Here is a 72,089-nt window from a genome sequence, read left to right on the forward strand (position 1 = left end):
CCCCCTGAATAGGCAGTAAAGTCTTCTCACAATATTTAAGAAGTACCTAAATTATCAGTTGATGAGGAACTGGTGCAGAAAAGGAGTTGCCGCCTGGGCCATATCAGCCAAGAGCATAATCCTACTCTGCTCCTATTATCTAATGTTTTTGTGTTAATCACTAAAGCATAGTGTGTGAGCCAATTGAAGGTAAATGCAGCAAGTCTCTAATATAACTGCCTCCAGCAACACTCTAGGCAGCACGTTCCAGGCATCCATCACACTCTATGCAAAAAACGATGCCCCTCACATCTCCTTTGTTATTAACCCCTCTCACCTTCAATGCATGCCCTCTGGTATTAGTCATTTCAGCAATGGAGAAAAATTACTGTCTGTTTACTCAATCTATGCCCCATGATTTTAAAAACCTCTACACATCACTCCTCAGTCTCCGCTGCTTCATAGAAAACAACCCAGTTTGCCCAACCTCTCATTATAGCACATGCCCCCTAATCCAGACAACATCTCAGTAAACCTCTTTTGCACCCTCTCCAAAGCCCTGACATCTTTTCTGCAATGGAGCAACCAGAAATGCATACAATATTGCATACTCCAGATGTGGCTTAATCAGAGTTTTATAAAGTTGCAACATAACCTAATCACTTTTGAACTGAATGGCTCAAGTAATGAAAACAAGCATTTTATAAGTTTTCTTAACCACCTTATTGACCTGTGTTGCCACTTTCAACAAGATATGAACTTGCATCCCAAGATCTCTCTGGTCACCAACTGTTAAGGGCTTTGCCCTCATCTGTGTACTGTCTCTTTACATTTGTCCTACTGAGGTGCAACACTACACATTTGTCCAGGTTAAGCACCATTTCTCTGCCCATATCTACAAATGATCTATGTTCAGCTGTGTTCTTTACCAGTCTTCTACACCATCTACAACACCACCAATCAATGTATCTTCTACAAACTTACTAACCCACCCATCTACATTTTCATTCAGATCATTTATATACATCACATGCAGCAGCGGTCCCAGTACAGATCTCTGCAGAATTTCACTAATCACAGACCGCCAGCTAGAATAGGTTCCTTTGACTACTACACTCGATCTTCTATGGGCAAGACAGTTCTAAATCCAAATAGCCAATTCACAATGGGTACCATGCAACTTCATCTACCGGACATAAAATGTTGGAGGAGCTCAGCAGGCCAGGCAGCATCTATGTAAATGAATAAACACAGGATGCTTTGAGCTAACACCCCCTGAAGAAGATGCTGCATGACCTGTTGTGTTCCCCCAGCATTTTGTGTGTTTTGCTTTAGATTACCAGCATCTGCAGATTTTCTCATGTTTAATGATCCAGTGGAGCCTCCCATGAGGGACCTTGTCAAACACCTTACTAAAATCCATGTGAACAACCTTTACAGCTCTACCTTCATCAATCATCTTCATCACCTTGTCAAGTATCTCATTCCAGTTAGTAAAACATGACTTGGCCCGCACAAAGTCATGCTGGTTCTCCCTAATTAGTCTGTGATTCTCCAAATATTCATTAATCCTATTCCTAAGAATTCTCTCCCATAACATCCCTACTACTGACATGATACTCACCAATCTATAATTTCCAGGATTATCCCTGGTTCCCTTCTTGAATAATGAAACAATCTTAGCTACTTGCCAGTTCTCTGGGTCCTTACCTGTTGCTGAAAAGGACTCAGAGCTATTGGTCAAGGAACCAGCAATCTCTTCATTTGCCTTTCTCAATAAACTGGGTTTTATCCCATCAGACCCTGGGGACTTATCCACCTTAATGCTCTTTAAGAGACCCAACACAAACTCCTTATTGACTTTTAAATGCCTTAGCATGTTAACTGATCTCCCTATCATTCACATCCTTCCACTTGGTAAATATAATGTAAAATACTCAATTAGGACAGCTTCCTCATCCTCCACATCCATTCAAATGCACCCCCTGTATCCTTGCACGGACCTACCCACTCCTTAGTTTTCCTCTCGCTCTTGTTGGCTGTATAGAATAACTTGGCTTCTTTTTAATCCTGCTTGCCAAGGACTTTTCATGGCCCCTCCTGGCTTACCTAATTCCTTTCTTGAATTCTTTTCTGGCTTCCTTATAATCCTCAAGGGCTCAGTTTGCTTCTAGCTTCCAAAGCTTTACATACTTTTCCTTTTTCTCCTTGACTAAGTTCATCACTTCTCTTGATATCCAAGTTTGACATCCACTCCATAATGTACTGGTTAGGCACAGGAGTACGTTCAGCCAGAGACTCATTCCAGCGAAATGCAACACTGAGCATCATAGGAAGTCATTCCTACCTGTGACTATCAAATTTTACAACTCCTCCCTTGGAGTGTCAGACACCCTGAGCCAATAGGCTGGTCCTGGACTTATTTCCATTTTGCATGATTAACTTATTATTATTTAATTATTTATGGTTTTATATTGCTATATTTCTTCACTATTCTTGGTGTGGCTGTAACGAAACCCAATTTCTCTCGGGATCAATAAAGTATGTCTGTCTGTCTGACTGTCTGTCTGTTTCTCTTACCTTGCCCCATCCTTGCCCTTCCTTCTGACTGGAACACACCTGCCCTCTACTCAGTGCAGCTGATCTTTAAACACCTTTCTCATGTCCGATGTGGAATTGCCCAAAAGCACCTGTTCCAGATTAATCCTCTCTAGTTCCCTGCCAAATGCTCTCGTAATTTGAAGCTATGACTATGAGATTATGATTATTCACAATCTCCAGCAACCAGGGTAGCATGGTAGAGCTCAAGCTCTGGTAATCTGAGTTAAACCCAGACCTTGGAAACTGTCTGTACATAGTTGGCATATATTCCCTGTGATCATAGAGGTTTGCAACTCTCACATTTAGTAGGCTAATTGGCCATTGTAAATTACTTAGTGTGGCAAGGTGGCAAAAATGGGCACCAGAGAAGGAAATGATGAAAGAGGTGGGGTTTGCTTTGCTGGGAATTAACATGGATTTGATGAGCTGTATCGCCTCCTTCAGTGTAGTTGTGAATAAGAGCTGTATGTTTTTTTCAATCATCTCCACCCCTGCACTCCTCCCAATTGTTCTGACTATGCACAGCAATAAACCACGTAATGCATTTATACACTTTAAATAGACATTACCAGATATGGCTGCACTTGCAACTTCAAGACACTAAACAGACAAACAGACAGACAGACATACTTTATTGATCCCAAGGGAAATTGGGTTTTGTTAAAGCCGCACCAAACAAGAGTAGTGAAAGAAACATAGCAATATAAAACCATAAATAATTAAATAATAATAAGTTAATCATGCCAAGTGGAAATAAGCCCAGGACCAGCCTATTGGCTCAGGGTGTCTGACACTCCGAGGGAGGAGTTGTAAAGTTTGATGGCCACAGGTAGGAGTGACTTCCTATGACGCTCAGTGTTATATCTCGGTGGAATGAGTCTCTGGCTGAATGTACTCCTGTGCCTAACCAGTACATTATGGAGTGGATGGGAGTCATTGTCCAAGATGGCATGCAACTTGGACAGTACCCTCTTTTCAGACACCACCGTCAGAGAGTCCAGTTCCACCCCCACAACATCACTGACCTTACGAATGAGTTTGTTGATTCTGTTGGTGTCTGCTACCCTCAGCCTGCTTCCCCAGCACACAACAGGAAACATGATAGCACTGGCAACCACAGCCTTGTAGAACATCCTCAGCATCATCCAGAAGATGTTAAAGGACCTCAGTCTCCTCAGAAAATAGAGATGGCTGTGACCTTTCTTGTAGACAGCCTCAGTGTTCTTTGACCAGTCCAGTTTATTGTCCATTCGTACCCTCAGGTATTTGTAATCCTCCACCATGTCCACACTGACCCCTAGGATGGAAACAGTGGTCACCGGTGCCTTAGCCCTCCTCAGGTCCACCACCAGCTCCTTAGTCTTTTTCACATTAAGCTGCAGATGATTCTGCTTCCACTATGTGACAAAGTTTCCTACCGTAGCCCTGTACTCAGCCTCATCTCCCTTGCTGATGCATCCAACTATGGCAGAGTCATCAGAAAACTTCTAAAGATGGCAAGACTCTGTGTTGTAGTTGAAGTCCGAGGTGTAGATGGTGAAGAGAAAGGGAGACAGGACAGTCCCGTGTGGAGCCCCAGCTAACCACTCTGTCTGACACACAGTGTTGCAAGCGCACATACTATGGTCTGCCAGTCAGGTAATCAATAATCCATGACACCAGTGAAGCATCCACCTGCATCACTGTCAGCTTCTCCCCCAGCAGAGCAGGGTGGGATGGTGTTGAATGCACTGGAGAAGACAAAAAAACATGACCCTCACAGTGCTCGTCGGCTTGTCCAGGTGGGCGTAGACACAGTTCAGCAGGTAGACGATGGCATCCTCAATTCCTAGTCGGGGCTGATAGGCGAACTGGAGGGGGTCCAAGTGTGGCCTAACCATAGGCCGGAGCTGCTCCAGAACAAGTTTCTCCAGGGTCTTCATGATGAAACTTCATGATAAACAAAGATGATGTAATTTATTGCCCTGATTCACAGGGAAATCAGAGCATGCAACAATTTTATCCACTCTGAATTAACTTTCCCTTTTGAAATTGCCTATACTATGACACTGAGGCCATAAAGGTGGACTAGAAATATAGCTTGTTACGCACTTACTTTAGCTTTAGGTGTATGCTAATCACTCAAAATAGTCTTACGGGAGTATAATATTCAACGTTTGGAATATTAATCAATGTGAACTCTAAGGAAATTAGAGTTACTTTCTCAAACGAGTCTAATTCCTAATTTGATACATATTAGAAAACACTGCAAACGTCAGCATAATTTCAAATATAAATCTTAGTGTAGCTATTAAAATGAAGTGTAGGTTGAAGTCATTACCACCCCAAACTAATTCTCCATCTTCTTTCTGACTTCCTGGTAATTCTGCACAATCAATAACAGAAATGCTGCTCAAGTAAATCTAATTAATGTGATTGAACTAACGAAAATTCTGCTTGCTTCAGATGGAGTGGCTACGGCCATTAGTGACAAAAATAAAGCTTCCTTTAAGACATGAAGGCATGACACACATTTCTATTACCCACATTGAAGGCTTTAAATTCTGTGCATTAGATGTTTTCTTGTTTTCTTTTAGCAGCTCCTTGGTATCTATGAAGAATTTTGGTAATGAATATTAATTGAGTCCACCTATAGTACAATTCCTAAGAATCAGGTTCAATAAACTGCCTGAGAATGTCAGTACTGATTGATTCTGCAAGCCTTGCCTTGTACTTCCTAAGCAGAATAATTGATTTCTATAATTTTCAGCTTTATCGGCTCTCTGTAAGCCCTGAGCCTTTCCATCCAAATATCCCATGTTGATAATAAATGGTTGACGAAGCTAACTGCCCATCCCAGTCAAAAAAGCTCATAGTCTTATGAAAGATTTACAAATTCACACATGCTGTTAGCATAAAACATTGATGCCTGACTTGTACGTGCCATGCACGATAATTAATGTAACTCCAATTTAGAGCAATCATTATTATAAATTACAGACTTAAATCTATACATTATTCAGTATCAATATCTGATAAAATTTTAAACTCGAAGTCATATGGTAACAGTGAAACAATCTTCCCCATCTCAGAATCTGATCGTAATCATTATGCCTCTATCCTATTGCAATTCTTTTGAAATTATTCTGGAGATTCCTATCCCCAATGATATCTGTGCAGACTCTTTCCTTTTTGCTGACCACACCCCCCCCAAAGCATCATTCTTATATGATAAGCCTCTGAGCTATGACTAATAATCCAGACCTATGACTTTTATTCTTTCCTATTTTAAAGGTGAAGTGAATGAAGGAAAGGACTTTAAGTGGGCCAAACTCACACTGGCCCAATGACTCAGAACTTCGTAGCAATGAGCCTTCGCACAAGCTGTACCTGGAAATTCTGTGGATCCTGCATTTAATTTATGTTTTCCAGTGCAGAAGAATTTTTAGGTCAACTATTTTAGGCAAACTATTTTCCCTCTGAGAGTTGAAATGTATGCAAGAGTCTAGGACCAAAGTTCAAAGTAAAACTTACTAACAGAGTACATACATATCACCACATACAACCCTGAGATTCTTTCTCCTTTGGGTATACTCAACAAATCTATAAAATAGTAACTATAAACAGGATTAATAAAAGAACAAAAGCATGGAAGACAACTAACTGTTGAAATGCAACAAAAAATAAATAGCAACAAATAACGAGAGCATGAAATAACAAGATAAAGGGTCCTTAAGGTGAGATCACTGTTTGTTGGAACATCTCAATAGATGAGCGTAATTATTCTTGTTTTTTCAAGAGCTTGGTTGAGGTGTAGTAACTGTTCTTGAACCTAATGGTGCAAGTCCTAAGGAAATTCTACATTCTGCCTGATGGCAGCAATGAGGAAAGAGCATGACATGGGTGCTGAGGATCTTTGATGGTAGATGTTGCTTTCCTACGACAGCGTTTCATGTAGATGTGCTCAATGGTGGGAGCGTACAGCCTCAGAGTACAAGGATATTCCTTTAGAATAGAGATGAGGAGAATTTCCTTTGGCCAGAGGATGGTAAGTCTGTGGAATTTATTGCCACGAATGGTTACAGAGGCCAAATTATTGGGTATATTTGAAACAGAGATTGATAAGTTCCTATTAGTAAGGATATCAAATGTTACAGGGCTGAGAAGGATAATAAATTAAATATGATGCAAAGTCAGAATTGTGCTTCTATGTTTTATGGTCTTATAATCCTTACCAGGTTATTGCAGCCTATTTCAGAAAAGAAGCAGAGGAAGAGTTTCCATATCTAACATATAGGGAGTTACATTTGTTGGAAAGCACAGCTAAATTACTTAATGACACAGCAAAGATAACTTTCTGGAAATGTATATGAAAGCCTGATCATGATAAACAGGCTAAAATAAACTAAACTATAAGGTTAGGTTGTGGCAAATAAACGTGAGGCTGTCTATTTTTCATGTCCTAAAAGATAAAATCCAAGAATGTGTGAGAGATCGAATGTGATATCGCCGTCCATGTATAATGATAATGCTGGAATTTTGGTCCAGAAAACTAAAATTTAACAAAATATAAGTTACACTACAGCTGTCAATTGTGATTATCTGGAGTACCATGAGCAGTTCTGGGCCTGGGAGAGGATCCAGTACTGATTTTCCACAGTGAAACTATCAATGGTAAAGTTATGAACAGATTGTGCAAAGAAGGAATCTGTTCTCTGGAATTTAAAATTTACTGGGAATTTGATCAAAGATTATTAAATATTTATTTGTTCAAAATGGAGGGAGCAACACAATTTCCATTATGATGAAATTGATGGCATTTTGGCCAAGTTTGCGGATGATACAAGATAGATGGAAGAGGGACAGGTAGTGCTATGGAAGCTGGGAGTCTGCAGGAGGACTTAGACAGATTAAGAGAATGGGTAAAGAAGTGGCAGCTGGAATACACCATCAGAAGGTGTATGGTTGTGCACGTTGATAGAAGGAATAAAAGCATAGACTGTTTTCTAATCGGAGAAAGCAAATACAAAAATCTGAGTTGCAAAGGGACTTGGGAGTCTTTGTGTAGGGTTCTTTAAGGTTAACTTTCAGGTTGAGGCAGTGGTTAGGAAGACAAATGCAATATTTGTACTAATTTCAAGAAGACTCAAATGAAAAAGGAATATTGTAATGCTGAGGCTGTTAAGGACTCACTTGGAGTCTCCTGAGCAGTTTTGGGCCTCTTACCTGAGAAATGATATGCTGATGTTGTAGAGTGTTGAAAGGAGTTTCACAAAAATGATGCTGGGAATGTAAGGCTAATCCTGTGAGGAGCATTTGATGGCTCTGTGCCTTTATTTCCTGGAACTTAGAAAAATGAGGGGGAATCTCATTAAAATTTATCAAACGTTGAAAGGCCTAGATAGAGTGGATGTAAAGAGCATGTTTCCTATAGTGGGGGAGTCTAGGACCAGAGAACATAGCCTCAGAATAGAAGGATGTCCATTTGAAATGGAGATTACGAGGAATTTATTTAGCAAGCGTTTGGTGAATCTGTGGAATTAGTTACCACAGGAGGCTAGGCATTTAAAGTGGAGGTTGATATATTTTTGATAGGTTAGGGCCTGAAAGGTTATGAGGAACAGGCGGAAAATTGGGGTTGAGAGGGGAATGGCTTGGCTATGATCAAATGATGGGGCAAACTTGATGGGCCAAATGACCTAAATCTGATATAAGTCCTGACAAAGGGTCTCGGCCCAAAACATCGACAGCGCTTCTTCCTATAGATGCTGCCTTGCCTGCTGTGTTCCACCAACATTTTGTGTGTGTTGTCTGATCTATGTCTTATGATTTTATGGTCTTGTTTTCATTGTTGGGAAATCTAGTAAAGGCTATTAGAACTACACATAGACCAAGCTCTTTACACATGAAATCAGAAGGAACTTCTATATTGAAAGAATGGTAGAATTCCAAAGTATTGTTCTGTAAAGCAAAGGTATTAAAGAAGATAAGACAATTCCAATATAAAGCAGAGTGTACAAATGAATGAATGAATGAATTGAATGATTGACTGATGTCCAGTTCTGGGTACTACCATTTAAGAAGTACAGTATGTATATGCTTCAGAGGGGTACAGTAGAAATTTGCCAGCATAATTCCAGGGACAGAGGAATGGAGTTACATATACAGGCTGTAGAAGCTGGACTTTTCATGTTGGAATAGAGAATATTTCTAATATTTGTGTATTTGTATATCTGTGCACTTGCAGTGCTACTGTGGCACTGTAACTTCCTTTGGCATCAGTAAAGTATCTAACTATCTATCTAATATTATATGGATATATAATAGAAGAATTTAAAGTCATGATCAGAGAGAAAAAAATAAACTACTTCCATGAATGGAAGGAGTAAGCTTTACAGGGACATATGAGGAGTGATTGATAAGTTTGTGGCCTAAGCTAGAAGGAAATGAGTTATTAATTTCAAACTTTTTGCATAATCACTCAAAGAGTTGAACTGCATTTGCATGTAACAAAAGCTGTATAACATCTCCTTCTACCCTAGGCCACAAACTTATCAATCACCCATGCTGTGGACACTTTCTGGAGGTCCAATATCTGTATGCTCCACAACTTCTGGACTAACTGTGTAAATGTAGGAGTGGACTATGTTGAAAAATAAATGTGCTAGGTTTTCTAAAATTGACTCCTTCTACCTTAGGCCACAAACTTATCAATCACTCTTCGTATAATAATTGTCAAGAAAGGTTTTTTTAAACACAATTAGTAGTTAACATCTGGCACCTTGATGGCATATGTGGAGTTGGATAAAATGGTAAGCTAGCCAATTAGAATAAAAATTGTCTTTGCGGAAAAATTCAGAGGGTAGGAGTGAAGAGTGGTCTTTAAAATTGGATGTTCCTGACCAGTGATGTGCTTCAGAGATTGGTTCTGGCTCTTCTACTCTTTTATATGCAGTGAATTCCCGTTAATTGCGACACATCAGGACCAATATATTTTGGCCCAGTTAAACAGCTTTTTATAATTCATTTTTCAGTATTGTTTTTATATGCATTGTTTGTCTTCTTTTGCATATTGTTTGTTCATCAGTCCTTGTTTATTTAGTATAGTTGTTCATAACATTCTATTGTATTTCTATTTTTTCTTGTAAATGTCTGCAAGAAAATGAATCCCCTGTTAGTATACGGTAATGATATATTCTTTAATAATACATTTACTTTGAAGTTTGAACTTTGAACTTTGTGTTGCTTTCAGATTGTTATATCTTTCAGAAGGAAAAGTAAAAATATTAGATACTTTTATTAAAGAGATAACTCTAATTTATTCTTTAAGTGCAACAGATTTGTCTGTTTTGAAGGGGTAACAGAGGAAATTGTATCTAGGGTCTGCAACAAACACCTCTCTGAATAATCAGCAGAAAGTAGGCAAAACCATGCAGAACACACGTGTAAATTTATCTTCCTTTTCACATTATGATTGGCCCTGGTAATGGTACTGGAGGTTTTCATTTGTTACAATTACAGTGGAATACATTTTCTCTGAGCATGGCAGACATACTTTGCAACACACACAGAATGGTGGAGGAACTCAGAAAGCCAGACAGCATCTGTAGAAAGAAGTACAGTCAACGTTTCAGGCCAAAACCTTTTGGCTGGACTAGAGAAAAAAAGCTGAGGAGTAGATTTAATAGATGGGGAGGGAAGAAAGAAGCTTAAGGTGAAATCTGAAAGTGGGGGGGGAGGAATGAAGTAAAGTGCTGGAAGGTTGATCGGTGAAAGAGACAGAAGGCCATGGAAGAAAGGAAAGGGGGAAGGAGCGCCAGAGGGAGGTGATGGGCAGGCAAGGAGATAAGGTGAGAGAGGGAAAAAGGGATGGGGAATGGTGAAGGATAGGGTGGAGGGGGACTTTACTAAAAGTTTGTGAAATTATTGTTCGTGCCATCAGGTTGGGGGCTACCCAAACGGTACATACACCTGCCCCTACTCCTCCTCCCTCATTAGCATTCAGGGCCCTAAACAGTCCTTCCAGGTGAGGCAACACTTCACCTGTGAGTCTGTTGCGGTCACATACACTGTGTCTGGTGCTCACAGTGTGGCCTCCTGTATGTCGGTGAGACCGGATGCAGAATAAGAGACCGCTTCACCAAGCTCCAACCCTCCGTCCGCCAGAAAAAGTGGGATCTCCCAGTGGCCTTTATTTTTGAGATCTTGCTTTATTCAGAGGCACAATTTTCAGGTCTGAAAATGAATTCAGAAATAAAATCAGATTCAAGTTTATTATCACTGAATATGTTGCGAAATGTGTTATTTTGTGGCAGCAGTATATTGTAATACATAAAAAAAACTATAGGTTACAATAAGAAATGTAAGTATAAATAGTACACTACCTGTTTTGCTCTGTTTTCATGCTATTTATTTATTTATATAGCATAAAAACAGAGCAAAGCAGGTAGTGTACTATTTTGTGCAAATTCTGTGCAAAAGATTTCAAAGCATGCATGGCAGAGCATTTGACAGTCCTAAACAAGGACACCGGTGCTTGTGCCTGAGAGGAGGATGTTGCAGAAGCTATGGAGCATTACGGACAATCCCTTTTACACCCTCCATGCCATACTGGACAAACAGAGGGACACCTTCAATAAAAGATTGATTTCACCAAAGTGCACCACTGAACATCACAGGAGATCCTTTTTCCCTGTGGCTATAAGACCCACGACAACTCCTCCTCCTTAGGGATATAAGTAAATGGTTTCTTTGCACATCTGTGTCTTGCACTATTACTTTGAAATACACATATTGAATTCTTTTTTGTACCTGAGTATTTACATTTTGCATTTTAAAGTATATACTTCTGACTGAGTAACCCTGCCACAATAATTTCCTTCAGGATAGATAAGATTTTATCTTAACTTATCTTACCGATCATATTTAAGGCTGTATTCCTTTGTTGACAACAGAACATGTCAAACACTGTAAAAGAATTTAGGGGCCAAGTTTTCTGCTTTGGAAGTTGCAGTCAATTTTATTCCAGTAAGCTTAAGTGATTTTCCTGTAGCTTGTCACACGTTTTACCACATAAATATGATTAGATATTTGATAGATATTAAATTTCACATACTTGATATTTTCATCAGCTATCAGGATGTGTTTTTATATCTGCAATTTAAATGTTCAGGTCTCTGTGCCTTCTACTTGGAGCTTATCTTTGTAGTGTAATATCATATTACTCCTAGGCAACAGAATTCATAAATGCTGCTTCCAATAACATTCTCATTTCTTGGATGAAAATTTCTTTTGCTAGCTTCATCATTCCTCAATATTATGAAGTGTCAGAATATTTACTTGGAGAATGATTTTTAATGTCAGCCCATATATTTTTCCTATATAAAGAGATCTATAGTATTTACTATACTTTTACTTTTTAAATGAATCATCAAAGGAAAGATATTGCAATATTTTATACACTGTCTTAGTATCAGTGAAATGAAGATTTCTGGGCATGTTCTTTAAACTCACTTCAGTTAATTTTACTCTAATTCACCTTTGCCTTGCAGATCCCAGATTTCCGTTCTGAGCATCCATGAACCCTGTTCTTTGGAAGGACAAAGATGAGTTCTTAAAATTCTGCAGATGTTCTCAGGAAATGTCACTCATTTGGCAGCTCTCCCAATTCACATCACAGCTTGATCCCTTTACACAGCCCTGTGCAAATCTAGGCCTGACATCAGGGAGCTCATTTCATGACAGGCATAAATTTAACTAAAGTACAAAGTTGCAGACTCTTGTATTAAGCTTTAAATGTCTTCCATAAGGTAGAATACATGACTATTTCTGAAGTTGCAATCCCTCATAATAAACCTCTTAGAAATTGAATTCCCACTTGCAACACTCTCAACACAGAACTAAACTTCTTGGAGATCTATAACTTCAATCAAACTTCTCAGCTTCATTTGTAATATAATTCAAACACTTTCACTTCCCGGCCTCACTGAGTTTAGTTTAGGTGAATGGACAGAATTAGACTTTTTGTCACTAACTTGTGCTTTTCTGTCAGGTCTTTATTTTCACAGGGACAGTTCTCTCTATCAGGTTTTAATGATTAATTTACTTTCTGTCAGAATTTGATTTAAAAGACTGAGCTGGATCAGGACATTCAAATGGACTATTTTAAGTTCCATAATCACTTTTGTAGTGATGTATGCAAACACAGATGAATAAACCAAAATAATAAGGTTATCCTGGTTACGTATCAAAATAAGGCAGTTTTTATATATTTCAAATCCCTGCTGCTGGCACTCTGTTAACCAAACCATCTTCTTTCTCTCACGGAGGTGCCAGGTTCTTTAAAATTGATTTAAACTGTGCCTAACTAGAAAACATGTCTGTGTTCACTTGCAAAGAACACATTGTCAATGCCACATGCTGATACGCTGGCTTGACAATACATTCAGCTTCTATATATAACTGTGTTGTGGACTTCATGTCACTCCCATGGGGAAAAGCAAAAAGCTTGGAATTGACCCATTTTAAGGGGGCGTATTTTATCAATAAATAGTATTGATGATTCTCTTTGCATGCTGCTGATTTCCACATGCACAGTTCAGATGCTCTTTTTACAAGAATAGCACAGCTTTACAGGACTCCAGATCTTAAGTTATTAGCTATTTTTTTTTAAAGTTCTAAAAATTCTTGCAAATTTTATATTTTAGAAACAATCCTTTCAAGGGGTAGCAGTATTCTGCTGTCAGACCTCCTAAATTACATTGAATGTGTTCACTTTCTGTCCAGATACACCATAACCTGTTATTGCTACTGCTCTGCTAAAAAACACCAATAATTGCAGAAAAGTGAACACAGCTTAGTGCTATTACAAAGACTAAGCTCCCCTTCATTGACTCTGTCTAACACTTCCCACTGCCTTGGGGAAGCAGCTACATAATAGAGGACCCCTCCCTCCTTAGTCACTGTCTCTTCTCCCCACTCACGTTGATGTACTTATGTATAGCATGATCCGACTGAATGGCTTGCAAACAAAAACTACGTTACTGTATTCCAGTACATGGAGACAATAATAAACCGATATCAATATGAATATAATATATTTTGATTTTGATTTTTAAGCAACACGCACAAAATGTTGGAGGAACAGAGTAGGCCGGGCCGCATGTAGGGAAAAGAGTAAAGAGGCAAGACCCTTCATCAAGACTGGAGAAAGAAGAAGAGAAGTCAGAGTAAGAAGATGGGGGCAGGGGAGGAAAAAAAATCCAAGGTAGGAGGTGAGAGGTGAAACCAGGTTAGGGGGGGTTGAAGTAAAGATCTGCGAAGTTGATTGGTGAAAGAGATAAAGGGCTGGAGAAGGGGGAATCTGAGAGGAGAGGATGGAAGGCCATAGAAGGGAGGGGAAGGTGGACCAGAGGGAGGTGATGGGTAAGTAAGAACGGTGAGAGAAGGAAATGGGAATGGGAAATGGTGAGGGGGGGTGGTAATTACTGCAAGTTTGAGTAATCAGTGTTCATGCCATCAGGTTGGAAGTTACCCAGATGGAATATAAGGTGTTGCTCCTCCAACTGGCACAGCAGCAGAGGGGACCATGGGCTGACATGACGGAATAGGAATGGGAAGTAGAATTATCATGGGTAGCCTTTGGGAGATCCCAATTTTTCCTGGCAGACAGAGCGTGGATGCTCCATGATCTAGTCTCCCAATCCAGCACTAGATACAGTAGATGACCCCAACAGACTCACAGGTGAAGTGTCACCTCATCTGGAAGGACTGTTTGGGTTACTGAATGGTTGTGAGGGAGGATGTGTAGGGACAGGTGTAGCATTTGTTGCACTTGCAAAATAAGGGTTAGTGGGGAGGGACAAATGGACAAGGGAGTTGCGTAGGCCACGATCCTTGAAGAAAGCAGAAAAATGAGGTAGGGGGAGGGAAAAAATGCTTCCTGGTGGGATTCTGCTGAAGAAGGCGGAAGTTACAGAGAATTATGTGCTGAACGTGGAAGCTGTTTTTGGTTTTTAGTTTGACTTCCTACTCCTCAAAATCTAGAACAGGAAGGTATGCTTACTTAATGCAGAAATGTGGCATCACTCATATTGAGTAAGGTCAAAATATGCAAATTCTTTTAGTCCATGTTTAACCAGACGTCTCCCTCAGTCTCCAACCACATACAACAGTTGAGCCCTTTGGTCCATGAATTGCACCGATCTAACTAAGCTAATGTCACCTAATCTCTTCTGTCTGCATATAGTCCATATCCCTCCATTCACTGCAGATTCACATGCTTATCAAAGAGCCTATTAAATATCATTATCGCATTTGCCCCCACCACCACACTTGGCAGCACATTCCAGACACCCACCACCCCCTAGGTAAAAAACATGCTCCGCACATCTCTTATGAACTTACCCCCTCCACAAGTGCATCCCTCTAGTATTAGATATTTCAACCTTGGGGAAAAAAGATACTGACTGTCCGCTACCTTCTAAGCCTCTCATAATTTTTAAGACTTCCATCAGATTTTTCTTCAGCCTTTGCCGCTCCAGAGAAAGCAATACTAATATGGAAAAAGCCCCCTCCCCCACCAAAGAACATGCCCTCTAATCCAGGCAAAATCCTGATACATTTTTTTCGAACCCTCTCCATAGTATTCACTTCCTTCCAAATAGAAATGAATGCAATACTCCAGACACAGCCTAACAAGAGTAACATTGATTACCTATTCATTTACATACTGTAGATGTTGCCTGACCTGCTGAGTTTCTCCAGTAATTTGTACACGTTGCTTTGGATTTTCAGCATCTGCAGACTTCCTCGTGTTTAACCTTCTGGAGGAGCCTCCAATGGAGGACCTTTTTAAACACCTTATTGAAATCCATGTGAACAACATTCACACCTCTACTTTCATCAATTGCCCTCATCACCTTGTCAAATAGCTTATTCAGTTTAGTAAGACATGACTAGCTCCACACAAAGCCATGCTGGTTCTCCCTAACTAAGCCACGGTTCTTCAAATGCTCATTAGTCCTATCCCTAAGAATTATCTCCAATAACTTCCCTACCACTGACACGACACTCACCAATCTGTACTTTCCAGGATTATCCCTGGTTCGTCTCTTGAATAGTGGAACAATATTAGCTATTCACAAGTCCTCTGGGACCTCACCTGTTGCTAGAAAGGACACAAAGGTATTGGTCAAGAACCCAGAAATCTCTTTTCTTGCCTCTCTCAATAATCTAGGTTATATCCCATCAGTCTCTAGGGACTTATTCACCTGAATGCTCTTTAAGACCCAACACAACCTCCTCCTTTACGTTGAAATGTCCCAGCATATTCATATGTTCAAAATGGATCTCCCTAACCTCTATATCCTTCTTCTTGGTAAATATTGGTGAAAAGTACTCATTAAGGACTTCATCCACATCCTCTACATCTAAGCAAATGTTCCCTGTGTATCCTTGTAAGGTCCTACCCTTTCCCTAATTATCCTTTCACTCTTGTTGTCTGTATAGAGTACCTTGGGATTCTTTTTAATGCTATTTGCAAAGGACTTTACATGGCCTCTCCTGGCTTTCCTAATTCCTTTATTTTGTTCTTTACTGACTCCTAATAATTCTCAAAAGCTCTGTTTAATTTTTGCTGCCTAAGCTTTACATACCTTTGTTTTTTCTCCTTCACTACATTCCTTACCTCTTTTGAAATTCAAGGTTCAGCATCAGAACCTCAATCAGGTTTATTATCACTGGCATGTGTCGTGAATTTTTTTTAACTTAGCAGCAGCAGTTCAATGCAATACTTAATATAGAAGAAAAAAATAAGTATATCAATTACAATATATGTATATTGAGTAGATTAAAAATCATGCATAAACAGAAATGATAAATATTTAAAAAGTGAGGTCGTTTTCATGGGTTCAATGTCCATTTAGGAATCGGATGGCAGAGGGGAAGGAGCTGTTCTTGAATCGCTGAGTGTGTACCTTCAGCCTTCTGTACCTCCTACCTATGGTAACAATAGGAAGAGAGAATTCCCTGGATGCTGGGTGTCCTTAATAATGGATGCAGCCTTTCTGAGACACCGCTCCTTGAAGACATCCTGGGTACTTTGTAGGCTGGTACCCACACTGGAGCTGACTAAAGTTATAACCCTCTGCAGCTTCTTTTGGTCCTGTGCGGTACCCAACAGTGATGAAGCCTGTCAGATTGCTCACCACTGTATATCTATAGAAGTTTCTGAGTGCATTTATTGACATACCCAATCTCTTCAAACTCCTTATGAAGCATAGTCGCAGTCTTGCCTTCTTTATAGCTGCATCGATATGCTGGGACCAGATTAGGTCCTCAGAGGTCTTGTCACCCGGGAACTTGAAACTGCTCACTCTCTCCACTTCTGATCCCTCTATGAGGATTGGTATGTGTTCCTTCATCTTACCCTTCCTGCAGTCCACAATCAGCTCTTTCATCTTACTGATATTGAGTGCAACACCACTCCAGGAGTTGACATACCTCGCTCCTGTACACCCTCACATCTCCTTACATTCTCTTACCTTACCACCCTGTCCTGTATTCTGTGCAGCTGATCTTTAAACACCCTGCACATGCTGGATGTGGATTTGCCCAAAAACTGTTGTTACATTATAATTCTCCATAGTTCCTTTTTAACGTTCTTGTAATTTGAAACTATGACTCTATGAGCTTATGACTCCTCATTATCTCCAGCAATCAGGGTATCAAGGTGGAGCCTGAGTTCCGACAACCTGGTTCAATCCTAAGTTTGGAAGTTGCCTGTTTGGACTGTGTATATTTTCCCAGCAATCTTGGAGGACTCCATAGCTTCTGTATCCTTCATGTAATGGGGCAACTAGAAATGAATTCAATACACTAAACACAGCCTAACCAGAGTAACATTGACTATCTATTCATCTTCATAGATGCTGCCTGACCTGCTGAGTTCCTCCAGCATTTTGTATGTGTTGCTCTGGATTTCCAGTATCTTCTGACTTTCTTGTGTTTACCATAAATTCCTGACTCTTGATCTTATTGCCTTGATGCAATATGAAAGCATGCAATATGCCTTATTTACCACATTATTGATTTGTGCAGCCACTTGCAGAACACTATAGACTTGGCCTATGTGTTTCTGGATATTTGGTTACTCCTTTCATCCCCTCCACACGAACTAGTTCTCTTTTCCCAGCTGTTTGGTTTCTGCTCCAGATTCCAGCATCTGCATTCTTGGATCTCCATAAAATAATGGCTATTTGTGATAAAAATGAGAAGGAATTTCTCACCTTTTTTTTGCATTTGTATTTACTTGGAAAATGTATAGAGAGTCCAGAGAACTGACACAGAACAGTGGTAAGGTCATGGATTGTGTCTGCACTGCAGGGAGGAGGTGCTTGCTCTCTTGAGGCAATTTAAAGTGAGTAAGTTCCCAGGGCCTGACAAGGTGTCCCCTTGAACCTTGTGGGAGGCTAGTGCAGAAATTGCAGTGGGTCCAGCAGGGGTTCTGAAAGTGTCTTTAGCCAGGGATGAACTGCAGGAGATCTGGAGGATAGCTAATGTTGTTCTGTTTTTTCAAGAAATGGCCAGAAAATTATAGGCTGGTGAGCCTGACATTATTAGTGGGCAAATTATTGGAAAGAAATCTAAGGGACTTAACATATAAGTATTTGATAAGATAGAGCATAATTAGGGATAGTCAACAGTGCTTTGTGAATGATGAATTGTCTAAGCAATTTTATAGAGTTTCTTGTGGATTTACACTAACAGTAGGACTTTGAAGAGTGCTCTAGAACAGAGGAATCTGGGAATACAGATCCATAACTCATTGAAAGTGGCTTTACAGGTAGATTGAGTCATAAAGAGAGCTTTTGGCACATTAGCCTTCATAAATGAAAGTATTGAATACAAGATTTAAAATGTTATGTTGAAGTTGTATAAGATATTGGTGAGGCTTAACTTGAAATATTGTGTGTTGTTCTGGTCACCTATCTACAGGAACAATATCAAAAAATTTACAAGGATGTTGCTGAGACTTGAGTTACAGGGTAAGATTGAACAGTTTAGTACTTTATTCCCCAGAGACTCAGAGAATGTGGGGAGATTTGATAGAGGTATGCAAAATTACGAGAGGTATAGATAAACTTTTTTCACTGAGGCTGGGTGAGTCTAGAACCAGAGGTCATAGGTTAAGGGTGATAGATGAATTTTTTGAGGGGACCCTCAAGGGGAACTTCTTTGCTCAGAGAGTGGTGAGAGTGTAGAATGAGCTGCCAGTGGAAATGCTGATGCGAGTTTGATTGCAACATTAAAGAGAAATTTGGGTAGTATTTAGATGGGAGTGGTATGGAGGGATATAGTCCAGGTGTGGATTGATGGGGGTAGGCAGAGTAACAATTCAGCATCTACTAGATGGGCCAAAGGGCCTGTTTCTGTGCAGTCATGCTCTATCACTTCATAAATAGTAGTGCCTTTTTTCCAAATTATCTACTCAAAGAAAAAATGTAGTGAATGCACAATAGCTGATTATATACAGCATATTAATCAAAGACCCAATCCACCCTGGATATTTTCTCTTCTCCCCCCTCCCATTAGGCAGAAGATACAAAAGACTGGAAGCATGTGCCACCAGGCCCAAGGATAGGTTCTACCCCACTTTTATAGGACTACTGGATTGTCCCCTACTACGAAAAGAGGAAATTTTGACCTCACATTTACCTTCTTCTTGCCTTGCACCTTATTAGAAGAAGAAAATTAGCTTTATTTGTCACATGTACATCATCTGCATTACACTTTATCTGTAACTGTAACAATTTATTTTACACTCTTGTTATTGTTTTACCTTGTACTACTTCAATGTACTGTTGTAATCAATTGATCTCTACAGACAGTTTGTAAGACAGACTTTTCACTGTAATTTGGTACATGTAACAATAATAAACAAATTTACCATTGTAAATTTACCATCTTTTATTTAAGATTTATACTAACATTTATTGTCAATAAGGGAAGTAAAGGATATGGAGTTATTACAGGAAATTGTGCATGGGGTGAAGCTTCAACAATTCATTGTAATATATTTGCTGATGTACCAGGTATATGTTGCCACAAACTGTCAGTAATGAAACATAGAAACATAGAAAACCTACAGCACAATACAGACCCTTTGGCCCAAAAAGTTGTGCCGTACATGTCCCTATCTTACAAATTACAAGGTTTACCTATAGCCCTCTCATGTACCTATCTAAAAATCTCTTAAAAGACCCTATCGTATCTGCCTCCACCGCTGTTGCTGGCAGCCCAATAGAAACATAATGTGCATTGGTTTCATGTATAAATGCTGCTAGTAAAGAAAAAAAGTCATCATCTCTTTTTCTCCTGGGGGATGTTGTAGTTTTTCAGGGTCAAAGAGTTTTCCTTTCTTCCATCTGTTGAGTTAACTAATTTCAGTGGACTCTTGGCTAGCCTTCTTCAATGTACTCTCCAGGATCTTATATACCAAAGTACATGCTGATCTACATTATGTCATGTTTACATGAAGAGTTGTTTTAAAATTCTCACCCTTTCTGTTATTTGTGAACCACACTCCAGAACTATGAAATAAATTATTGTAAGGTCTTAACTTCAACTTTAGTTTTTCCAGTGTCACTGGGTATAGATTAATGGCACAATCTTTCCAGAAGTAGTCTCGAAGAACTAAATTGCCAATCTTATAAAGCAAGACAGTAAGCAGGGAAAACAGAGAGCTTATAGATTGGTTTGTGTGAGACTTCTCTTCTGATATTAAGGTTCAGACAAATGTTGAAATTGACCCGAATGTGCCAGATCTACGAATGCTTAAGAGAGGGAAAGAAGGCATCTCTCAGTAACAATATTCCTTAGACTTAGGAGCAAATTGTGCAGAGAAATTATGAAGTGTGATGCTAGAGATATAAAATTATAGAAGTAAAGAAGAAAAGAAAACATTCAAAATATTGTGTCCAAACTGGTTCTCTGTAGAACTCCTCCTTCCACTGTCCCTTCCTCATTTCCTTGTGAATTGCTTTCCCCATACCCCCTCCACTTCCCTTTCAAATGCTGTAAATTGGTTCTTTTTTTCTACCACTTGAGTTTCAATTATAGCCACTCTGTCTAAAAGCAAATTCCTCACATTCTTCCTGTATCATTACTCATTCTTTGAAGCTAGACCCTTCATCGCCGCAAGTGGAAACAGCATATCTCTATTCATTTTACCAAACTCCATTAAGGTTCTGTATACCTATACCAATTAGTGTTTTAAAAGGGTGAGTGATAAAACACGGCAAATGACTGGTTAGCGTATCATTGAGCTCTGGCTTTCTAAAGTAAAAAAGCCTACCCAATTGCTGGAAAGTCATTCAGGCCCACTCTGTCTGCAGATGATTCAAAATTCGTTTTTAAGATAGATGTGCATTATTACTCAAAACATCTTAAAGGATTAAATTATTGTTGAATAACAATGTTTTTTTAAAAAAAATTCTATCAATTACTGAAATGAATGCTAAACTGACTTACTTGGTTGAAAAGCAATAATAAAAAGATTCTCATTTTGTTTTTGGCCAATGTGTTGTCCTTTGTTACAAATGTATGAAATTACTTTCAGTTATTCAGACATGATTTTCTTGCTAAGTTTAGATTGTACTCTCTTTCCATTTGTGGGATGATATTTATTTCAAAATGGATTCAACAGCATTGTATATTTTGTGAAGTTTCTTCAAACTGTGTAATATTGGCTATGACTTTCTACAAATTACCTTGCAGGTTGAGATTGAATAGGTCATAATATGACTGACCTTTCACTGCACATACATTCAACAATTCAACATGGTTGAATGACTTGGAGATTGCGCTATTTTGTAAAGTGGAATGGTCTGTAACCATTGACTAGGCCACAGCCACTGGAATCCAGTCTCCTGGAAAGACAACTTCATTATGTTTACCAGAGACATTTCAAAGAGAATTAACTAATTAAAAAGAACAAATATATTTATATAATTAAAAATATGAACATTTCTAAAAACAAAAAATGGTAAATTTATTCAAAAGTAAAATGAAATACAAAATTAATTGAGAACACCTGTAAAGAAGGAAATAAACTACTTACTTGTACTTATCAAACAATTATCTGCTGGAGGAACTCAGTGAGTAGTTCATCATCTGTTGGGTTAGTCCAGAAGGAACTGTCCTTCGGGGGAATTACCTGAATTATTACCAAAGTCAGCAAACTTATTCAAACTAATGTCGCCACACTCCTCCTTTAGCCATATCAGTGCTCATTGCTGAGTATAGTGTCAAAATGAAGATCAGCTGTGCCAATATCAATGGCCAGTTCATTTCTGTCCATGTTTCATGGTACAGATGCCATAATCTGATACAAGCTAACCAATAATATAAGCAGTTGCAGTAACTTTCTAATGAACCTTCAGTGAGACAAGTATCTCGGCAAAATTGCACATTGACTAATGTATTTTATGCATCCCTTTCATTCTCTTAGCTTCACAGTCAATTATAATCTATGCAACTGTCCAAATACTGAAATGAATGTCCTCTTTCCAGAAGCAGGATAAAACTTAAATCATATTGACAACAACGTGCACACTAACCAACTTGATTTCTGTGACATTCAACTATAAATGTCCACAACAATCATCATCTGCAGAGGGATGACCCACCAGCAGATTCTGACTAGAAGTAAAACCTTTGTATTTGCAATGACACGCGCAGCTAACCTAAATGCCAATGCTGATGTCAAAAGCTGTAGAGTTGTTCAGCACGGGAACTCTTTTACTTATTGCAAGATACTTAAGATTTTTTAACATCTGATAATTTAAAGCAGAATTTGAGTTCAGTATCGTTTATGAATTTAATTAAAACATAAAATGACCTGGAATAAATTTCATTAGAAAATGAAAAATTAGATTTTTCATGAGCAATTATTTTCTTTTGAACAGGGCATGTGAAAATGAAATTTGGCTTAGATTTCAAGGAGTCTTTGCCATTCAGTTGTGCATTATTTATTACCGATGTCAATTGTATAAACTGAGCTAAAAAAGGCAAAGAAAATACTTAGGATGAATACCTTAGGCTTGTATAGCACAATTCACCATGCTGATTCGATGTGAAAATCATTGGAAAGATAACTTTCAGTAAGAATGATGTGCCGATGTGAATATTGGTTCATAGAGATTTTTGCTTTCATAAAGATGTTTGCAGTACGTGTAATTATCAATATAATGGTTGCAGCAGAATATAAAAGTAAGCTTTCTGGTGATTGAAAAGATAGGCGATATACAAATCATAAAACAGCGTTAGGAGATAATTTAATCACAAACAAGAAAAAAATCTGCAGACACTGGAAATCCAAGCAACACACAGGCACAAAAAATTCTGGAGGAAGTCAACAGGCTAGACAACATCTATGGAAAAAACTACAGTCAGCATTTCGGACCAAGTCCCTTCAGCAGGATAGTCCTGCTGAAGGGTCTGAGCCTGAAATGTCGACTGTACTTTTTTGCATAGTTGCTGCCTGGCCTGCTGAGTTCCTTCAGCATTTTGTGTGTGTTGTTAGGAGATAATTTACATAGTTGCCATATGTTTATACTCAAGACCTTAGAATTATTATAAATGCTTCACAGCCAATGACATGTAGTCATATTTGCACTTTAGAATAGGCAATACCCAAATACTTACACAAGATCCCATCAACACCAACATTATAAGGTGAAATATTCTGATAATAAAAGATAAAGATTGTAAGTTAATTATTGGCCAGTGCTCTGGTGAAATTGAAATTGGGAGCATGAAACTATTTATAATAACCTGATAGGCCAGGCATGGCTGTGATTATGTTTGTTATCCTCACCCACCTACCAACACCCCAAATCAACAAAAGAGCTATTCAAATAGCTCATTCAAATAGCATTCTTAGTACTAACCAGAATTGCGCTCAGATGAATGGAATGGAATTTGAAGCACCAGGCTTTGGGTTCTGAAGCAAGAGAGTTAATTCTGGGACATGAATAATTCAAACATGGGTTTGGAAGTAAATTGAATGGGAGTTCTGATCACCTAAATCTAACTCTTGTTAGATTTTTATGAGGGGATTAAGGTCTCAAAAATCTAGAATTGGAAAGTCAAATTTAGTTATTATCATAATGTCACAAAGGAACTTTGTAAACTTCATACAATTTAGCATTTCTTTTACCATGTACAAAAAACACTCAACCCAGATAAATGTAGGGATGTTGACATTTGCACAGAAAGTAGTAAAGGAGTAGAAGCTGACATGCATACATTGCATTTATATGATGTTATTTCCGCTGCTCTTTTTATGGAGATACTGGCCTTTCATGCTAATGCACATAATTTACTGTAAATATCAAAAAGCGACATTTTGGACTTATTAGATAAGTGTTAATCTGCTTACATCAGCACAGTATTGATTTATATAATAAACTAGAAATCTTAATTTTTCTTGTACTTTGTAGATCTTTCTATAGTATTGGGAGAATCTATTACAATTTGTAGCACGTTAGAATGAGTGTCACTGCAAATTTGGTGAGAATGAAAAAAAAACAGGCAGAAAGGAAAGGAGTTGCTATTTAAAATCAAGGGATAATGGCAATAAATAAGGACATACATGATCAATCAGAATAATTAGATATTGGGAAGGAAACTAAAATGAGTGAAATACTGGATGCCAAGATTAAAAGAATTTAAAAGATTAAATAAAATATTCAATGCATGATTAATAAAGGGGTATTAATAAACAAAATGATTAATTTGGCAGAAATCAAATTTAATTCATGACACATAAACATCTTATGTATGTGTTCATATTAATTTAAAATAAGTGATACTAATGGGTTCATACAGATATTTATAGATCTGTGGTGAGCGAGGCATTGCTAAGTGCGCAGGAATTAGTTTCCGATTTATTTGTTTATCACGTGTACATCAAAACTTACAGTGAAATGTACCATTTGCATTAACAATTCCATAACCTAAGAATGTGTTCAGGACAGTCCACAAGTGTCACCATCAAACATCCTGACGTCAAACATAGCATAACGACCACGTTCACAAAGCACACAAGCAACAACAGTAAAACAGCAATTAAGCAACAGTAGCAAAACAAGCTCCGTTTATCCATCTCACCCACGTGCACACCCAGGCTTCGGCCATTGGGCCTCATGTTCAATCTCGGAGTTTCTGTTTTCTCCAGATTCTAGCCATGCTTCAGAGGAAGCATTAGAGCAAGATGAGAGAGATTTTGACAGACAATGTTTGAGTCACTATCAACCCCAGTGCTCACTAATGACAGTGAATGAGGAGACAAAACTCCAGGCCTCAATGGCCAGACTCTCCGAAGATTGACATCCTGAGCACTCGGCCTTGAACTCTGGTCTTGATGACTTATGTACCTAGCGGGTTACCGGTCCCTGTTCCTCCCGCTCACTCGAGGGGGGCAGGTAGCACCAGTCATATCTTCACTGGTCTGCTAGCATCTGACTGTAGATGTCCCTCTTCACACATCCATGTCACTGGCCTTTGAATACAGAGCATGGAGTGGTGGCCTAGACTTCAGCCTGATCTCTAATTCCCCCACATCATGTACTTGAACCCTAACTCCCCTCCCTGTCTCCTAACCATCCCTATGAATGTAAAAAACAAATAAATCAGAGCCATGACCTCTTATGGAGACCCCAGGTCAGAGCCATCTTGACTGGAATTATCTTGAATTTGAATGTAGCTAAGGGAGACGGGGAGATAATGCACCTTTTGAGGAATATCTGTAGAGTTTTCTCCAGATTCTAGTTATACTTCAGAGGGAAACATTAGTACCAAATAGGAGAGATTTTGACAGACAATGTTTGAGTCAAAAAGGGACAATAAAGGAGACACCATGAAAGTTAAGAAGGAAGAATGCAAGCAAGTTGACTCCAATGTGACCCAAGAAAGGTCGACTAGGTGACCATCCAAAATGGAACTCAAGATGTAAAAATTTTATGAAATACTGCATACAAAGGTGTGACTGCTGTGGCAAGGGTAGTGGGAACTAAATATGTCTGGAAAGGAATATGTAAAATAAGATAAGATCTAGTAGTTGTGGTTCATGTCAGGATAACCAGAGAAGAAAAGAAAGGAGATCCTGACAATGAATTTTATCAAGCTGGGAGCTAAGAAGAAAAAGCTGGTAACAATGGTAATAATGTGTGGATATTTGCCTTAATTAATAGCTGTGAATAGATCAGGAAAGGAAATGGACAGTTAAAGTAACGGAATAAAAACGGAATGCTGGAAAAGGTCAGCGGGTCAAGCAGCATCAGTGGAGGTAAAAGGTTCAGGTCGACATTTTGAGCCAATATTCTGGTTAAAGTGGTGGGGTGAGAAGGAGGCATTCCATTTCACAGGGCATTGGCTCCAGTTCAGATATCTGAGTAAGGAATTACTCAATAGTGCTAAAATCAAATTTAATAAGTGTGGGAGGAATAGCCAATTGTCATGATCATATTGTGAATATTAGCAAGCCTGCAGCAGAACTGGGACCAAAGTCCTAATAAAATAAATCAGTAGTGAGATTAAAAGCTTTAAGCTAATAAATGTGGTGAGACTGTGATAGAAACAACAGTAAACATTATAGTTTAATTACTTCAAAAATAAGTGCAGTCTTCAGATCTTAAATATTAACATTGGTACTTTAGAAGAAGGGAATATTTAAACAAAACAGACCAGGAATAACAAATGAGAGTTAAGTGAGAGACTGAATTAAACTGCAAATGCACTATTTATAATATACAGCAACATTACACAAATTAAAGTTTCATACACAGAAAGAGGAAACAATACGATTGAGATATGGTTGTAACAGACATGATCTATTTAGAACAGAGGAAGAAAATTACATTTATATCTGTGAGATGAGCTTCTGCCAAACCCTTCTATTTGGCAGCAGCAAACTATCTCAAAATTTGGAGTAATTTAGAGATTATATCTCAAAATGCATTAGGGAAGGGGACACTAATTTTAATTTGCTGTGGGAAGAATAAAGTAAGTTTGCATAAAAAGGTAGTGAACTTTGTGAGAGTTTGCTGGAACAACATATGCCAGAATTAGCAAGACGAATGGCTATAATAAATTTAGTAATGAAGCTTGACGTTGTAATCTAAAAATATATAACATTTATCTATCAGTAGTCATTTTTATAACTGGTATATTTGATGACAATACAAAATCTAAAAGAGTACAACTTGACAAAATTACCAAGAGTTTTAATTGGGAATAAGATCTAATACTGAAAGAAGGAGTGAAATGATACAAGCAAATGGACCCTGATGCAAACAAATTAATTGGAATTGTTTTTGAGTGGAAGCAACATAAAATGCTGGAGGAACTCAAAGGATCAAGCAGCATCTATGGAGGGAAATGAATAGTCAATGTTTTGTCTCTTCATCAGGACAATGGGAGATGTTCAAAACTAAATAATCAACTTTCTATAGAAGATATTACACAACTAAAGGGAAAAAAAATAAGAACTTCACTTACCAAATAAAACAACCTTAGTCAAAACAAGAGCTGAGAGATAAAATAGCAAAATAAAAGCACGGCATGAAGAATAGAATGTGAGCATGGTTTATAATCGAGTAGCCTTCTGCCAGCTTGCCTTTTTACTGTTTCCAAATCACTCTGACAATCAGAGACATTTGAAATCAAGTTGCAAAAAAGTATTTTAAAAAGATGAAACAAACTGAATATATTGAAGAACACATTGAACTCCAATAATTAAATAAGCATAAAACTACAAAGAGAAGTGATGAAATGATTTTCCTGAAACACAAAGAATAATTAAATGAATGGTGCTATGCCAAATGCACCAGTGATGGTAAACTGTATCAGGCCTATTGATTCAGCAGCTTACTAAATACCATTAGAATGAATGGAAGATGCAGGGCGAGATGCGCACTACAACTAAATATAAGTTATCTATGTCATTGCCAGCAAGCCAACAATATATTCTGGTTCTGTGGAATTAAAGACGGACAAGCTGTTATGATCCAATGGTTCTCACCAGCATTTGAAGGGATACTGGGAAGGGAATTGCCAATTACATGCCTGTAAAAGACACAGATTTCTCTAGATCTGTATATTTTCACTTTGAATGAAAAACTGCAATACAACTTCAATACTTAAGGAGAATATAAAGGGGAAATAATGAAAGCACAATAGAGGCTTGCTGATAACAAAGGTTTATGTTATGGTAAATAATGTGAATGAGAACATAAAGTTAGAGAGTGACATTAATAGTTTAAGTGGTTAAAGCATTGAGGCCTTAGAGCAGAAAACAAACTGTTGTTATTCTCTGATCCAGGTGACATCCATCATCTGAGCACACTCTCTCTGCCTGCATTTGACCCATCTCCTCTTGTCACTACTACCATCGGTCAGGAGGTGCTGGAGTCTTGGGTCCCACACTGCCAAGTGCAGGGGTAGTTATTGCTCTTCAGCCTTCCAACCCTGGACTGGTTTCACTGGCCTCAGAGCTGAGCTGTCTTTGCAGCCTGCAGACTCTCTTTGAAAGACACTGCAGTTCATCATCTATATTTTATTTATTTACTTTTTTATTGTTTGCCTGATTTGTTCTAGTTCTTTGCACATTGGATGCTTGTAAGTCTTGCTGTAGGTGTTTATTTTTGTAGATTCTATTGTGCTTCTTTTCTCTGTGGGCAACTGCGAGAAGGGGATCTCAAGGTTGTATATGGTGAGCATACTTTGTTAATTAATGTACCTTGAACTTAGAACTTTGAAATGCTGAGAAATGGATATCATTCAGTCTTTCGAATGATATATTCTGGAAAAATATAAAAAAAATCTAAGCAAAAACTTGGAGCTGCCAAGAGATCTCAGGGATTCATGTACATAGGTCAGTAAAATATACTGTAGTTATATATTATAATAATCAAGAAGGGAAAATAATAATTAAAGAACTAGAATATAAAGTGAAGGTTCTGGTGACTATCATATAAGGTAAGGATATTGGATTATTTTAAGTTCAAGACATTGCACAAGAGAAAGGAAATATTAGCTGTGAAAGCAGTATAGATTCAGCAGAATATTATCAATAGATCTTTTGCAAGAGAAGTGCAGAGAGCAAACCTCTACAAGTAGAAGAAGCTTTCGAGTGAAAAGATGATAGAAAACAGAGACCCAATCAGTGTAAACAGATGTTCAGTTCAAATAAAGTGCAATTAAGCCTGATTTCGGAACAAATAAAATGTCAAGTAACTTATGAGCATTTAAACTATACTTTACAAGACACAAGTAGAGTTTACATAATGAATAGGGGCATGGCAGGGAGCCTCAGATCTATGGAATGTATCTATGTGGGAATGCCAGGTCACTTCCTGTACCTTGATCATCCACAGCTGGAGGAAATCATACTCTAGGTGCTGGACTTCATACAACTGACAGTATGACTGCAATTTGGTGGATAGCATGCTCAGGAGATGGTCAAACTACAACTCCAGAATATGTAGGCAAAATGAATGGGAGGGCTTGCCAGACAGACAAAAAGATAAATCTATCTATTCACAGTTATGAAGCAATAAATATGCAATTACATTGCTTCCATTACAGATGGAGTGTTGAGTCTAGTTTTGGGTGCCAACTTCGGAAAATATTTAATGACTTTAGAAATGATTGAGAAGGGTTTTATTAAAATATTCTAAGGATGAAGACGAGATTCAGAGGTTCCTAGATTTTTACAAAAATCCTTCAGCAGAACTTGGCCATGACAACTAATACTGTATGTCTATCTATGCTAATCCTGTTTGTCTGCATTTAGCCCCAAACTCTGTAAGCCTTTCCTATCCACATACCGGTCCAAATACTTGTAGAAGTTTCAATCATACCTGCATTTACCATATCCTCTAGTAATTGGTTCCATATCTCCATCACCCTCTGTGTGAAAACACTGCTATTCAGGTTCTCTTTAAATCTTTCAACTCTCATTTTAAACCTATGCCCTCTAGTTTTAGCCTATCCTTCCAAGGGAAAAAGACTGTGACTATCTTCCTGATCCATGTTCTTCATAGTTTTATCAACTTCTGTACGGTTACTCCTCAGCCTCTTACACTCTGGAGAGAACAGCACCAGCCTATCCAATCTCTCCTTAAAATCAAAGTCCTCCTGCCAAGACAAAATTCCTATGAATCTTTGTGTGACCAAAGTGCCTTGGTTCTTCTCCTTTCAACAGATGACTTTGCAAAGAGATGTGATTGGGTATAGACAGAGGTGATAGAGACAGCTGTTGAGATCAATAACGATAGTATGTAGAGAGCAGATGAATGGTAAAATAGCTAAACGCGAAAAGGGGGAATTATTTCTTACACAGGAATCAGAATCAGAACCAGGTTTACGTGAAATTTGTTAACTTAGCAACAGCAGTTCAATGCAATACATAATCTAACAGATAGAAAAAAAGTATAATGAATAAAATAAAATATAATAATAAATAGAAGTAAATCAATTATGTATATTGAACAGATTTTTTTTAAATGTGCAAAAACAGAAATACTGTATATTAAAAAAAGTAAGGTAATATCCAAAGCTTTAATGTCCATTTAGGAATCAGATGGCAGAGGGGAAGAAGCTGTTCCTGAATTGCTGAGTGTGTCCCTTCAGGCTTCTGTACCTCCTACCTGATGATAACTGTGAGAAAAGTGCATGCCCTGGGTGCTGGAGGTCCTTAATAATGGACGTTGCCTTTCTGAGACACCGCTCCCTAAAGATGTCCCAGGTACTTTGTAGGCTGGTACCCAAGGTGGAACTGACTAAATTTACAACCTTCTGCAGCTTCATTCAGTCCTCTGCAGTAGCCCCTCCTGGTATAAATGCTTTCCATGGTACAACTATAGAAGTTTTTGAATGTGTTAGGAAGTGCTTAGGGATCTGGAATGTACTATAAGGGCTAGTAAAGGAGAGAGTTTAGTTATATTATTTTTTTGAATAAACAGAGAACTGTTTGGAAGGCATAAATTGTATGGCCATGGAGAAAAGGTAGGGTAATTGGACTAACTTGGTTGTTCTGACTTAGATCCATAATGACAGGTCAATTGGCCTCCTTTCAGGCTGTAATAAATTTGTAATTGTGTCTTTCTGTAATTGTTCTCTAAGAGTTAGGTTACCAGGAGAAAATATGTGAACTGGCCTTGCATTTTCCAGAATGTGGAAGAGGAAATGAAAGGCTTCTACGTATAGAAAGGTTACACATGGCATAACTGTAGCCTTATTCAGTGAGTTGGGAGCGAAAGGGATTGGATTGAATACAAGGCTTGCACTCCGCCAAACATTGCTTCCAGCTGATTTTAATGAAAAGTAAATTATGACTTTCTTTGAAGCCAATGTTACATTCAATCTGATTGGTTTCCTCCTTTTTAAGTTAAACTTGTTTTCAATTATATGTGATTGATGCAGAATTTAGAAAAAGGAAGACTAGTTTTAAGATTAGAACTAAGCCATTTATAGGCATCAAGAAATAGCTTTTCTTCAAATATATGTAAATTTGAAACTCTTCTCCTTCAGTAGGTTTTGATTCCCAATCTGCTACTCGGTATCAATTCCTAGTACAAGTAAAATGGTGCCTGTGAATGGTAGAACAGGACATGACTGAGAATCACATTGAGCAATGCAGGAAATCCATCCCTAGTGAAGACCAACCAGCAAGGTGAAGCCTCAAAACATGGTAAAGAATGAGTGTGATAAGAGGTTAGCATTGCAGGGGATTCATCAGAGAAGTGGATATGGGGGGGATCGGAGTGCACTCAACAGTTGGTGTAGAGTTGACACCATAAGAAAAAAACAAATAGATTAGAGAATAAAAACAGGTAGATTTTAATCAAGAGGGAAACAGGAAGTCAACGTTCAGTCCGTGTAGGTGACAGGCATTTGAATAGCAGTGCAGCAGATAGAAACTAAAGCTGACTTAGGACTCAACAGCTACTGTTGTAATTTACACTTGCATAATATGAGAGTTTATCCATTTAGTGTGGTACATCATAAATTATAACTGAAATTGTGGAATTAAAATAAGCATGCAACAGTTCTTCTAAGTGATATACTGAAATGTTGATCTATATCAAGATTGTAACAATGACTGGGGACCTGCTAGAAGCATGGAAAATGTTAACATTGCATGTGAAAAATAAGATTGAAGTTAGTGGCAGCAGTGGAAATTTAGGATCATAAACAATGGTTGAATTACATATAACTTTTTTGATCAAATTTATTCAGCCATGCAACACATATAGCTCTTCTCTTTTGGAACTCGAACTGATAGAGTTTCACATTTCATCAGTCATCACTTTCTGAAGAAGCAATATTTCTCCAGAGTACCAAAATAATGCTGTGTCTGCACAATCATCTTCCTATATTATATTTACATGCTCAGCTTTAACAATATTTGGTGGTGCTGTCATTTTAAAGCTAGTCAATTTTCATCATTTTTGGTTTCTTCTTCTTCAGATTGAATGGGATGTAACTATGCTTAAGACTTGTGACTTAAAGTGAATTTGCATGTTATGAAGAAGCTGCAAATTGTATGTATTGGACTCTGCCAGTTAAAGGCAAAGGAGTCAGCATCAGCCATCAAAACACACGGCTTTAATTATAGAGTAGTAAAACAAATCTATACATTGTCATTCTAAGTCAATTACCTACAGTGATCAGTTCAGTTCTCTATTACATTTGTAACCTTTTCACTGCGGCTAGTAACAAATTAGGTTCATGAGCTTTCTCTGTCTAACAGCTATGTGACTCAGCAATGCATGGGTAACAGTGAGACAGCCATTTCCAATAAACAACACACATCTAGTGTTGGTACAATTTGGGCTCAACAAACAGGAAAGTTAGAATGTTAGGATGTTCTGTTAAGGGAATGAAAATTATCGTGAATGCTGTATAAATACTCCCCTCTGCAAAGTTATTGTTTGCCAGGAAATTATGGAACTTACATTGGCATAAACATTAAGTAGAAGTACATTTACAAATATTTCTACTTTAACTAACAGTTAACAGGCAAAGGACCCATTATGGTAAACCGGTCTATAACGTGCACATGAATATTGGAGCTCATTGCTGCATAGTCATGTGTTTTGTTTCGATTACTCACAGTGCTGAACCCACATTTTGCGTGAAAGACGCCAGCCATTATTCAAACTTCTCTCAAAGTCTGTCACAAAGCAACTAACTCAGAAGTATTGGCAATTCCTCTGCAAAAGGAATTTCTTACAAGGGTGTCTGTCCTTCAGGCAGGATTCCACATGTGTCTTCCATTGTGCTTCTCTCTGCACCTTACTGCTCTCCCAAAATCTGGCAAAAGAAACCCCACCAAAACATGTTCTCCTACAAATTGGATGGCACCAGTTTCGCTCAAGCATTCCGTGGCACCCCATTGGACAGAAAGTTATCATGACAATCCTGGTTGACTGATACAAGATTCTTAAGCTAATCAAATGGCTCATTACCTTAACAGGAAATGAAATACTGGACTAAAACTTGATTACGGACACACTACATTTTCCAAAAAAATCCGCAGAAAATAAAATACTCAACAACCTAACTGTAGTAGTACGATAAAACATGTTCTTAACCAGGTATTGCACATTTGAAACCAATTCATTATCCAAACACTGTTAGATTCAATGGACAAGAAACATGTTCAGAAAAAAAAACAGCAGTTGGTTTTTTAATGTTGGGATGTTTTTCAGTGAAACATTATCTGCAAACCACTACCTTAAATGACCTCAATGGCACCACAACATAAAAATGGCAGAATACTAACAGTAAGGTGGGACAACTATCTTGAAGCTCATCTAAGCAGCTAATACTCACACAGCATTATTTGACCTCATTCAGATCTGTAACCTCCTGCAATCTCAAGACCAGATGAAGGATCTTGATCCAAAAACAGCAACTGTCAGTTTCCTTCTACAGATACTGCCTGGCCACTGAGATTCTCCAGAATCTGTGTTTGTTTTTTAAAAGCTGACAAGTGATTGTTTTCCCACTGGATGTCAATGTCATGGTCTAGTCATAGGATCATGCCAGACGTGCTAGCTGTATCATTTTCATAGGTCTGATATGGGACTTCATATCTAAGCTCATGAAGAGAAGACTTTGTTAATTTTTTTGCCCCTCAGATGCAGGCAGTGTGAGTAATGTTTGCTCTGCAGGTGTCACAAAGAGTAGGCATTCAGAGATTTCTGGGGGACCACTCATATAAGGTTCTGACATAGTATGTCAATAGCTGTAGAAAGATTTCCTGACATTCCTGCACAGACAACATTTCTCACTTAAGCACTGTTCCCCAGTAGTCATTGAACCCCTGTGCAAAATCTCTTCATGCACTTCTCTCTGATACCCATCACCACAACATCCATTGGTAACAAACACAGTATTTGAAAGGGTGTTATTTAAATAGAGATACTTTGAGAACTGCCAGCAAAGATCATACCTGCTTTCCTACATTTGATGACATCAGTCGTTTGCAAACTGTCAGTGTCTGTATCAGGACAGTGTGGACTTCACAGCTGAAGTTGTCATTTTTTGTGACTTCCACAAACAAGGTATTTCACTGCACTCTCTTTGCAGCAATAAAACAGTGAGACCAGTTTCAGGCCATAATATGAGCATATAGTCCTACATTACACGCCTCTCATATCACTCATTCTGATGTCATTGCCTCCCTATTCTCTTATCTTTCCAACTTCCCAACACTCCCTATCCCAATTTCAAGCTCGTTTTTATACAAATGTCTCTTAAAGCTTCTGCCCTTCAGAACTTCTGCACTCTTTTCTTTTTCATCATGTTTGTATGTAAACTCTTCTTTCACAGTACCTGCTCCTTGTAAGTGCCATATTTGATAACCCTCTCCTTACCAAACTTAAAAGCTGATCAGGTCAGAAGTCTTTCTTCTGAAAGAAAATCTGGACCAGAATCAAAATCAGGTTTGTTAACATTAACATATGTCATGAAGTTTGTTGTTTAGTGGCAGAAGTACAGCATAAGACATAAACATTGGTGTAAGTAGCAAAAATAAAGAAATAGTGCTAAAATGGAATAACAAGTTAGTTTTCAAGGGTTCATGGATTGTTCATGAATCTGATGGTGTAAGGGAAGGAGTTGCTCCTAAAATATTAAGTCAGGGTCTTCAAACCCTGTACTTCTTCTCTAATGGTAGTAACATAAAGAGGGCATATCCTGATGTTGAGGGTCATTAATGATGATCTTACCTTCTTGAATCACCTCCTCCTGAAGTTGTCCTTGATAATGTGGAGGATTTTGCCCATGATGGAGTTGACTGAGTCTACAGCCCTATGCAGCCACTTTTGACCCTATATTTTGGTGCCTTCATACCAGACTGATGCATCAGTCATAATGCCAGCTCTACAGAACCAGTTAACATCTACAGAAACCTGCAAGAGTTTTTGTTGACATACCAAACCTCCTCAAACTCTTAATGAAGCAGAACCACCATAGCAGTCCTTCTTCATGATTGCATTAATGTGATGGGCCCTCTAGGATGGTGATGCCCAGGAAGTTGAAGGTTCTCACCCTTTCTACACTGACTCATCAATGAGGACTGATGTGTGTCTTCCTAATTTCTGTGTCTAAGACATGATCTAATAGAAGTCCTTAAAGTATTGAAGAGCACTTCTGAGGCAAGAAAAGTTAATGGGCAGTGAAGAACCAAGGACCACAAATTCATGTTAGTTCCTAATTAAACAATAATAGAAGAACTTAGGAGAAGATATTTTTATCAGAGTGGAGAGAAAAATACCACGCACAATACTTGATCAGAACAGTAAGGGAAGGGTGCATCAAAAAGGAAATTGGTAAAGAATTTTGAGAAAGAAAGAGAAGTGTTGAAAAATGAGATGGCCAAACATAGCAGGAAGCTCATGCAGAGCATGAACACCAACAGGGAACTGTTGTGTTGAGAGGCCCTCCTCTGCACTGAAACACTGTTCAATTCATTGTAATACCATGTAATATTATCTTAACCAAAACAACTTCTTTGATCTCTGTTTTGTTATTAAGTATAATACTTCTATTAGTTTGATATTTATTTAATATCATATCTGTGATAGATTTTAGAAAATTTTATTTAACTACAGGAAGATTGCAAATTGATATTTTGATAAAAATGAGTAGTTTATGCACTTATGATAAAAAGCTAGCTATTTTTATAAGTTTCTGGGAACAGATTTAATATCTGTTATGGAATATTTCTACTTTGCAAAATGAAAAAAATAGAAATAATGAAATAAAAGACATAAGTAATATGAAACATAATTATCTTTTCTAAAGGAAAACAGATTCTAAATCAATGCAGGTTAAGATTGGTTTCAGAAGGCCTTGTTATCAATACGTCAAACCGTCACATTGCTTTGACATTGAATATCTGTTTACATTGTCCATAAAGAACAGCAGAGTTTGAATATTTTGTTTACACTCTTGAATTAGGAGCTTCTTCACTTCCCACCCCCCTTGTTCTCTAGATGATCAAATAAGTGGCCATTAGCTCTGTTATCTTTGTCTCGTTAATGCAGATGTAAATATTGTCAGGAGTGCCCTTTGTCCTGAAGAGGCCACCCTTTCCACCTCCCTCTATATTTCTTCCTTCCAATTTATTGGGATAGATAATGAGATCACAATCAGAAGCCAAGTTTTCCAAACATGATGAACAAGTGTTCTCTCAGTGTTCTGTTTCTTTAACTGCGCAATTATATTGATGTTCTATTTACAAGTACAGGAGATTAAGCATGTAATAACTAATTGAGAACTATAAACATGAACATGTCTATGTCTTTGCAATGCTGTGTGAATTCCAAATGAATTGGCCTTTTCACATGCCTTTTCTATCTCCTGCTGCAATTTTGTGTCCCACAGCTTGGCTGCTATTTAGAGGCATGTATGCGCTGTAACTTACATCAGCATCATTTTATCCTAGCAGGTTCTGAACTCTATCCACATGGACTCAAAAGTTCAATGTTCAAAGTACATTTATTAAAGTATATATATATATAATATAAATTAGTCTCCTTACAGGCAACAACAAAACAAATAAACCCAAAAGAACCCATTAAAAAAGACCGTCAAACACCAATGTGCAGAGAAAAAAGGAAATCGTGCAAACAATAGAAGTAAGCAAATAACATTCAGAGAAAAGTGAGTGTACAGACATGAAGCCCGGAGTAGCTGGAACAGGCCACAACCACATCCTCAATTCAGCGCAGAACTGAGTAAACGTCACAGAACAGCGAGTAGAACTGGCCTGAACCTTGCCTCTGGTCCTGACATCCTGCTTTTCAATCTGGCCCAGCTTTTAAGTCATCAAGACGTTGGCTTGTTCCTTGCTCTAGGGCCTGGGCCCTATCACTTTGTTATGCTCTGGGCCTGGACCACACTGCCACTTTTCGGTCCATACCCAACCTTTCCAAATCTGCCCAGTGCTTCCATCGATCAAAGCTCCATCTCGGTTTTGGTGGATGGGTCTCAACTCTTCCTCACCTCTACTTGTCTCAACTTTGCCTCACCTCCACTCACGTCAAATCTGCCTCAAACTCACCTCGCATGCACTTGCTTCAACCCTCGACTCAGCCTTACCTTGCCATTGTTTGTGGTGATTGTTGACCATAAATTTTACTAGAAAAAGTGTTAGTAATAAAGTATTTAGCTGTATTTGTTCTGTTTGCTCCTGATAAGTAGCCTTAAACTGAATTCCACATTTTCTGATCCTCTTTCTAAGAATTTGATTTAATTTGCTAACCAACAGAACCACCCCTCTCCCTCTGCCTAACTGCCTGTCCTTTCAATACAAGTTGTATCCTAAGATGGTAAGCTCCCAACCTTGATTTTCTTTTAGCCACGAATCAGTGATGTCCACAACATCATACCTGCCAATCTTTAATTGTGCTGCAAGATCATGTACTTTATTCTGTATATTGTGTACATTTAAATATAACACTTACAGTCCTCTGTTCATCACCCTTTTTGATTTTGCCTCATGCCACATTTCAATTCTCCCACTGATTGCAAGTATTCCCTATTATTTTCCTCACAGATCCTCACAGTCTCTCTACTCACTCCATCTACTTAGATACCAATTGTCCCACCCTCAGCCCTGTCATTCTGGTTTTCCTCCCCCTGCCAAGTTAGATTAAACATTCCCCAACAGCTGTAGCAAACTTGCCCAGAAGGATATTGGCTCCACCTTCGTGTTCAGATCCTTTCTGTACTTGTCATACTTTGCCAGATGACATCCCAATGAACGAGAAATCTGAAACCCTGCCCACTGCACCAATTCATCAGCAACACATTCATCTGCTAAATCATCCTATTCTTACCTTCACTGGTGCATGCCACAGGCAGTAATCTAGAGATTATTACCTTGGTGGTCCAGCTTTTCAGCTTTAACTAAATGTCCAACTTATTATATTCTCTCTTCAGGACCTCCTCCCTTTTTCTACCTATGTTGTTGGTACTAATGTGTACTTCTGGCTTCCTACCCTCTCTCTTTGGAATGCTGATCCAAGACATAATCCGAGACATCCCTGACCCTGTCACCTGGGAAGCAAAATACCATTTAGGTGCCTTTTTACATCCATAGGATCTCCTGTCTGGTTGTCTAACTATGGAATCCTTTAACACTACTCTTCTCCCTTCTTTCATAGAGGGAGAACCATAGAGCCAGACTCAGTGTAAAAAACCCTCCTCACTGTAGCTGCTCCCTGCTAGGTCACCACTGCCCCCCACCCCTAACAATATCCAAAGTGGTGTGCTTATTATTGAGGGGAAATTCACGGGGGTTCTCTGCACAGGATGCCTACCTTCTTTCCTTCTCCTGACTGTCACCTAGGTACCTCCCTCCTGCAACCTAGGGGGTGACTGCCTCTCTATAGCTCCTATCTATCATCTCCTCAATCTCCTGCATGAGCTGAAGGTCATTCAGCACCCTTTAGCCCAGCACAGAAGTGCAAAAGATCCTAATAGTCTGACATACTGTTCTACAGCTGGAGCCACAGATGGAATATTAACATTGTAAACCTGAAGTTAATAGGCGTAAAAGGAAGCATACTAGTGGTTGGCATTATATCTTGCACAGAGGAAGATGGCTTTGGTTGTTGAAAGTTAATCACCTTAGCCACTGATAAGGGCTTGGTTCCAGAGATCAATGCCTAAGGTGCTTTTGACTGACCTCAGAAGAAAGTTGCCCACAAAGAATATGCAATACATTAATTGATATTGATCATTAAGCTTTCAATCATCTTGCACAGTATCACTCAGGCCTCATGGATTCCTCCCCTGGCACTGATCTCCACAGTGACCTGCTTACATTTTCTTCTCACTGTGTATCTAGAGTGTTGTGTCTGTACAACTACTTACCAATTAAGTAAAAACACACAAGTGGAGGTGAGTTTAACTGCTATATTCACTTTGCAATGAGGGGGAGAAAGAGAGAGAGAGAGAGAGAGCAACACATCAATCTGCATGGGTAAGTTATCACTCAATAAGTAGTGCTAAGTGGAGTCATTGTACTGAAAGGAAAAGATCCATACATTACACTTCCTCCCCTTTAGATTAATGTAACATAAACTATAAATGTAACAAAACATTCAATTTCCCTTTCACAAACTGTGTTCAAATAAAGATGCTTTCACAATAACAGACTATAACTAACTCAACTATACTAAAGATTCAGTCTTTTGGGAGGCACTCTATTTCTTACAGGATATTGCGTTTGCCCCTGTGGAATGGCATCACGTTTGGCTGGTGTCTTGTTAAAGACAACTTTTTCTGTTGCAGGTGCCATATTACTGTTAATGACATGATCGTCACTGAGAGGTAAGTCCGGTGACTGTAATATGTCCGTCATTTTGGATGCAATCGACTCAGGTGCGTTCCTTGGCTAAGCATTCAGTATCTGGTCCATGTGATGCCTCTATTTGTAAGATCTCTAATGTCCACTGTGTACATCAGTGGTCCAGTTCTTGTAGTTATCCTACTAGGTGTCCACTTCTCTTCTCGGTAATCACATGCTTGGACTTCCCATCAAACCCCAAAGCTCCTTGCTGATTTACTTGGCAACTTGGCTGAACTGTCTCTTCTGCAATTTCCTCTGTAGGTCTGGTTTCAGAAGGTCTTTGCAAGGTCTTAGATTCATAAACAGCATTGTAGGTGTTTGATTTGTCATTGCAAGAACAGAGTTCTGATACACAAAATGGAAGTAGTCTGCCAGGTGCTGTAGAGAAACGTCCGCCTTGCTTAATGGACATTTAAAGGTTTGGATGAACCTTTCAGCTAACCCATTCATTGCTGGGTGGTGAGGAGGTGACATGAAATGTCAGATGCCATTTTACTTCATAAATAGTCTGAATTCTTCTGACATGTATTGTAGTCCATTGTCACTCACAGTTTGCTCCGGTAAGCTATTTCTGGAAAAGATAGCCCTCAGAGCAGAAACAGTCTTTTCTGTCATGGTTGATCTCATTGGTATGACCTCAAACCACTTCAAATAAGCATCTACAACAATCAGAAACATGGAGTCCATGAATGACCCAGAAAAGTCAATATGCACATTTTGCCGTGGTGAAGAATGGCCTCTCCAAGTGTGTAATTGTACCTGTGGGGGTGCGTTTCAACCTTTTTGGCAAACTGAACAGCTTTTGGTCAAATCTATACCTGCCTATCTATTCCCGGCCACCACTTGTAACTCTGGGTGAGACTCTTCATCTCTACTGTACCCAGATGTCCTGTATGCAGATTGTCTAACACTCTGGTGCGCAGTTTAGAGGAAAGCACAACGTGAAATTCACATACTGGTTCTGTTTCATATACTGACATTGATCTTATCTAACTGTCAGCTCTGGAACATAGGATTACCATGAGCTGGCCTTCCTTGCATGACTTTTAACAATGTCATGTCATTCTTTGTTTATCTTTGTATTTCAGCATTTCTTACCAGCAACTGTGTGAAACACATCAGCTGTGTCACTGAATGAAACCATTTCACCTTTGGTTGCCTGCAGTGAGAGACATGAAAAACCATCAGCATTGCTGTGTAGTTCGTTACCCTTGAATGCTAAGTCATCAGAGTGGTCTCCTAGGAAATGTGCCCAACATTGCTACCAGGTAGTAGTCATTACTGTGATTTCATTCCTGGGATTGAAAATGGACTCAAGAGGTTGGTTGTCTGTTACCGGGGTGAACCATTGTTCTTAAAGATAATGGTGGAACTTCCTAGCCTATCCTTCCCCATCCGAGACCAAGGACCTCGCAGTCAATTTATGTGTAGATAAGTTTTGTGCTCGTCAGTGATCTTAAAGAAAATGAAATTGGACATTCAGATCCACCTTTCATAGTGTGTGACAAAACGATACCAATGTCATAAGGGAACGCATTGCATGCCAGTCTAATGGGCAGGGATGGGTCATAATGAGTGAGGAATTCATCTAATAGTATTTGTTGCATTGTTTCCTTGAATGCCCTTTCACATCTTTCTGACCATTCCCACTTTGCTTCTGTCTGTAACAGTGCTTTGAATCAGTGCAGTACCCCAGCAATATTTGGAAGAAATTGGTGGTAGAGGTATACAAGGCCCAAGTATGAACTGAGTTGTTATACAGTTGCTCGTTTGTGTGCCTGTAGAACTGCGTCAGTCTTCTCTTGTAACTCAGGTAAGCCGTGCTTGTCACAGACATATCCACAATATGATATTTCATTCTTAAAAAAGATCTCACATATTCACTCTTTGCACACAGACCATATACTCACTCAGCCTGATAAGCACATTACCAAGGTTCTAAAGGTGCTCTTCTTCATTCTTGCTTGTCATAATGACTTCAAAAAGGTAACATTGTGTTCCTGGGATATCTTGGAATACTTGTTCCATTGCTCTTTGTCAAATTGCTGGAGCTGAAGCAACGTCCAAGATGAGATTATTATACTGGAACAGTCCCTTGTGAGTGTTGATTGTGAGGAACTGTCTGCTTGACTCCTCAATCTCCATTTGCAGATAGGCTTTTGACAAGTCAATCATTGAAAGCCTCTCCCCACCTGCCAAAGATGCAAAAATGTCCCCTATTCATGGCAGGAGATAATGCAGAGTATGCAGCACAGGGTTGATGTACTCTTTGAGGACCCAAATATGCAAACAGCTTCAGCCTTTCTTTTCTTGATTACCGGGACAATGGACATGGACCAATTGCTCCATTCAACCTTGGGGAGAATCAAGCTCTGAAGTTCAGCATCCACTTTGGGATATTGTGCATAAGGCGCTGGATGCGCTTTATGGAATCTTGGTCTTGGTTTTTCATCCAGTTCAATTCTGTCCGTCATGCCTTTGAGTTTACCAATTTCCTTCTCAAACACCTCCCATTAATATCAAGCGGTTGTGACTGTCTCCAATTAGTGCTCACATTTGGGTTGCAGTTGCCTGTTGATGACACAACAGCTCACTTTTACCAGACTCTGTGTTGGCTGATTTAGTTTCACATTCAGTCACATTGTGCATTTGTTTAGTTTTGTGTTTGAAACTTTTTACTCTATGCGTTTTCTTGTTGTGCATCTCTCACTGAGTACCATACATTATTACTAATGCAACACTTGGTTAGTGTTCGTGACAGCCTTCTCCATACTAATTCACTCTTTCCTTTCACTGTCCTTTCCTCGGAGTTATGTCATCTCGTAACTGTGAGTGCAGTGGGTGATATCTGCTGCGTAAGTTCTCAGTCAATAAGTAGTGCTGAGGAAAGTAATCATGCAAAAAGAAATAGATCCATACAGCACACAGGGGGTCTTCTTGCCCCTGTAGATAGAGACCCTTAATTCACAGAGCCTCCAGAGCTATGATTGAGTACCAATCTGGTAGGATTTTTCTCAACTGTTCACATCTGAAAATTGCTGTCCCTCCACTTTTTGACACAGAAATCTCTAAATGCTGTGTTTTGTCTCATTAATTTCAGTTTGTATTTGGGAGACCTGTTTCCTCTGTGTTTGTCTTTAGCATCACTGAGGTCTTTTCTACGGTAGCTTAGAAAGTAGTCTGTTGTAGTCAGCCTCAGAAATTACAGAGAAAGCTGATCCTGTATCGAACTGCATTTTCAGTTTTACACCAGATACATCTATTGTGATCCAAATGATTTTACAATTTGCTTCAGTGAATGCTGTGTAGTTCCTGATACAACAGCTCACTTTTACCAGACTCTGTGTTGGCTGATTTAGTTTCACATTCAGTCACATTATGCATTTGTTTAGTTTTGTGTTTGAAACTTTTTACTCTATGCGTTTTCTTGTTGTGCATCTCTCACTGAGTACCGTACATTATTACTAATGCAACACTTGGTTAGTGTTCATGACAGCCTTCTCCATACTAATTCACTCTTTCCTTTCACTGTCCTTTCCTCGGAGTTATGTCATCTCGTAACTGTGAGTGCAGTGGGTGATATCTGCTGCGTAAGTTCTCAGTCAATAAGTAGTGCTGAGGAAAGTAATCATGCAAAAAGAAATAGATCCATACAGCACACAGGGGGTCTTCTTGCCCCTGTAGATAGAGACCCTTAATTCACAGAACCTCCAGTGCTGTGTCTGAAAATTCTGAAGGCTATCTTATGGCCTCAAGTATTGGGCTACAGGTATGTTCACGATCTGCGTGATTTCCTCTACCTGCTCTAGCCACACTGCTCAATCCCTTAGAGCAGTCTTAAGCAAAGCAGGCTCATTTAAATTAATACATGTAAGTTACAATCACTGAGAAAATCAGCTCTCTATGCTTTGATGCCGAACCTACCACATTGTGAAGTCAATGGAATGATTGTGAAGGCAGAGTGATGAGCTGCTCCTACCGCATGGCTTATCTTGTGCTGTAGATGGGGGATGAATTGCCAGGTAGAAGTTTTACCCCTTGCAGATGAGCATACCTAATCAACACTGGGTGCAGTTACTAAAGATTACAATCTTTTGGTGTTCGCTCTATTCATATTAATTTAGTTCAAACATTATGCAGTCGGCTTACTTGTAATGAAATGGGCTGAATAGAGATCAGATTACTGGAGCAATATGTTCATGCTTTGTTGAAGGAATGAGTCTGATGTGTTCAATAGTTTTGTTTGATTTGTGCTTGCAAAACTGAATGTGGTGGAGAATTGGAAAAAAGTGATGTATGCATGGTAACATTGGAAAATTCATGCCTGCACTTGCACAAGTGGTCTGAAACAATAGATTCTAAATCATTGCTGACATGTGGCACCAATAATGCGATGTTGATAGCTTTTTGAATGTAGTTGATCCATTATTACAGAAGAATGGAATATAAACACTTATGTCTCAAACACATCACCTCTTGCCAGCATGGCAGTACTTCCATATGCAGCACCTGACTGGTCCACTCTCCATGAAGAATATTACATAGTTAACACCAGTGAGGTAACAGTACAAAAACAAGCTTGATTGATGATGGCAGCAAGCAATTTTCTCCAAGGCTGTTTGTTCCAGAATGTTATGAAGACCTGTTTGATAAGAAAGGGATCTACACCTTAAGGGTCAAGTGCTGACCAGTGAAATACTGACTGATTCACAATGCCTCTGGATTGATTTAGTTTTATTTGATCCGTTAACGATGATACACTTTGTCCGATGACAATAAAACTAACCACTAATCACTATATTAGATCAAAATTAATTTGTGAGTGATGGCAAATTCCTACCCATTTTTAAGACAGCTTTAGCTTTTTACCGCTCTACTTTCTGTCTCTTCTATTTCAGTATGCCATCTCTATTTCCATATATGCTTCCATTCTCTGGATGATTGGTGATCTAATATTAATCAGGTGCAGTGAAGAGTGCCGAACTATAGGTTGCTAAGGTGATTGTGGCAAAATGAAATTGTTTTATATTCTTCTTCTGACAGCTTGTAACATTTGAGCACAATTTAGGGTTATGTTGACCTTCCTCTCCCAGCTTGTCACTCTAGTTCTGCAAGCTCTCTGCCTTTGGCCACTTACATCGTTCAAATAAAGTTCAATGCAAATTGAAGAAATGCCACCTCCCCTTCTGACCTTCCATGCATTTATGGCTATGAGAAAAGAATTTCATTGACACTATACTCTTTGATTCATTTAGCAGCTGCAGGTTTAGTGATCTCTGCTCTGAATGTATTTAGTGACTAAGTCTCCACAACTCTTTTGGACAGTGAATCCCAAAGATTCATCAGCCTCTGGGTGAAAAAAAAAGTACTAGTCACAGTACCAAAAACACAATTCCTTAGCTTGAGACTCTGACTTCTAATTTTACACATTCCAGCCAGGGAAGTATTATCCCTTTTTCTACCCTGTTAAAACCCATAAGAACTTTATATGTTTCAATGAGATCATTGTTCATTCTTATGAAATGAAGAGAACAGACCCAGTCTGTTTATTTTCTTTGTATATAGCAAATCTGCCATCCCAGAAATTAACATGGTGATCTCATGCTGTACTCTGTGTTTTTTTTTAATGTATATCCTTCCTTTGGTAGGAATGAGATTTGTTCACAATATTCCATGTGCAGAATAATGAAAGCTCAAATTGGAGTGATATGTATCTGATCTTTGACTTGAATTCTCTTTCAATAAAATCAACATTCAATTTGCCTTGCTGGTTATTCACTGAGCCTGCATATTAACTTTTATTAATTTGTATACCAAAGCTCTCAGGTTCCGTTAACTATCATTGTTTTGTAATCTTTCACCATGTAAAACATGCTCCTCCGTTCATTGTTTTTAAATCAAAATGGACAAACTCAGATTTCTCAATTTTATATTCCATTTTTGCCCATTCACTTAGCCTGCCTGTTTCTCCCTGAAACCACTCTGCATTCTTAGCTCACACTGCCATCTAGCTTTGCCTCGATTTTGAAGTCAACAGTTTCAAACCATTAGCCATTCCAGCCTTCTGAGAGAAAGAAGCCCGCATGGTGGAAGTGCAAGGCTCAGGAGGGGAATAGCTTGAAAATATTTTATCTCCTCTGGACAAATCTTTTGGTCTACAGCCTTAACTACCTTTTTTATCAGCTAGTTCAACATTGGGTCAAACCTGGCTAACATCCCCAATAAAAGGCAGTTGTCCACAGAATATTTAATAACCAGGCAGATAGTCAGTGGTTAACCAGTTACTGACCAGTAGGAAAGGGTTTTCTCATTCCTCTTTCTCTAATTACATTGCAGTAGCTGGTGCATGGGATACTTTTGATTGGACCTGTTCTATCTCACTACCTTCAGCTACTTCACCATCCTGGCTTATGATGAGCTACATCTGGGCAAGAGAAAGAGAGCAGCAGGGAAGTGCTAGTCGCAGGAAATAGTAGCTGATTATCTTGATTGCTTTAAAAAAATTCAAATTTGTAACTGTGCTCCCATATGCATAATCCTAGGAGACCTCCTTCTTACTAGACCTAGTGGATATATAAAATTGTGGTTCTCAAAGTCATCACTATCCTAAGTTATACTTCTTGCACATCTTTCATGAGTTCAGAAGCATTCAACCTGCTATGCAAAGAGGGGTAAGATAGAGGACTGATGATTTTTTTTTGTTTTCACTACCAATGGCAATGCCAATCAGAATGTTGAACAGTTGGATTTGTATCTCATTTTGGCTACCCACACTTGCAGGATGACATCAACTGCTTGCACACAATATGCCATGATGGGAGGTTATTTATGTGTGTATCAACAAGATTCATAAGTATTTTTTATCATTGTTGTTCCAAGCTCCCTGACAACTTTAAAGCAGACCTAATACATGGTTGCTAGGAGGTAAGCAGCTATCATGTGGTTAAAGCAAATACCTTAATAATTTTAAAAACTTGTTTCAAGGGATGCATTAGCCTCCTTTTTTCGTTTTCTTTGTGTTTTCACATAGATTCTCATCACAAGGCAAAGATATGCCTGGAAAATCTCTTTTTCAAATGACATTTCTGGGCAGCAGTTTCATTACAGGAAGAATACAAAATGCTAACAGTGACTTTTCTCTGTTAATACCTCCTTCACTTCTATCCATGGAAGGAAATATTATAGTAAGTCAAGACTACTTCTATCTGTTGGAGTATGTGAAATATGCAATATTTTGAAGACTGTCAGGGAAGCTACCCGCAATGCCCTGGCCTTTATGTATTCCTCAAATCAACACTTCTTAAGAAATTAACGTTAGTTAGCCATTAAACACATTGTTAAAACAAACTATTTTCCATTGCAGTTCAAAATTATTTTGCTGGTTATAAAATATTAGCAATATTTTAAGAGGGAGTTGAAAAGGCACATGTAAAACCAAGACCTTTTCCATTGTATTATGCTTAATATCAAAGGGTATCCTGTGTATTCATCCAAGAAGCCATACACTGAGGTCAAGTTTCCTTGCAGATATTTTTTGTATTAAGGTATGATGGGTTGTAAAGTTAGCTCGCTCAAAACTTTCGAAGGGATTGATTCTAAGCTTTAGAAGTTCCCAAGAAACCTAATTAACTGCATGGGAATTTTTGAAACATGACTTTACATTGGAATGCTGCTCCAGTGCAGTCAATTTGAAGAGTAGGTTTTCTGAAATACGAGCCCTGATTTTAATACCTGAGAACATTGAAAAAAGAGACAAAAAAGGCTCTGATATCATTTGGGATAACCGGAAGTCAATTTAATACATCTCTCTGGAGAATTTTGAAACATGCACCTCACATTATCATTTTACTCTGTGGCTGATTACATGCTATCAGGCTTTTGGACAGCTTATGAAGTAATCTGAATTCTAGTTTTAAAAGGGTAATTCGCTGATGGAATTTTGATGAAACTCTATCAACCTGAAACATTAACTCCATTTCCCCTTCCATGTATGTCACATGATATATTGATTTCATTCAGAATTTTCTGCTTTTAATCTATAGTTCACTGTCCATGTTTTGAATTTGTAAAGCACAGAATTGTTTCAATGTTATCAGAAGCTATAAACCAGCATTGCCAGTCTCCCTGACCACTTCTCCTTCAGAATCACATGCACCAAATATATGCTTTCTGTCGGTGAACATATGCTGTTGCATTCACACATTGGTGCACATCTTCTTCTATTGCTGCAGAACAAAACGGAATATACAGGGAAAGGAATAAAAGAAAGCACTGAAGTTAGGAGTAAACAGGCAAACATTGGAAATATATACTCAGTGGGCACTTTATTAGGTACCTCCTGTACCTTATAAAGTGGCTACTGAGTGTATGTTCATGATCTTCCGTTGCTGTAGACCCATCTACTTTGAGGTTTGACATGTTGTGCTTTCAGAGATGCTTTTCTAACACACTACTGTTGTATCACATGGTTATTTGAGTTACTGTGGTCTTCCTGTCAGCTTGAACCAATCTGGCCATTCTCCTCTGACCTCTTTCATTAATGAGGTGTTTTCGCCCACAGAACTACCAATCACTGCATTTTCTTTTTCACACCATTTTCTATAAACTGTTGTGCATGAAAATCCCAGAAGATCACCAGTTCTGAGGTATTCAAATAACTCTGTCTGAAACCAACAATTATTCTGCAGTCTAAGTCACTTAGATCATAATTCTGCTGCATTCTAATATTTGGTCTGAACAATAACGGAAACTTTTGACATGTCTGCATGCATTTACTCATTGATTTTCTGCCACACGATTGGCTGATTAGATATCTGCATTAAACTTCATGATGACACTCTTAACTAAGGAGCCCAACAGCAATATGCTGCAGACAGCTCATAAAACTACTGCTTCTTTTTCAACTGTGATTGATTGCAGCCTATAATTTCCATTTTGATAATATATTTTTGGGTTTACTGAGAAATCTGGTGCTTTTGCTAGCTCCTAGGGAATGGTTGAGTGCAGAGTGTGCAGCCATCATTTCCTAATGGTGGATCGTGACCTATAGTCAGCTCTATTAATCTTCACTGATTGAGCAACGTTGAAATCGATGGGGATGATAGTGAAAGGTGAGTGGGTGTTCAGCACTGTCTGGCTGTGTTTGACTCGTCTCCCTCTCACTGTTTCCAGAGAAAAGTGCAGGCGTCTTGGGCCCCATGCTGCAAGGATCGATCATGCCTCATGACTGTGGGACTCATTTTTGGGGATTCTATGGTTTGATGTTTAATGTCTTCAGTGTTGAACATGTTCAGCAGTGCTGGACTCATTTTATGGCAGACTCTACAGTTTATTTTCCATGTTCTTCTGGCTACTTTTTTTTTGCTATTTCCACAATTTGATCGAGGCACTTTGGCACAGAACTGTCTCTGTGGTTTTGGTTTGCAGTCATCGACAGCACTAAACCAAACGCCTGTACTGTTTTGGAGATTCTTCAGTTTGATTTTTAATATTCTATGTGTTATTTGCCTACTTTTTGTTGTTTGTGCAATTTGTTCTTTTTTTTGCACTTTGAATATTTGTTATTTCTTTAAACAGGTCTGATGCTGTTACTTTGTTTTGTGGTTGCTTGTGGGAAGATGAATCTCAGGATAGTATACTGTAAACATACTTCGATAATAAATATATTTTGAGAACTTGTATAGGTGTACCTAATAAAGTGGCCACTGACTGTACATGTCATTTATGAATCAATGTTGTGACTACAGTGGATGACTCAGACAGCTGCATGCAGAATATGTAAAAGATACGAATATAAAGAGAAATTAATGGGGTTATTTGAAAAAAAGAAAAGTCTTGTGTAATTTATGCTTGACACAGGCCAGTAGAACTAAATGTCTTTTCCCAGTACTGTAAGTAAAATGCAATTGTATGTAACATTATGCCTGAATCAAAACAAAGCTAAAACAATGATTTTCATTAACTATTATAATTTTACAAGCTTTGAAAGATAATTAATATCTCCCTTTGTAGAGCTGTAGATTTCATGCTAAGAATCTCAGCACTGGTGGCTCACACGTGCCATTTTATTTATACTTAGGCACAGATTAAATCCAGAGGGAAAAACTGTCTTGATAGAAATTTACTCTGCTGCAGTTAATACACATCCTGCCAGACTCGGTCAATGAGCGGTAAAACCAACCACACATTATTACACTGTGTGTACTCACTGAGGACGTAAGTCTAAAGGTTGCACCAGCACAACACAAAACTCGAGATCGAATGTAACTGAAGAAATGTAAATTACAACCAGTGATGGTAAGTGAGAAGGTATAAATGAAAAGCATTCCAACTTTAACAATGACCAAGCATAGTGACATCATTTTATACTCCTTTTCAAGGTATCATCTTTGAATCCCATGGTGCTGTTTATAATACTTCTGAGAAATGTTGTTACTAGGGGACGAGAATATGCTATGTGGTAAAAATAAAGGTGAAACTATACAACAACACACACAAAATGCTGGTGGAACACAGCAGGGCAGGCAGCATCTATAGGGAGAAGCGCTGTCGACGTTTCAGGCCGAGACCCTTCGTCAGGACTAACCGAAAGGAAAGATAGTAAGAGATTTGAAAGTAGTGGGGGAAGGGGAAAATGCAAAATGATAGGAGAAGACCGGGGGTGGGGGGGGAATGAAGATAAGAGCTGGAAAGGTGATTGGCGAAAGTGATGCAGAGCTGGAGAAGGGAAAGGAACATGGGACGGGAGGGCTCAGGAGAAAGAAAGGAGGGGAGGAAGCACCAGAGGGAGATGCAGAACAGGCAAACAGCTAAATATGTCAGGGATGGGGTAAGAAGGGGAGGAGGGGCATTAACGGAAGTTAGAGAAGTCAATGTTCATGCCATCAGGTTGGAGGCTACCCAGCCGGTATATAAGGTGTTGATCCTCCAACCTGAGTTTGGATTCATTTTGACAATAGAGGAGGCCATGGATAGACATATCAGAATGGGAATGGGACGTGGAATTAAAATGTGTGGCCACTGGAAGATCCTGCTTTTTCTGGCGGACCGAGCATAGGTGTTCAGCGAAACGGTCTCCCAGTCTGCGTCGGGTCTCACCAATATATAAAAGGCCACACCGGGAGCACTGGACGCAGTATACCACACCAGCCGACTCACAGGTGAAGTGTCGCCTCACCTGGAAGGACTGTCTGGGGTCCTGAATGGTGGTGAGGGAGGAAGTGTAAGGGCAGGTGTAGCACTTGTTCCGTTTACAAGGATAAGTGCCAGGAGGGAGATCGGTGGGAAAGGATGGGAGGGACGAGTGGACAAGGATGTCGTGTAGGGAGCGATCCCTGCGAAAAGCAGAAAGGGGGGGGGGAGGGAAAAATGTGCTTGGTAGTGGGATCTCTTTGGAGGTGGCGGAAGTTACGGAGAATTATACGTTGGACCTGGAGGCTGGTGGGGTGTTAGGTGAGGACAAGGGGAACCCTATCCTGAGTGGGGTGGTGGGTGGATGGGGTGAGGGCAGATGAGCGGGAAATGGGAGAGATGCGTTTGAGAGCAGAGTTGATGGTGGACGAAGGGAAGCCCCTTTGTTTAAAAAAGAAAGACATCTCCTTCGTCCTGGAATGAAAAGCCTCATCCTGAGAGCAGATGCAGCGGAGACGGAGGAATTGTGAGAAGGGGATAGCCTTTTTGCAAGAGACAGGGTAGGAAGAGGAATAGTCCAGGTAGCTTCTGTGAAACGATACAATGTCTTATCAGGAAAGAAGATGTACTCTTCATAAGAAGTACAGACCTGCTGTGTTTTAAGTACGAGAGATATAAGGAAGGACTATGCACTTAATTATTACTGCTAAACATGTGTGAGAATTATTTACATAATGTTCAATTTTGTTCACCACATCCTTGGAATGATGCAAAAGTGCTAGAAATAAAATTCTGGAACAATTTCAGAAATGAGATTTGAGATGCTGTACTAGCTTTTTGCTTTTTGGATTTGTCTGCTTTGCATTCATAGAACATAGAACATAGAACAGCACAGCACATTACAGGCCCTTCGGCCCACAATGTTGTGCCGACCCTCAAACCCTGCCTCCCATATAACCCCCCACCTTAAATTCCTCCATATACCTGTCTAGTAGGCTCTTAAACTTCACTAGTGTATCTGCCTCCACCACTGACTCAGGCAGTGCATTCCACACACCAACCACTCTCTGAGTGAAAAATCTTCCTCTAATATCCCCCTTGAACTTCCCTCCCCTTACCTTAAAGCCATGTCCTCTTGTACTGAGCAGTGGTGCCCTGGGGAAGAGGCGCTGGCTGTCCACTCTGTCTATTCCTCCTAGGAAAACGTCTTGAAATCCTTTTTATAAGCAATGTCTGGAGAAAGTTTAAAAAAAACTCTTAATGTATGCGACCATCTCTAGTTTATAATCCCTGGAGCTTCCTTTTTATTCTCTATTGACACACCTTACTTTCCTTTTCTTTTATTTGCTTCTCAATTCTGTTCTATTTGATTTCTGCCAGATTTAGCTGCTGTGTCGACCATGGCTGCTTAATAACAAGTTGCAAAGCAGGAAAAATAATCACATCTTTTAATTCTTCCGATATCTTGTGAACAACAGAACTGCTTCATTCCCAGACTCTGGAGTTACCAGAAGATCTCTTATCTTATTAATAGCTTGGAAGCCTGAAGCTTCATGCTTCATAATTTTAAAAGCAAACTTGCCTAGTGCATTATGTTTCCCAAGCAATGTATTGCTATCTTTTCCCATTTATCCATGCTATAGCCAGTTAATTATAGGTGCTCAATTTCATAGATATTTAATTAATCCTGTATGTGTCATATGTGATCATCAACCAAGTCAAAAAGTGTAATCTCAGAAACATAGAATATAGAAGGGCTGTATTTTTCATAAGGACAATTATACACATTGAGTTTTTGCTGAGGCATACCCCGTTCTGCTATTTTAACTTTGGTGGCGGTTTGATATACCCTTTATTAGACGAAGAAATTAGGAGTTTGCCAATGTTATCATAGCACTCATGTTAATGATCTGAAGAGATTCATATGCTAATATATATGTAATTCTGCAATCTAATATTTTCTCTAACCTCAAGGTAAATACTTGGATCGATTATAGATAAGATGATCAGACACAAGAGGTTCTTTAGATGTTAGAAATGTTGAGCAAGACACAGAAAATGCAGTGAGATCTGAACAGGTCAGACAGGAATCAGAATCAGGTTTATTATCACCAGCATGTCGCATGAAATTTGATAACTTAGCAGCAGCCGTTCAATGCAATACATAATCTAGAACAGAAAAAATAAAATAATAATTAAAAATAAACAATTAAGTCAATTATGTATATTGAATAGATGTTAAAAAGTGCAAAAACAGAAATACTGTATACTTTTAAAAAAATGAGTTAGTGCCCAAAGATTCAATATCTATTTAGGAATTGGATGGCAGAGGGGAAGAAGCTGTTCCTGAATTGCTGAGTGTGTGTCTTCAGGCTTCTGTACCTCTTACCTGATGGTAACAGTGAGAAAAGGGCATGCCCTGGGTACTGGAAGTCTTTAATAATGGACACTACCTTTCTGAGACACCGCTCCCTAAATATGTCCTGGGTACATTGTAGGATAGTACAAAAAATGGAGCTGACTAGATTTACAAACTTCTGCAGCTTCTTTCAGTCCTGTGCAGTAGCCCCTCCATACCAGACAATGATGCAGCCTGTCAGAGTGCTCTCCACGGTACAACTTTAGTAGTTTTTGAGTGCATTTGTTGACATGACAAATCTCTTCAAACTCCTAATAAAATATAGCCGCTGTCTTGCATTCTTTATGACTACATCAATATGTTGGGACCAGGTTTCCTCAGAGATCTTGACACCGAGGAACTTGAAACTGTTCACTCTCTCCACTTCTGATCCCACTATGAGGATTGGTATGTGCTCCTTCATCTTACCCTTCCTGAAGTCCACAATCAGCTCTTTCGTCTTACTGACATTGAGTGCCAGGTTGTTGCTGCGGCACCACTTCACTAGTTGGCATATCTCACTCCTGTACGCCTCCCTTCACCACCTGAGATTCTACCAATAATGGTTGTATCGTCAGCAAATTTATAGATGGTATTTGAGCTGTGCCTAGCCACACAGTCATGTGTAAGTATAGTGTAGAGCAGTGGGCTGAACACACACTCCTGAGGTGCGTCGATGTTGATTGTCAGCGAGGAGGATATGTTACCACCGATACACACAGATTGTGGTCTCTGCACGGTATATACGGAGAGAAATGAATCATCAATGTTTTGGGCTGAAACCCTTCATCAGTACTGATGAAGATCCTGCCTGATCTGTTGAGTTTCACCAGCATTTTGGGGGTCTAGGTTATATTTGTACTTTATTTATACAGTAAAGCTCAAGCTTGAAGTGCTGTATGCTCAGGTAAATCTTTGTTTTATCAGGAGACAGTACAGAATGCCAAGTACATCTTAGTTCCATTTTTTAAAAAAAATAATAATCAATTTTATTTATAATGTAAAATACAATCAGTACAAGTCTTTTTATGGTTTCATAATGTTATGAAACTTTTACATTTATTGTGTCATCAAAGCAATATGATCTCTTTACAGATTATCAATGCCACTCAAATGGCCTCTTGAGACAATATACCTATCAAGTATCAGAAGAGCATTTACACAACATCAACCTCTCAGTCCCCTGTAGTGCAGGATCCTAGATCACAGTCCTTCCCCACAACTTGAAAGCATTCTTCAAGTGCCAGTTGGCAGCGTTTTCTTACAGACATCTTAATGAAATTGAGCTTCATCCTGCCTCTCATTGTCTTGCAATGTAAGAAACGGAGTATTTTAATGTCACTGTGTGCTTGAGAAGGATGAGACATCTGGGCGTAAAGACACCTATGTTGCACTATTGTTTATTGGATAGAGCTTTGTTTTCAATTCAAGAATTTGAAACAAATTGATCTCCAAAGTATTTGAGCTGGAACTTAACACCTGCCTCCACAGATGGATCCTTGACTTCCTCACCAAGCAGATTATAATCAGTAGGATAGGCAGTAACATTTCTGCCATGATTATCCTCAAAACTGGTGCTCCACAAGGTAATGTCCTAAGACTCCTACACACACACACACACACACACACACACACACACACACACACACACGCACACACACTCCATCTGCAAGTTTACAGATTCCACCACTGTAACATTATTTGCAATTTGGCCCACTGCAGTGATATGATCTGAAAACTTGCAGACTGAGTTAGAGCTGAATCTGGAGACAAAGAGCGATGTGGCACTGTGTCATGAAAACAGCCATGAAAAACAGTCATGAAAACAATGTCAGTAGATCAAAAGAGCTGACCACAGAAAAGGAGGCAGTGCACACACTCATGTTTATTCCAAAAGCACTGAATTTGAGAAACATAGAAAGCACACAGCACAATACAGGCCCTTCGGCTCACAAAGCTGTGCCAAACATGTCCCTAACTTAGAACTACCTAGGCTTACCCATAGCACTCTATATTTCTAAGCTCCATGTAGCCATCCAGGAATCTCTTAAAGACCTTGTTGTTCCCGCCTCCACCACCGCAGCCAGCAGCCCATTCCATGCACTCACTACTCTCTGCATAAGAAACTTACCCTCAGAAGGTAGAGATGTTCAGGTTCCTAGGAGTGAACAACACTAACTGCCTGTCCTGGTTTACCCATGCGGATGACATGGACAAGAGTGCTCACCAGTACCTCTACTTCCTCAGAAGGCTAAAGAAATTTGACATCTTCACTTTGGCCATTACTGATTTTTATTGATGCACCATAGAAAGCATCCTATCTGGGTGTATTACACTTAGTATCAGAACCGCTCTGCATGAGACCTCAAGAATCTGCAGAGAGTTGTGGACCAAAGCTCAGCACATCATGGAAACCATCCTCCCGTCCAAGGACTCTGTACACACTTCCTGCTACTTTGGTTGTGCAGCCAGCTAAGTCAAAGATCCCACCCACTCTGAACATTCTGTCTTCTCACCACCTCCATCAGACAGAAGATAACAAAAGCCTGAAAGTATGTATCATCAAGATTGAAGACAGCTTCTACTGTACTGTTCTAAGTCTATTAAATGATCCCCTAGTACAATAAGACAGACCTCTGAACTCACAATATATCTTGTTACGGTCTTGCACTTTATTGTCTGCCTGCACTGCTCTTTCTCTAGCATGTTATCTGTATTCTATTACTGATTTTCCCTTGTACCTCCCTCAAAGAACTGATGTAATGAGTTTGTCATATGGTTGATTCGTGAAACAACAATGAACCAATTTACCAATTTATATTAAGTGTGATTGAAATTATGATGCAGGAAGGCAGAAGCTTAAACGTTCTTTGGATCACACAGAGAAGCATAAATGCTCATCTTGGCTTCAAAAAGGAAAACATATATATAAAACAAAATACCTGTAACAACTCTTCAGCTTTCCAAATCCTCTGCAGGCTTGCAATTCCCTGGCAATGAAACATTAAAAAAATAACTGTGAGTACTTAGTCAATGTGAACAGCAAAATGTTTTCTTCAGGCATATCCTGAGTTCACTGTGCCGCTGTAAATATCTCAAATGTTTTTCACACATAAAAAAACATAACTTACCGTAAAGAGCAATACCTTAGTTCTTTTGCAGTGACTCATCCAACAAACATATTCTTTCCAGAGCACTACGTGTGTTGATCTGATCACCCAAGTCAACCCACTTCAGATGTAATATGCAGAAGCCTAGTAGCTGATTCGAAGACATAAAAGTAGGTAATTCATACTTCTTCATGAATTATGAATAAAGTGCCTCCCCTCCATGGACTCTGTCCACAATTCCTTTCTCCTTGCTAAACCAGCTAGATCCCACCCAATCCGAACATTCTCTCTCCTCCCCAATTCCATCAGACAGAAAATACAAAAGCCTGAAATTACATACCATTGAGGTCAAGACTATTGAATGGTCCTCTAGTACAATCAGATAGACTCCAGAGCTCACAACATATCTTGTTATGGTCTTGCCCTTGTTGTCTGCCTGCACTACACTTCCTCTAACATGTTATCTTATTTTCCCTTGTACCTCCCTCAATGGTAAATTTTCCTCAATTCCAAGTATACTAAATTGCATGGTTGGTCATCCCTAGTCCAGAGCACAAAACAATAATTCTGTGTTCTTGTGTTTCTGTGAAAAAGGGTTCCATTGGTTTCCATTTTGGAAGTACAGTACAGAGATTGGGACTAATTTTGACAGCCTTCTTGTTCTACTGGGTGCATCTGCAGAGGGATCAAATAACCTTTATTGTACAAAGAGTAAATACAAATGTCTACATTTTACAAAAGATCTGCACATATAGTATATAAGACAAGATGCTAGCCTTTAGACTTCATATGGAAACCCATTACACAGTAATGAGATTTGTTATCCCATTCATTCTAAGAACTCTCATAAAATAATTCATCTTTCAAGTTTTGGTTTTGAATGACTCACTTCCCCCTCAAAGAATGATGTGTAGCTGGAAACTCTTGCCCTTTGGTTAGATATTGACTCAACAATGACACAGCAATAACAACTCTACTTCATCTCATTGCATATACAGGTCTCCAATGAACTTACATATCAATTCACACCATTAAGATGCAGAGCTTGGATACATTGAGTCCAGGAGTGAAAAGGGAAGGTTCATCTGAATTTTTTTGGATTGAATGAAGACTGGGTTGTGGATGTCAGTATCAGATTCAAATATTCATAGAGTCACACCACATGGAAACTGGTCCTTTGGCCCATCTCTCCAATGTGCACTAATCACACTTGCTTCCATTGGATTCATGTCCCCCCTCAGCCTTTGCTATCCATGTACCTCAAATGTTTTTTAAACATTGCTGCAGCTTAACTTGCTTCTACCTCCTTCATTGGCAACTTGTTCATTTTACACACCAAAAAAGTCAGATCCTTTTTAAATTTTTCCCCTTTCATGTGAACCTGTGCACTCTAGAGTACTCATACCGCTAGAAAGACTCAACTATCTCCCTTCTCTATGTTGTTCATAATTTTATAAATGAGAGTTATAAGGCCATCCCTCAGTCCCCTTTTCTTCAGGGAAAATAGTTCCAGGCTATCCAATTGCTTGTTCTAAACCAAGCCTTCCAGTTCTGGTAACATCCTTGTTAACCTTTTCTGCCATCTTCTCTAGCTTAATTATTTCCCCTATACTGTAGTGTGGTTACCATAATTGTTCACAATGCACCAGATGTGGCAAATCAACAATCTATACAATTGTAGCATGTCATTATAATTGATGTAAAGAATGCCTTGGCTAATTGATTCACCACTCTGTCTAGCTGTGTTACCATTTAGGGAACTTGCACCCAATGTCATGCTATTCAGTACACATTAAAGAGCCCTGTCATTCTCTGTGTCTGTCCTGGCCTGGTATAACTTCAAAAAAAAAATCACTTCATACTTGATTGGGTTAAACTCCATCTGCCTTTTACTTGCCCATTTTCTATTTGACATAGATCTTGTTGTAAACTTAGACATGCTTCTTTGCCATCCACTTCATCACCAGTCTTGGCTTCATCTGCAAACTTACTAATCACATCCACATCCACTTGCCTTTCAACTCGCAGTGCTGATGCAGGGTTTCAACCTGAGTCATCAACTATTTCCTTCCTCCTACAGAGGCTGCATGACCTGTTGATTTCCACTAGTATATATATATTTGCTTCAGACTGCAGCAATTGCAATCTCTTGTATCTGTCAGTTCTATCCTGTTAGGGATCAGCTTGGCTCTGAATTCTGAAAGTCAGAGATCATTTGAAGGTTGAAGGTGCTGACTTTGACCACTTTCTTCATAATTGGATTCACCATTGGTTCAAGGGAGTAGAGCAAATGTGCTGAGATCAGCGGCAAGTTGCAATGACATCCCCCTTCTTAGCTTCACACCATGAATGCAGTAAAAAAAAAATCCATTTATTTGTGGTTCATTTGGTACTGGAGATTCCAGAACTGTTAGTACCATCACAAGTGGTAAAGATTGGACGCTGCAATTAAATAATGCAAGCTGCTGTTGCTTTTCCCAATCTGCAAAGATTTCATTCAAATGAGTGCAATAAAATTGAATTATTTTCTTTTCACATCAAAGGAGTTGTTTCATTGTATTATTAAATTTAAATTGCCTTAAATATTCCTCTCAGTCTGAAAATCTGAATTCATGAATGTTAATTGCATGGGGATATGACTTCCCTTCTGAGAACTACATTGGAGAAGAGGGATTTAATTTAGTACAATATCCAATAAACAAAAAGGTTACCTTTTTTTTGATTTAATAATACCACAATCTGGGGTAGAGAAATAGACTGTGTGGAAAGAACTGGAACTGCATTTTAAGAAGATTAGAAATACTAAGTAATATTCTGTTTTTAATATTACTAATGTCAGCATTTTGGGGAAGTTAATGTGTAATTCTTTTATTTGTTTTTGTGCAGGAGTAATGCTTCAGATTTACTGGAGCTGAAAATGTCAGATGTAGCTGTCACCCTCTCAAAATCAAACAGCTATCCTAGTGATCTAGAATGTACCATTTCTCATATTGTGTGGGGTGCCTGCTTCTTGGGCTTTTTCTTTTCTGCTGGAGCTCAAGCCTACACACAGATCACTGGAGGTATGACCTAATGTTGGTATTGGGACTTTGGTGATTGATTCTACTGATTATTATGTCCTAAAACTGTGAAACCTAAGAATTGAAGAGAAGAGAATTGAAGGAAGAGAATAAAGAGGGAAGAAAGACTGGATTGTGAGTTTTCCTTCAGCAATATAATTCAGGGCAGAATTATCTGGCAGTGAGGATGCCAGACTGCCACTGATGGACCATGGCTGTATGATGTGCCATTCACAAGAGGTACAACACTTGCTTACTATGTTTCCTCAGCAAGCTCTATGAGTTCAACAGACAAGGACAGTAGCTGCATGGCAACACTGGCATCAGTACAGTCTCCAAGTTACACACCATTTTAATTTAGAAACATTTTGCTATTCTTTCACTTTCACTGGGTCAAAATTACTTCTTCATTCCTAGAAATCCCTCCTTAATTGCTTTGTCTGACTATTTTGATATACACAACAGAAATTTAACAGCACCCCGCTATCTTCCCAAGAGCACTTAGACATGTGATTAATTGCTTTCCTTGCAGACATTGATATCCAAGGTGAGAATGAAAAAAAAACAACAACCAAAAGAGTGAAACCGTTTACAAAAATACTCAATGTTAGATGTAAAGATCACAAAGAATCATTTAAACTAGCGAGAATATGAATTATTGGTGTCAAATGTTCTCTTTCTCTTCAGGAGATATTGAGTGTAATTAAGGAACATCAATATTTCTTACATCACCATAATGTCCCACATTGAGTTTATTTTGATTTTTCCATAAATCCAGAAATTTCTTAAAACTCAATTGTGGTTGAAGATGTTATTGAGAAGCCACACTGGATAAATTATCCAGCAAATTATGATTAGGCACCATTTGTGTGATACATCTTTGATATCAGAGAGTTAAATAAAACTCGATAATTGATGTGAGCATCATTAAATTTCTCAGCTTTCCATCATGTCAATTTTTGGTAAATTCAGCTGATTATTTTTGCAGGTAGCAAGGACCTGTGCCAAGATCACTTACCCAGTTATGTTAATTTTGCTTTATTCTCTCTACATTCCCAACAATTCCCCACCAGATTCAATCACTCATCCACACAATTACAAGCAACCTACAGAAACAATTAGCCTATCAACTCACTTCTCAATAACCCAACAGTATCTTTGGGATGTTGGATGAGTCTGCAGCTCCGGGAGGAAACCTATCTAGTGACAGGAAGAAATTATCAAAATCCCACATCGGCATTTAAGGAGCTCAGGATGGAACCTGGATCACTGGAGATGGGAAGCAACAGCTGCATCATTGTGCTGCACCAAGACCTTCACATTCAATGTAAATTTCACTTCTCAAAGAAGGTATCTGAGATTACAGCCATATGTTGCAAATGCATGACTCCGTTGAGTTGCCCACATCAGAAGAACACAAGAGAATAAGGAAGCAGAAACAGTCATAATCCTATTGGCCTATCAAGCCTGTCACATGACCTCCTCACCCAAATAGTAGAAACAGCATGGAGTTAACCCAGTTGTGCCCCCTATGAGTCCCATGGACGTCAATAAGATCACCTCTCAAAGTTCTAAACTCCAATGAATATAGATCTAATTTTCTATAACCACTTGTGATAAGAGTTGGCTTAATTCATTATATTGTTTCTTAAATAAGGGGACCAAACTGTGCTCCATACTTCAAGTGTAACCTTTCCAGTAGGTTAGGCAACTCCACTTGTCAATTCTTCCAGTTAGTAAAATAAAAATTCTAACTCTTTGTCTTCTTTGCCATAAGCTATCTTCGATCCATACTAACAACTGACACACTTGCCCAATATCACGTGTCCCAGTCCTTTATGCAACATCTTGTAAAATGAAATCTGAAAACACAACATTTTGCAGATTTCCTCTATTAAACACACTTGTTACATGCTCAGAGAACTCCAACAAATCTGTCAAACAGTCTCTGGAATGAGAAATTATTATTCTCTACCATCAAGAGAGTCTCAAAATGGAATCACAATGAAATGGCAGATCTTGTAATCTGCAGGAAAAGAAAAAAAATGTAATTGGTGGATTAGCTCAGGGGTCAGACAGCACCGGTGGAGGAAAATTGACAGACAATGTTTGGGTTAAGACCCTTCATCTGGAATGACAGAAGTCGGGTAAATGAAAAGCGAAGGCATTGAAGAGCTGAGAATAATGGAATCTGAGAGGAAAGGGAAGTGAAGCAAGGAACCAAATAATGGAGATGGAGAAGGAGTATGGGAAAAGTAGACAATAGGACCAATGGGAGGAGAGTGTGGGTGATGGGCAGTGTCTGGGGTGCGGTGAGCTAGGAAGTGTTATTTTTTTGCAAATAAGATCAAGAGGGAAGAGAAAAGGGAAAGGGGGAATCAGGTTATCTGGAAATGGAGAATTCTATGATCTTGCCATGTAGTTTTACACTACCAAGGCAGAATGAAGTTTACATTCATCCTCACCCTGATGAGACTGAGGGCACATAGGTTTGGTTGGAAATAGAGGGGAGAATGAATGTGGCTTGCAAGTTGGAGACCAGATGGTGATGTAGGTGGTGTGCAAATCTGTCATGGGAAGGGCTTTCCCAAGAGGAAAATGATTCAAGGAAGCTCCCAAAACCTTGAAATAAATACAACACGTCTCCAATAACACTTGGGAATTCCTAGCCCGATACTCCCCAAAGTGGATTCAAGATAACGTTGAGAATTTTGAATGCATATATCAAAGTTTTTTTGGAAGTTCTACAGATCTCACCAACTACCTATCCTGCTGTACCTGCAGAAAAGTCAGCAGGTCCCACATTGGTTTCATTATGGGCTGCAAACCAGGAATTTGCGGGAGCAAGCCATGTTGATACCTAAGTGTAAAATACCCAGAGTTTTAGGTGGTAGTCTGCAATATTTTGGAGCATTTCAATCAAACTTAAATTTATGGTCATGCTGATTTTTATATTTTATTGTTGAGTTAAACAATGTTTTGTCTAATAACCAAGCACATATTCACAACACACTAGATAATTAACAAGTCTTGCATTCCAAATTGGAACTGAATTGTTCAGAAAATCCCATTGTTGTCTCGGCATTAAAGCAAATGTGTTTTTTATTAGATTTTTTTTTTTCTAGTGCTTGATCTACATGCTTTTTAGCCTCACCATCTCAGACCTCCACCTATGTATTGTTCCTGTCTGGCCTTAGCATAATGACCTGACACAGTGTTTGAACACAGCAGTTGTACTATGAGTTCTGGCCAGATTTTCAGACTGGAGCTCTGTGGGAGGGAGCTGGTTACCTCTGTACATGCTAACTTTGCTCAGCTTGAAATCTTCAGCTCACTGAAATATCAGCTGTATGTCTGGAAGCTGAATTTACGCACTGCTGCATATAATGAAACAACGGCGCATGTGGTCCAGGGTTGGCGACTGGGCCCATTGACTTGCAGTCATGTTTGCAGAACCAAAGAAAAATGAGGTTAAACTGATCCAACTTCTGCTCATCCTTCTCTACAGGAACAGATATGAGCAGAGTCAGTCCCGTGAGTGGACGTGATTCTAACGGAACATGATTCTGAGCAAGTGCCGTTCAGCGATCACAAGGTGAATGTTTAAGACATTTCACTCTCGTGTCCTTGAGTCACAAACCGACACTTCTTCATGGGACGTCACATTCATCTGCAGCACTTTGCTTCTAGCAATGCAGGCTGTGATTACAGATGAATAAAATAATCTCACTCGATTATCTTAGTACAGTCAATAAGATCACAATAACTTCTGCTGCTCCCCCTGTAATGTTAAAAACTGTGGCAGCTCTTGTGGAGGAGATGCATAGTGGTGCATCTCTAGGTATCTGAGCTTCTATCCTTCCATCTGGCGCTGTCTTTATGCAAGTTGAACATCCTTTCTATAACTCTTCATTTCTTCCAGGTGCTCTAGTTTCTTCCCAAATTCCAAATATGTGAGAGTTGGCAGGTTAATTATGCACCATGGATTGTCCCCAGCATGTAATGAATGATAGAATCTGGGAGCAGTTGAATGGAATCTGTAAAGAATACAATGGGATTATCGTATAAATAGGTGTTTTAGGGACAGAAGGTACTCTTGTCAGCTGTAAGGCCTCTTTCCATAGAGTATGAATTTAACGCTATGACCCTGTTGCCAGGTGCTTTAACAGGAGTTGAGAAGTCTTTCCTCAAAGAAAGTGAAAATTAAATGCTCAGTGTAGACAAGGCAATCAGGTAAAATGAGCAAGATTGATGGCTTTCCCATCATGTACCACTTTAGTACCTGTTTTCATGGAGATACATCAAAAAAAGGGAGAATGTAAAAATCTGACTAGATTGATGCCACCCAGTTTAGATTATCACTGACTGCACTGTCCCAATGTATTTAAGGGGGGAGCACTTGCTCAGAAACATGTGCCCTCACCAGTCATTTACATTTGTGGATTTTGTTCTCTTTTTTCATAGGTTTCTATTGAGAGTCATGCCGGTGCATTTGAAGATAAATAGTTTTCTTCCTTTGCTCAGACATTGACTCCAAGCCTTATTTCAGACCAAACTTAAAATGCATATGATGTAATTTCAATACATTTCCTTTTGTTGTTTCAGAGATCAACACCAGTGACATTAATTCAATTGCTGGGTAATACATGTGCAGGTCGGAGTTTAGCAGATTGATGAGCAGGTGCCTTTGGCAATAGATACCACTCCTATATGCCTTGATCTGCATTCAATTAGCATTTTTCACAACATAAGGTTGTCACAGAGTACTTTACTGTCAAGGAAATAGTTTTAAATATAATCATTTTAAGCAGACATTGCTGTGGTCAACATTTACTTACCATACTGGCAAAGAGCAAAATAAACAAAATATGCAGAAATAAAATAGTCAACAACTTTTGACTTTGCAAAAGCCTTCAAGTGCTTCTTGAACAAAAGAACTTAATTTGATATGTTATTCCAGAGTAGGTGTAAAACAAGAAAACAGGGTGGCAGTTTGCCAGACCTTTGTTTTGCAGTTCTCTTGATGATCCCTGATTTCTTTCAGTATCAACAGCTGTTGGACTCATGCAAACATCATATTGTTTCAGGACGCTGGCACAATACCAACAATACAGAAGGTATCACCAATACTACCTGGCACTGACTAGCTATCAGCACAGCATTTGGTTCTACAGACCACAAAATGCCCAAATGAAAACATATAATTTTATCCATGCCGATGAGGAAATGGAGACTTTTTCTCTTGTATGTTATTCAAACAATCTTGCAACCATACAGAGTTCAAAAGGAATATTATTGTGATCTTTGACCTTCTCAGATTAACCATCATTTGTAACATACAACGGTCTCCAATTAATGCTTTGCTGTAGTGTTCTGACTAAAAATACTTAATTTACAATGAAATGGAAGGTCAGAACTGAACTGTTAATGCAGAACCATACAGTTAGGTTTTACAGGCATTGAATTCTAATTGCTTTATTTTTGAAGAGAGAATGAGTTCATTTTTGTGATTGAAATAACTGAGCACAACACTGTTTACCAAGAAAGCTGGATAGCGACATTCAGGAAATTCAGAACGTGCAGTGAAACACAGAAATGAGGAAATTGCTTTGCAAAGTAGCATGTTCCTCCAGAAATCAATATTGTGCTAGGAGATGGCATTGAAACACATCAGACACCATAAAGTCAGACATCCACCAAACTCATTAGATAAAATTATTAGCAATCATCTTCAGCACACAAGTGCCATTGTAGCACCACAGTTACTGTAAGCCTTACTTACTGTCAAATATTTTATGAAGAATGGTGCTGGATGACACAGGGTGAAGTAATATTGCATTCTTGTCATTCTGTATCATCAAAGATTTTCCTCTGTTGGCTAGATATTGGCCTGGTACCAGTTGGTGACATGCCACATTTAAACGACCAGACATTATAAGCCTGGGATTATAATCAACCAACATTAATTCCACTCAACCTCATCTTACCAACTTAATTGGCAGGAGAAATAGAACAGAAAGCAGATCACCCTTCTTCCTTTCCTCATTACAAACATCTCTATCCTATCTAAAAACCTTGAATGTCTTTCAGGACCCACTCCCCGCCGTGCTCAGAAATAGATCTTAATAGAAAAGACAGCACAAAGTAGGACCAGATGGTTTAGATCAGCTCTAATGATCCACACAAACTTATCCCACCTTGCAGCTCAACTTTCTAGTCTTTCTTGCTTTGTGTATATGTCCATCTTCTGTTTATGGATACCCATGCTGTTGCCCTCAGTTATTTAATGTGGGTCAGAGTTCCGCTTTACAACCACCCTCTTGGTTAACGGGTTCCTCCTACCTCAAGTGCTGCCACAGAAATTCTGCCACAAGTTGCTGAATTATGGTTCCTGTGAAATGTCAGGCTCCTTTTGACAAAAGAACAAGGCCTGCTGTTTGTGATTTATGGCCATCAGCCCAGGGTGATGAGTTAAGGCCAGGGAATGAATGCAGAAGTCTTGTCCATTCCCTAGGAAATTTTCTGTTTCCTTTTATTTTTGAGATTACTTCAGTTCGTTGCAAAAACAATAGTTCTGTTTGGGAACATTTATCTATAACGATACCTAGCATTAAAAATAAAGTATTACTTCACATTCCAGTGAAGTAAGGAGCTATAGGCAAGTAGTCACACTGGGGCCTCGGGAAACAGGTAAGCGGGTTACAGTCAGGAGAGGGAAGGGCACGAGTCAGATACTAGAGAGTACCCCTGTGGCTGTCCCCCTTAACAATAAATACTGCTCTGAGTACTGTTGGGAAAACCTGGGAGAAGCAACAGTGGCAGTGCCTCTGCCACTGAGTCTGGCCCTGTGGCTCAGAAAGGTAGGGGGGAGGAAGAGGATGGCAGCAGTGACCGGGGACTCTGTAGTTAGGGGGTCAGACAGGTAATTTTGTGGAAAGAAAGAAAGAAGGAAAGTAAGTTGGATGGTAGTTTGCCTCCCAGGTGCCTGGGTCCAGGATGTGTCTTAAACCATCCATGATATCCTGAAGTAGGAAGGAGAACAGCCAGAGATCGTGGTATATATTGGTACCAACGACATAGGTTGGAAACAGGAGGAGATCCTGAAAACAGACTACAGGGAGGTAGGAAGGAAATTGAGAAGCAGAACCTCAAAGTAATCTTGGGATTACAGCCTGTGCTAAGTGACAGTGAGTATAGGAATAGAATGAGGTGGAGGATAAATGTGTGGCCGAGAGATTGGAGCATGGGCAGGGATTCAGATTTCCTTTGGGGCAGGCGTGACCTGTACAAAAAGGATGGGTTGTACTTGAATCCAAAGAGGACCAATATTCTGGCTGGGAGGTTTGCTAAGGCTATTGGGGAGAGTTTAAACAAGAATTGCAGTGGGGTGGGAACCAAAATGAAGAGACAGAGGAAGGGGCAATTGGCTCACAAGTAGAAAAAACTTGTTGACAGTGCAAGAGGGAGGATAGGCAGGTGACAGAGAAGGGATGCGCTCAGACCGATGGTTTGAAATGTGTCTATTTTAATACAAGGAGTATTATGAACAAAGAAGTTGAGCTTAGAGTGTGGATCAGCATTTGGAGCTGTGAAGTTGTGGCCATCACAGAGACTTGGATGGTTCAGGGGCAGGAATGGTTACTTAGACTGCCAGACTTTAGATCTTTCAGAAAAGGACAAGGAGGGAGGCAAAAGAGGTGGTGTGTGGCACTGCTGATCAGAGATAGTGTCACGGCTGCTGAAAATGAGGAAGTCATGGAGGGATTGTCTACTGAGTCTCTCTGGGTGGACGTTAGGAACAGGAAGGGGTCAATAACTCTGCTGGGTGTTTTTATAGACCACCCAATAGTAACAGGGACATCAAGAGGAGCAGATAGATGGTGGGAGATTTTAATTTCCCAAATATCGATTGGCATCTCCCTTGAGCAAGGGGTTTAGATGGGGTGGAGTTTGTTAGGTGTGTTCAGGAAAGTTTTCTGACACAATATGTAGATAATCCTACAAGAGGAGAGGCTGTAGTTGATCTGGTATTGGGAAATGAACCTGGTCAGGTGTTAGGCTCTCAGTGGGAGAGCATCTTGGAGACAGTGATCATAATTCTATCTCCTTTATCATAGCATTGGAGAGGAATGGGAACAGACAAGTTAGGAAAACTTGGAGTAAGGGGAAATATGAAGCTATCAGTAAGGAACTTAGAAGCATAAATTGGAAACAGATGTTCTCAGTGAAATGTACGGAAGAAATGTGGCAAATGATCAAGGGATATTTGCATGGAATTCTGCATAAGTACATTCCAATTAAACCGGGAAAGGATTATAGGGTACAGGAACCGTGATGTACAAAGGCTGTTGTAAATCTAGTCAAGAAGAAAATAAAGGCTTATGAAAGGTTCAAAAAACTAGGTAATGATAGAGATCTAGAAGATTATAAGGCTAGCAGGAATGAGAAGAATGAAATTAGGAGAACCAGAAAGGGCCACGAGAAGGCCTTGGCGGACAGGATTAAAGAAAACCCCAAGGCATTCTACAAATATGTGAAGAGCAAGAGGATAAGATATGAGAGAATAGAACCAATGAAGTGTGACAGTGGAAAAATGTGTATGGAATTGGAGGAGATAGCAGAGGTATGTAATGAATGTGGAAAAGGATCTTGGCAATTGTAGGGATGACTTACAGCAGACTGAATAGTTTGAGCATATGAAGAAAGAATTAGATATTAAGAAAGAAGATGTGCTGGAGCTTTTGGAAAGCATCAAGTTGGATAAGTCACTGGGACTGGATGAGATGTACCCAGGCTACTGTGGAAGGTAAGGGAAAAGATTGCTGAGCCTTTGGCAATGATTTTTGCATCATCAATGGGGACGGGAAAGGTTCCAGCGGATTGGAGGGTCATGGATGTAGTTCCCTTATCAAGAAAGGGAGTAGAGATAGCCCAGGAAATTATAGACCAGTGAGTCTTACTTCAGTGGTTGGTAAGTTGATGGAGAAGATCCTGAGAGGCAGGATTTATGAATATTTGCGGAGGTATAATATGATTAGGAATAGTCAGCATGGCTTTGTCAAAGGCAGGTCATGACTTAAGAACCTGATAGAATTCTTTGAGGATGTGACTAAACACATTGATGAAGGAAGAGCAGCAGATGTAGTGTATATGGATTTCAGCAAGGCATTTGATAAGCTAAGGAGGTATGGGATCCAATGGGACCTTGCTTTGTGGATTCAGAATTGGCTTGGCCACAGAAGGCAAAGAGTGGTTGTAGATGGGTCATATTCTGCATGGAGGTCGGTCACCAGTGGAGTGCCTCAGGGATCTGTTATGGGACTCCTTCTTTTCATGATTTTTATAAATGACCTGGATAAGGAAGTGAAGGGTTGGGTTACTAAATCTGCATATGACACAAATGTTGGAGGTGTTGTGGGTAGTGTGAAGGGCTGTCAGATGTTACAGCGGGACATTGATAGGATGCTAAACTGGGCTGAGAAGTGGCAGATGGAGTTCAACCCAGATAAGTGTGGGGTGGTTCATTTTGGTAGGTCAAATGAGATGGCAGAAATAGTACTATTGGTAAGAGTCTTGGCAGTGTGGAAGATCAGAGGGATCCTGGGGTCCAAGTCCATAGGACACTCAAGGCTGCTGTGTAGATTGACTCTGTGGTTAAGAAGGCATACGGTGCATTGGCCTTCATCAATCATGGGATTGAGTTAGGAGCTGAGAGGTAATGTTGCAGCTATACAGGACCCTGGTCAGAACCCACTTGGAGTACTGTGCTCAGTTCTGGTCTCCTTACTACAGGAAGGATGTGGAAACCATAGAAAGGGTGCAGATGAAATTTACTTGCCTGGATTGGGGAGCATGCCTTATGAGAATAGGTTGAGTGAACTCAGCCTTTTCTCCTCGGCATGATGGAGGATGAGAGGTGGCCTGATAGAGGTGTATCAGCTGATGAGAGGCATTGATCGTGTGGATAGTCAGAGGCTTTGGCTGAAATGGCCAACAGGAGAGCCACAGTTTTAAGGTGCTTGGAAGAAGGTATAGAGGAGATGTCAGGGGTAAGTTTTTCATGCAGAGAGTGGTGAGTGTGTGGAATGGGCTGCCAGCAACGGAGGTGCTTTTGATAGGGTCTTTTAAGAGATTCCTGGATAGGTACATGGAGCTTAGAAAAATAGAGGGCTATAAGTAACCCCAGGTAATTTCTAAAGTAAGGACATGTTCGGCACAGCATCGTGAGCCAATGGGCCTGTATTGGGCTGTAAGCTTTCTATGGTCCTGTGTTTCTATTCTATCCCAAAACTTCCACTAAATGCCTTTGATATTTAAGCTTCAGTCAGAGATGGCAGGAATGTCTTATTTTAACAATTATGTTTCCGTCAGCTTATCAAAAGACAATTTATAAACAGAAAGAGAAGCAATTTACTCAAACTGATCAACTTGGATACCTTGGTCTGGCAATTGATCCATGTTTGAAAAGAAAGGAAAGGAAGCCCATGATAAGTTGAGGCTATGTTTGGTTGTTTTGTTTGCTGCTAATGATGCTGCAGATGCTGTATCAATGGGAAAACCACCCTTGAGATGTGCTTTGCACTGAATTTCCATGACAAACCTTTTGAGCAACTCTGCTATAATATTGCAATAGTATTTTGGCAAGACAATTGTTCAGTACATGCAAAAGAGACCAGATGTGACTGATCATTTGTTTTTGTGTGTTATGCTGTACATAGCAGGACAGCAGCTCCTTTGCAAAATAAAGTAAGCCAAAGTAAATCAGTCCTATTGTGTTTCATGCCCTTTAGAAACCAGAGTCTGGGGTTTAGACAGAGGACTATCCTAAATCATTTCAGATAACAAGAAAGGACCATTATCCAATCCAACATATGTGCTGCATTCTCCTTCACCACAGAAATTAATAGAAGATTTACATCATATCTTTATACCAGCTGGATGCATATCTTCTGCGTCACACCCTAAGACATATCTGATGTTAAATACTGAGAGATTTTATTGCAAATAGTTATCACAACAGATAATTATGCAACTTATACTTGACTATACAACATAACCACAGAAAAAAAAGAAACAAAAACAACATTCATTTATTTCAAGCTTGACTTGTTTCTGCATTTTAGATTACTGATTATATGAGGCATGCTCAGTGCTTGCTGCCTGAATAATTTGTTCAATATTATCATGTAAAGAATAAAATATATTTTTTCTTGTTAAATATATTTTACATATGAGCAGTGGGATAATAATCTTAAACTGCAAACTGAGGCAAAAATGAAGGTAGTACAGATTCAAGAAAGTACAATACAAAAACATTCCAGAAAGTTTTTGTTTGATTAATAGTCTTGTGAAAGAGAAAACTGTTGTTTATATTTCAAATGGAACCTTTCACCAAACCTAATCAGCGATAGAATTACATTTTTCTCTCAGATGTTTTGGGAGAGTGGATCCTAATGATAGTTACGAAGGAACAGCAAAATAACAAGTTAGGTATCTCAAGAAATAGTCACAAGTGATAGAATTACATTTTTCTCTCAGATGTTTTGGGAGAGTGGATCCCAATGATAGTTATGAAGGAACAGCAAAATAACAAGTTAGGTATCTCAAGAAATAGTCACAAGCAAATCTTGGACTGCAATCAGGATTGCAATGGCCCTGATTGGCGCAGATGTCAGGAGTGTGCTTGAGGGCAACTGTCAGTTCATCTGACCTGCCATTCCAACACTGGATTGAGCACTGTAGTCATGGGCAAAATCCAGTCCTCCTACTGTGCTAGACAAGTTTTGCTAGTTACTCATTTTCAGGTTGCCATGCATTAGAATCTGTTCATTTAAACAGAGAGGCTGAGCTGGAATGAATACGTAACTGGAGGTAGCTGGTTACTCTTCATTTTTATGGTTAATTTATATTCATGTTTATAATTAAGTTATGCCAGATAAATCTGTTTTAAGTACTGTAACTTTATTTTAATGTCTAATTTAGAATTATTTAGATCTCTTTCAATTGCTTTTGAATGGGTCTGATTATCAGTGCTGTCAGATAATAGGGTTATTAAGGTGGTCCATGGGCTGAGCTGCCAAATCTGGCACTTGAGGCCTAAATCCCACTCACAGCTCATTCTGCCTTACAGGCAGTTGTGGCAACAAAGCATTAGGTATGAATAGGCCCACAAATCAATAAAACAATGGTATAGCCATACAGAGAGGGAATTGAAAAGCACATGTGTGGGCCTTGACGTCCATGTGCCTTCTTTCTGATGGCAGCAGCAAGAAGGGGGCATTCCCTAGATGGTGGGGATCCTTAATGATGGATGCTGCTTTACTGCAACAGCACTGTGTAGATATTCTCAATGGTGGGGAGGTCTTTATCTGTGATGGACTGGGCTGTCTCTACTACTTCTTTTGGCTTTTCCATTCAACAGCATTGATGATTCCATAACAGGCCATGATGCAACCAGTTAATAGGCTCTCCATCAAACATCTACAGAAGATCATTAAAGTTTTAGATGACATGCTGAATCTTTGCAAACTTCTAAGGAAATAAAGGTACGGTCAGGCTTTCTTCATAATGGCACTTACATGCTGGACTCAGGACAGATTCTCTGAAATGATAACACCAAGGAATTTGAAGATGCTGACTGTCTCCTCCTCTGAACCTTTGATAAGAACTGATTTCCTCCTCCTGAAGTCAATTATCAGCTCCTTGGCCTTGCTGACAGTGAGTGTGAGGTTGATGTTGTGGCCTAACCACAGCCTATATGGATGGCTGTGGTCAGGGTGTAGACTGATGGGACTAGGCAGCTTAAATTGTTTGGCATGGATTAGATGGGCCAAAGAAAGTGCTTCAGTGCTTTTCTATGACTGCGTTGATTTGTCACCAGCTTTGATTCAGCCAAA

Source organism: Hypanus sabinus, chromosome 14, assembly GCF_030144855.1.
Source record: "Hypanus sabinus isolate sHypSab1 chromosome 14, sHypSab1.hap1, whole genome shotgun sequence".
NCBI classification, from domain to species: Eukaryota; Metazoa; Chordata; class Chondrichthyes; order Myliobatiformes; family Dasyatidae; genus Hypanus; species Hypanus sabinus.